Source organism: Pelobates fuscus, chromosome 11 (assembly GCF_036172605.1).
Source record: "Pelobates fuscus isolate aPelFus1 chromosome 11, aPelFus1.pri, whole genome shotgun sequence".
Taxonomy (NCBI): Eukaryota; Metazoa; Chordata; class Amphibia; order Anura; family Pelobatidae; genus Pelobates; species Pelobates fuscus.
Window position 1 is genome coordinate 127,371,625 of NC_086327.1, and position 72,089 is coordinate 127,443,713.

General features: G+C 38.5%; 3 protein-coding genes across 3 annotated transcripts in view; all 3 read right to left on the reverse strand.

The window, feature by feature from the left end:
* Nucleotides 1-23,191: 23,191 nt before the first annotated feature.
* LOC134577002 (uncharacterized) lies at nucleotides 23,192-41,031 on the reverse strand. The gene is made up of 6 exons (XM_063435650.1): nucleotides 40,881-41,031; nucleotides 40,041-40,248; nucleotides 39,054-39,429; nucleotides 32,672-32,831; nucleotides 23,790-23,997; nucleotides 23,192-23,638 (listed from the first exon to the last, which is right to left on the reverse strand). Exons 1-6 carry the CDS (start codon nucleotides 41,029-41,031, stop codon nucleotides 23,209-23,211), a joined length of 1,533 nt encoding a protein of 510 aa, XP_063291720.1. The 3' UTR covers nucleotides 23,192-23,208.
* A 13,912-nt stretch (nucleotides 41,032-54,943) lies between these two features.
* Nucleotides 54,944-66,316, reverse strand: LOC134577003 (indolethylamine N-methyltransferase-like). Its single transcript, XM_063435651.1, has 5 exons — nucleotides 66,274-66,316; nucleotides 61,024-61,272; nucleotides 56,966-57,043; nucleotides 56,213-56,426; nucleotides 54,944-55,367 (listed from the first exon to the last, which is right to left on the reverse strand). The coding sequence occupies exons 1-5, from the start codon at nucleotides 66,314-66,316 to the stop codon at nucleotides 54,944-54,946; spliced, it is 1,008 nt and encodes a 335-aa protein (XP_063291721.1).
* A 453-nt stretch (nucleotides 66,317-66,769) lies between these two features.
* The window catches only part of LOC134577004 (indolethylamine N-methyltransferase-like), a 5,907-nt gene continuing 587 nt past the window's right edge, over nucleotides 66,770-72,089 (reverse strand). The window contains exons 2-3 of the mRNA XM_063435652.1: nucleotides 71,935-72,089; nucleotides 66,770-67,199 (exon numbers count right to left, since the gene is read on the reverse strand). The exon at nucleotides 71,935-72,089 is cut by the window's right edge and continues 53 nt beyond it. Of these exons, the coding sequence (XP_063291722.1) occupies nucleotides 66,770-67,199; nucleotides 71,935-72,089 (585 nt within the window). The remainder of the gene's footprint in view (nucleotides 67,200-71,934) is intronic.

Consider the following 72,089-nt stretch of genomic DNA (forward strand, 5'->3'; position numbering starts at 1 on the left):
CGCCTAAGCCAAATAGCCGCCAGCGAGGCCTAGGTTGTGCCGTCGTGTAAATTTAGCCTTGACGCCGGCTTCCGGGCCGATCAGGTCTTTACTGCGGGTATAGTAGGCCGACGTGGAGTTCACCCCGATTGGCTGGGAGCAATGGTGGTTGCTTTCGTGTGTCTATGAGGCCAATGTTCGTAAGTCACCTAGTCGCTTGGGCAAGGTGTTATCTCGTTCCGAGGAGTAGAGGCTGCCAGGTTCTCTGGGGAAGTGGGAACCTCAGAGAGTGTAGATGCTGAAGGTAGGTGCGGTTTGGTTATGATATGGCATGGGTCGGAGAGGAGGCTTAGCCTAAGTTGTGACTGAGGCGTAGGTGATCGGTGTGGCGTTCCGCGGTATGAATGGAGCGCTCCTCTCCGGGTCCCAGGTGTGAGCCGGTGTGGTGGGGGCTCGGGGGTCCGCTTGTGTGATTGAGTCCTGAGGCAGGCCCAAGGTCTGTAAAAGAGCTGCTGCCTCCTGCGGGCCGTGAATTTGATGAGTTGTCGTGCCCTGCAGCACAAGGAGTGTATGGGAGGACCTCCATCGGTATTGTATATGGTGTCGCCGGAGCGTGGCGGTGAGAGGTCGGAGCGTTCTGCGCCAAGCAAGAGTTCCAGCGGACAGGTCATTATAGAAGGTTGACAGAAAAGGATGGAACCTAAGGTTCCTAAATGGAAGAGTTATGAATGTAAAGGGAATCCCTACCTTTAATAATCCTAAGGGTATAGGTGAATAAAAAGACAGGAGGGAAGATGAGGGTAAGGGGATTAGCTGTGTAAAAACACATATAATTCCAAACAACCGCTAGACAGAGAGATTCCAAACCTAATATGGTAAGGTTAAACACCTCTAAACTGAAGGGTTGTAAAAAATGGGTAGGAGGAAAATTGAGGAGGAGAAGGCTACTACAACTCCTTGGAGGGGAGAAACAAAAAATCCCCCAAAGCCCAAAAGAAAAATGAGAACGTAACCTCCTTCTGGTGGAGAAAAAGAAAATCCCCAAAATCAATTAACAACAAAGTAACCCCCAATCTCTAAGAAAAAGAGGGTACTAGTGCTATTACCTCGGCACTGCGAAAAACCACAAGTGCCTACCTTATTACCCTACTGCCTTCCTGTCTAAGATAGCTTAAAAACGAATTAAATTAAACTGAAAATTGAATCCATAAGTGCTACCTAAGTGAACACACAAAAAAACAAAATAGTTAAATAAATGAGAACTCGACGCGCGTTTCAGCGTGCTAACACGCCGTCATCAGGAGTGATAAGCCTCTACCTGTCTCCATGCTCGTTTATATAGGGATTGTTGCAATCAACTTGAAACACTTTACCGCTGTGTGTAGTTCCTGCGTGCGCATCCGATCCTCTGATTGGTCAGAGGATACCCTTGTTGATTGGGCTATGTATCACGTGATCGGGATATTTGACGGGTGCACACGTGGGGATGGGGGAGTGGTCTGGTCATGTCACATGGTGACACGCTTATCCGTCATGATAAGACCCCCCACATACCCTCCCATTGGTGCACACGTAAGGGCAGGCGGTCGCATACAGGGGGAGTGATTTAAGTCGCGTCATATAATGACGCCGCTGTCAATCATTTGGAGTCTTCCCTTTTGCGGCTAGATCTATCATGATCGCCGGACGGTGACTCCACCCCCTCTCCTGTGCTTGGTCCCGATCTTACTGTATCCCAGATAATCTGGGCTTTATGTAGAAGATCCCGAAATGTGTCATTTTAAGCATGACCCAAGGCAGTGTTCAGTCACTATAGTGTCAATCTTACAGATCGGGTGTTATACAGAGGGTCCTGAAGTGTCCCCTTTGGTATGACCCGAAGCAGTGTCTAACTACTATAGTATTTAACTCACAATTAGAATATTATAAAAAGGGGGGCTTGAAATGTGCAGTTTTGGTATGACACCAAACAGTGTGGATTGCACACTAGCATAAAGAGGGAGAGGGAAAGAAACTTAGTGATGGAGACATTTAAGAGTAAGGGCACAGCTTATCAGTCTCTTTGCCTTTCAGGCTGATGGGTGACACCCATAAATTCCTGAGGCTGTCAGATTTGCTGAACCCCATACACAATCCCACATCACACAGTAATATACATCTAAATAACAGTGACTATATACAAGTGTTCAACCTAATATGTACAAAGGACTTGTAAGAGATGTCCCTAATTATATATTACATCCAAAATGAGAGTAATCACAAAAAAGCAGTAAATGAAAACCCCTCATTCAATCCTGCGGGAGAAAGGGTCTTTAATCTATAGATCCAGTACGACTCACGTTGACGCAACTTAGTGTCCCAATCACCTTTTCTTTGGGTCTGAGGAATATGCTCAATTCCCATAAACCTCAGTTTTTTAGAGGAATTTGAGTGATGTATTCTCAGGTGCCGGGATATGGGAGTTTCTAAGGGTCGCCTAACTGAGTTTACGTGTTCCCTGATCCGTAGTTTAAAGGGTCTAAATGTTTTGCCCACGTACTTGATGCCGCATGAACAGATGAGTAAATAAATCACCCCCTCTGTTCTACAGTTGAAAAATGACCGAACAGGGAACACCTCTGTATTATTGCTGTCACTGAATTCTTTGGAATTCCTTTCCATGAATTCACACGCACTACAGTGCCCGCATTTATACGACCCTTTCGGTAGATAGTTATGACGTTCCATTTTTCTGGGTGCCAGATGACTCTGTACCAAAGTGTCTCTGAAATTTCTCCCCCTCCTCGCTGTAACTGATGGAAAGGGGGTAATTACATGCTTCAGGTGTGGGTCAGATTTAAGGATCGGCCAATAGCGCTTGAGTGTATCCATCATGTAATCCCACCCAGCGTCAAATGTGGCGATACATCTAATCAGTTTCTTGTCTTCTACTGATTGTATCTTCTCATCAGTAAGAAGTGTATCCCTGTCAGTCTTAACGGCTCTAGCATAAGCTCTACGTAAGACCCTATTTGGGTACCCCTTGTCCTTAAAAGCCCGCCTTAAACTATCACGATCAAGGAAGGGGGACGGGTACAAACAACTTTGTTTAAAAAACAAACTGCTACAAACAGTCTCCTTAATTGGACTAGTTACCACCCAAAACCACTCAAGGCTGGCATCCCAATCGGCCAGTACCTTCGATTGAGACGTAACTGCTCATCTATGGAAGACTTCAAGACTAAAGCTTGGGAATTAAGGCGGGCTTTTAAGGACAAGGGGTACCCAAATAGGGTCTTACGTAGAGCTTATGCTAGAGCCGTTAAGACTGACAGGGATACACTTCTTACTGATGAGAAGATACAATCAGTAGAAGACAAGAAACTGATTAGATGTATCGCCACATTTGACGCTGGGTGGGATTACATGATGGATACACTCAAGCGCTATTGGCCGATCCTTAAATCTGACCCACACCTGAAGCATGTAATTACCCCCTTTCCATCAGTTACAGCGAGGAGGGGGAGAAATTTCAGAGACACTTTGGTACAGAGTCATCTGGCACCCAGAAAAATGGAACGTCATAACTATCTACCGAAAGGTTCGTATAAATGCGGGCACTGTAGTGCGTGTGAATTCATGGAAAGGAATTCCAAAGAATTCAGTGACAGCAATAATACAGAGGTGTTCCCTGTTCGGTCATTTTTCAACTGTAGAACAGAGGGGGTGATTTATTTACTCATCTGTTCATGCGGCATCAAGTACGTGGGCAAAACATTTAGACCCTTTAAACTACGGATCAGGGAACACGTAAACTCAGTTAGGCGACCCTTAGAAACTCCCATATCCCGGCACCTGAGAATACATCACTCAAATTCCTCTAAAAAACTGAGGTTTATGGGAATTGAGCATATTCCTCAGACCCAAAGAAAAGGTGATTGGGACACTAAGTTGCGTCAACGTGAGTCGTACTGGATCTATAGATTAAAGACCCTTTCTCCCGCAGGATTGAATGAGGGGTTTTCATTTACTGCTTTTTTGTGATTACTCTCATTTTGGATGTAATATATAATTAGGGACATCTCTTACAAGTCCTTTGTACATATTAGGTTGAACACTTGTATATAGTCACTGTTATTTAGATGTATATTACTGTGTGATGTGGGATTGTGTATGGGGTTCAGCAAATCTGACAGCCTCAGGAATTTATGGGTGTCACCCATCAGCCTGAAAGGCAAAGAGACTGATAAGCTGTGCCCTTACTCTTAAATGTCTCCATCACTAAGTTTCTTTCCCTCTCCCTCTTTATGCTAGTGTGCAATCCACACTGTTTGGTGTCATACCAAAACTGCACATTTCAAGCCCCCCTTTTTATAATATTCTAATTGTGAGTTAAATACTATAGTAGTTAGACACTGCTTCGGGTCATACCAAAGGGGACACTTCAGGACCCTCTGTATAACACCCGATCTGTAAGATTGACACTATAGTGACTGAACACTGCCTTGGGTCATGCTTAAAATGACACATTTCGGGATATTCTACATAAAGCCCAGATTATCTGGGATACAGTAAGATCGGGACCAAGCACAGGAGAGGGGGTGGAGTCACCGTCCGGCGATCATGATAGATCTAGCCGCAAAAGGGAAGACTCCAAATGATTGACAGCGGCGTCATTATATGACGCGACTTAAATCACTCCCCCTGTATGCGACCGCCTGCCCTTACGTGTGCACCAATGGGAGGGTATGTGGGGGGTCTTATCATGACGGATAAGCGTGTCACCATGTGACATGACCAGACCACTCCCCCATCCCCACGTGTGCACCCGTCAAATATCCCGATCACGTGATACATAGCCCAATCAACAAGGGTATCCTCTGACCAATCAGAGGATCGGATGCGCACGCAGGAACTACACACAGCGGTAAAGTGTTTCAAGTTGATTGCAACAATCCCTATATAAACGAGCATGGAGACAGGTAGAGGCTTATCACTCCTGATGACGGCGTGTTAGCACGCTGAAACGCGCGTCGAGTTCTCATTTATTTAACTATTTTGTTTTTTTGTGTGTTCACTTAGGTAGCACTTATGGATTCAATTTTCAGTTTAATTTAATTCGTTTTTAAGCTATCTTAGACAGGAAGGCAGTAGGGTAATAAGGTAGGCACTTGTGGTTTTTCGCAGTGCCGAGGTAATAGCACTAGTACCCTCTTTTTCTTAGAGATTGGGGGTTACTTTGTTGTTAATTGATTTTGGGGATTTTCTTTTTCTCCACCAGAAGGAGGTTACGTTCTCATTTTTCTTTTGGGCTTTGGGGGATTTTTTGTTTCTCCCCTCCAAGGAGTTGTAGTAGCCTTCTCCTCCTCAATTTTCCTCCTACCCATTTTTTACAACCCTTCAGTTTAGAGGTGTTTAACCTTACCATATTAGGTTTGGAATCTCTCTGTCTAGCGGTTGTTTGGAATTATATGTGTTTTTACACAGCTAATCCCCTTACCCTCATCTTCCCTCCTGTCTTTTTATTCACCTATACCCTTAGGATTATTAAAGGTAGGGATTCCCTTTACATTCATAACTCTTCCATTTAGGAACCTTAGGTTCCATCCTTTTCTGTCTTTTTCTAATTATCGTGGGTTATTCCCCAGTAGGGAAGAGTTATTAGGGCTTCACCAATTCTTCATTATTTTTCATTATAGAAGGTTAACTGTGCGTTTTCGAGTCGCATGGGGTTTTTTCCCTGGAGTGCAGTGAGGACTGCCGCTTTGTCTGACCCATTTTTAAAGGTGAGAATGGTGTCCCTTGTGGCTTTGTCCGGGGCCCCAGCGGATTTCGGGATCCGGAAGAGATCCACGGGTGCAATAGGTTTGGTTTGGCCTGGGGGTAGTATGGTAGCCAGCAGGCGCTTGATCGTGTGTGGTAATTCTGTCTCCGGGAGCCCCTCCGGTATCCCTCTGACTTTTATGTTACACCTTCTCCTCGTGTCTTCCTGTACATCTAGGCGCCGTTCGAGCAGTCTGTTTTTGTGGCTTAAGTCTCTTATGTCATTTTGCATCGTGGCGATAGTTCGCTGGTATTCCTGAGTGGTGCCCTCTAGTAACGCCATACGGCTCTTCAGGCCCTGCAGCTCACCCCTTAGTGCGGTGACATCCGCCAGGATGTTGGTCTGCAAATCCGCTAGCAGGGTTTTAAGCACCCCTGTGGTTACCAGATCAGCATCAGGATTTTTCTTGGGTTTGACAGGTTTTGTTGTCGGCTTTGGGTCCGGGGCGCAGCGGTATATCTCCAACACGCATAGCATGTATCGACAGTCAGAGGGATACCGGAGGGGCTCCCGGAGACAGAATTACCACACACGATCAAGCGCCTGCTGGCTACCATACTACCCCCAGGCCAAACCAAACATGCTATGCGTGTTGGAGATATTTTTGATATTCACACAAATATCTCCAACACGCATAGCATGTATCGACTTTTAAATTTTTTATATAAATTCCTTAAAACGTCTTTATTGCTCCCTCAGATGTATTTTCAATTTACACAAAGCCACGGACCTACGTTATAGGCACCCAAAATGTCATTTATGGTCCTTATGGTCAAAACACCCCTGATGTCTCTCTGTTTATTTGTTAATCCCAATGTTATATTTGTATACTGAAAATATATGTTCCAACTGGTATACCATGATTAACAGTTTAGTATACCATCCCTTAAATCAACCGCAACCATTATCGAGAGCATAAACAAACGGTTCCCAATCGGTCCAATTAGGTTCAATTGTACTGCATATCAGGGTTACCTAATACAATCTTGGGTAGCTGTAACCACTTCCATTATAACACTCCTAAATGTGTATCCTTCTAATGTGTATATTCCTCTGTTATCTCCACAGGATGTTTTCAACATTATTATTCATCTATGCTTTTTTTCGATCTTCACAGTAATAATTTACACAACCATAACGATATTTATTTTCAATATATTTAATGTGAATTGATCTTTTTCTTTTTCAATATCTCATAAGTATTTTGAATGTATTCTAAAAAGTCCCTAAACAAGTATAGTACCTCCTAGGTATAATATATTTTCTGAAGGTTCCTCATGGTCCCAATATTTTAAAGTCTCCAATTATTTAGATAATTCCAATGATGAATTCGTATACCTTAACAATATGTCTATATTTATATATTTGTATATCTGTATTTTTATATTTATATTCTTATTTTTCATTTTATATTTACCATTCCGTGTTCATGTATATACATTCCAACTGCATATTCATGTATATACATTCCAATTGCATATTTATGTACATATTATAATTAACAGTTTAGTATACCACCCTCTGAAATAATCCCCAAAGTATCATGAATTGAATTGATTTAAATTGTTTTTAATCCGTTCCAATCAATTAGAAGTGTATTTAAACCACGATATACCAATGAATCCTTATTCTGTCTCTGATGAAGTGGGGCTGACACCCACGAAACGCGTTAGACCACAACATAATCAGCGGGGTACGGACGCAGATTGTAGAACCAGCAGCTGTTTTTTTCCACCGAGCACAGAGCACTCTGAGATCTGAGGACCAACCGGCAAACAACGTGCAGCACCCAGAGTGAGGTCTGGGACGCACGCCAACCTCACGAGCAGCCGGCAGATAGTAACTTTCTCTGCAACATACTATCCACATCCATCCAGATCGGTCCCTGTGGTTAAATCGGAATCATCCATACAGATGTGCTGGTAACATTCTTGCAAACCATCCCTGGCTGTTATTTTTATACTTTTATATTTTTTCATTGATTTTAGCACTTTGAATGCTTTGGCACAGTCACTTTTGCCTGAATAAAAAGTTGTACTATTTGCAATTCTTATCTATCATCATTTTTCAACATAACGGATTCTATTTTTATATTGGATTTTATTGATTGCACCATATTATAGAATACAGGTATCTGCACTATATCTCTACCATATAAGAGATATCTTTGGACTACAAAGTTAACTATTTGGTATACACTCCACTCACTCTGTCTATACAGATTTAAAGGTGTATACACCACATATTACTGTGTTATTATACAGTAACTTTTACACTTAATTTCAGTACAATTTAGGAAACAGTTCCTCGTACTGTTTTCTTACACATGAAATGGTTAATATCTTTTCTATATGAAGTAAAACATTTGGCGTGTATCAGATTGATTTTGTCTATAGCAGATTTAAAGGTATACACTCCATACACATAAGTATTGGCATCCACCCTAGACCTTCTAAAACTCAACCGAAGCCTTTCTAATGGACCAGCTCCTGGATTCATCACACTGATCCCACGGTGTTAATTGTATTATTATTTTATATTTTTAGACAGAGTTTTTGGTGAAATCTCTGCCTTTATCCAGTTTCGAGCGTCTCCATTTACAAGTCAGAGTCCCTCATCCCTGTGTGTTGCATTAGGCATACCAGACTAACCCAATTCTTTTTCTCTTGTCTTGGTACTCGGTATATGTATATTACTGCTTACATTCATCGATAACTATCATTTCATTGCTGTAAATGCTATTTTTCATTATTTTCATCCACAGAAATACATTGGATCCATGAAAAGATCACTCACCTGTTTCCTTCAAGTTTGGCAACAATCTTTGCGGCATGAGACCAATCCAAAGCATCTTCTTCTTTATTCAGCCATTTCTGCAGCACCTTTAGACAGTGTTCATTAAGCTCTAGAATAGTGATGTCTTTGAAATATTTACAAAGTGGTAACAAGTGGAAAATAAAAGGGCCAATATAAAGGTCAATCAAGGTACTTCCTCTAAGACAACCTGGAGAAGAACAAAACTATAGATAGTCAAGTTGGAAACAAAAAATATTTGGAGTTTTTTTTTTCATTTCAGCAAAGTTTGCCTACATTTTAAAATGTTGCTATCAGTTCTACTACTCCCCTTTCAACAAAAAAACAATCCCACACTGTGCATAGTGTGAATGGGTTACTATATATATTTAATGATTCCCTTAAAAAAAGAAGATGGGACTATCTACCCACATACTGATATGCTCATTTACCCACATACATACCTCTCCAAATATATAAAAATTCACTTTTGTAAGCCGCACAATGTTAAATGCCCTGATACATCAGCTTAGCTAACCCAACTGATTTGTATGATAAAAATTAAATAAAAAGGTATCTTGAATAAACTCTAGTGATGTTCTGGTCTCATAATGAAGACATTTATCTAGAAAAGTACCCAGATATGCAGACCATTCTGCATCCTCCAACATATGTTAATGTTTGTTCGCACACTAAGGGACCCATTGAGTGTTGCCCATTCACATTCACTTAGGGCTATCCATTGGGCATTTTAGCATGGACCCTTCCTGGCACTGTGGTCCTTTTACAGCGTGGCCAGGCCCCCTTCTTATTGGCAGTCTGGGAGGAAATTACAGATGATCACTGAGACTGGAGCCGCCCTCGAGGGAGGAGGAAGCAGTGAAGAGGGGAGCAGGGCTGGGAGAGCCAGACCATAACTCCCAACAGCTTTAGCCAGCACACTGGACCTCAGGTAAGTCACCTTTCTGCACCCAAAATATAGGAACCTGGAGGGTGGCTTTAAAAGTGTAATGTTTGCATGTGTGACTGTCACTATGTCTGCCACTGTGTCTGAGTTTGTCAGTATGTCTGTTAATGTGTGTCTATGTGTGTCAGTATGTATGTCAGTTTGTGTCTGTGTGTGTCAGTATGTCTGGCCGTGTGCATGTTGTCAGTATGTCTGGCCGTTCATCTGTATGTTGTCATTGTGTGTATCTGTGTGTTGTCAGTGTGTGTAGTGGCATGTTGTAGGTGTGTATTTGTGTGTCTGCATGTAATTAGTGTGTATATTTGTGTATCTGCATGTGTGTCAGTGTTTGCGTCTGTGTGTCTATCTGTGTCAGTCAGTGTATCTGTGTGTCTGTATCTGTATGTGTATCAGTGTGTATATGAGTCTGAATATCTGCATGTGTGTCATTGTGTGTCAGTGGTATATCTTTGTATCTGCATGTGGTACAGTGTGTGTGTAAAAAATAATAAATAAACACACCCCTGAATTAAAAAAAAAAACACTACACATAAATGCATGCTTGTAAACCCCAGCTGTCAAAGCATTGTTGGAGTTAGACAACAGATGGGGATCTACCTTTTGGCCACCCTTGCAATAGGTGGGCCCAAAAGAGTTCTTGCAGCAGGACCCTCTCTACTATAGTTCATCCACAGAGTTGAGCTGGAGGGCGTGATTGCATGCCAGAGAGTGAGGGTAGGCAGTGTCTAGGGGGCCCAACCAAATGCTTACCCAGGGTCCAATTTGTATTAAAGACTGCCCTGCGTTCTTACTTATTGGACTCCAGTTTATCTCTCCTTATCTCTCAATCCTTCCTTTCAATTATTCACTAATTCAACTCAGAATTTGACTGTTGACTATTATAATTAAGGACACTCAAGGATTATCCCTTTTCAAACAAACTGATTAATTGGTCACAACCATATGACCCTTCCTCACTGTTTAACTCATTCTCTGTTGAGAGCAAAGAAAGAGGTACCTTCAATATAATTTCATATGTTTTGTCTGTAAGCAAATTGGTTCTTTATTTCAGTTGCAATTTTGATATTGAAATAGCATCTCTAAAATTTGTTTTACTTTATTTGCTGGAAGAAAAGATCTGAGTAATTATTTTATGTTAAATAAATGAGTGACAATTCACAAAAAGTAAATTATTCCATTTACGTTCATTTATTTTTTACACATTGCAAGACACAATGACTGACTGGGAGGGAGCATTGGCAGAGAGCTGCTCCCTGCTGGAAGGGTAGACTTGCTCTGAAATCAGCGCAGTTCTTGGTAGGGAGATCCATAGATCTTCTCACCAGCCAGTGCAGCTGCAGGAGTACTTAGCAGAACTGACGCTAAGTCCGGGCTCTGCTGTCTGGGACAATTATCCCCCAAAAGAGGACAATTTGCTAATGAAACTATTTCTCTTGCAATATTAAAACTCAAGTATAAATGATTCCAGGGTATGGGTGCTTGCCCGTGAAATCATATATACACGGGTTACAGTGTGCATGAGTTAATTATAACCAGATATAGCTTAAACTTATAAACTTCATAATTACCTCTAGAATTTGGTATTTTTTGTTATTCATCAAATGTTATTTTTAAACACTATATTTTACCATGAAGGATACACTGAATTTTTTTTATTTTTTTAAGTATGTCCAGGACAGCAAATACAAATACATTGTAACACGTATAATAAAATATATATATAGAGTTCAATTATAGGTACTTTTTTACATATACAATAAAGGTATAATTTGCATGGGTGCAGTTGCTCTTTCATTGAAAGTAGATGCACAGAGATGTTTTCTGAGATTTCAGACTGCTGACAGATTTGATATTCTATGACAAGTAATTCCATGTAGCTCATAAAATGTTCAATCTCTGATTGTGTTCAATCTGATTTTAACACACTGGAAATAACCTTCAGCGGGAATATTAAAACCTCATCAATGTGCTTTTTATCTGCTGTGGCACCAACGTAAGTGTCATATAAGTAGTTTGGATCAACCTGATCCTCGTGATAGTATTTATGAGAGCTGGGGTCCATCCTGGAGTTCTACAGCGCAATATGATCCATTTCTCTACTTAATGGATTTATATGTACATCAGTTCAGATAATTAGGGATGCGCTTACATAGACATGAGATTAAAACTTACATTTAGAGTTCGTTTTAGGAGTTAAATAATTCAATTTGGTTGACATTTACAAAGTACCAACTTCACATGCTGTTTGGAATTCTCACGCTGATACAAACATTGCAATGTTTACACTAAGATACTTTTTCGTTTTCCGTGATATCACTGATGTGATGTGCAGTCATAGGCGTGCGCACGGGGTGTGCCTGGGCACACCCTAATCCCCGCGCACGCCTCTGGAGTGAGACCGCATGGGGAGATCTCAGGATCTCCCCTGTCGGCTCGACTGTTCCCGGCAGCTTGGGCTCCACAGTGCTGCAGAAACACACTCACGCTGGGGGCCTGGAACAGCCTTCACTGTGTTTCCACTCACAGCAGCCAGGAGGATCGATTCTGGGGAGAAACAACCCTGATAATCCTGCTCCGTCTGACAGCCTTTACACACAGGAAGCATGTGACCTGTTATTCAGGCACAGCCGGGCAGCCCAAGCGGGACTTATAGGTCTGTTTCCTGTCTGTGTGAAAGGTTGTCAGGCAGTGAGAGGGGGTGTGCAGGGAGTCCAGAGCTGCTGGCAGTGAGGGGAGGGTGGGCAGAGCTGCTGGTAGTGAGGGGAGGGTGGGCAAAGCTGCTGGCAGTGAGGGGAGGGGGGTGAGCAGGGAGTCCAGAGCTGCTGACAGTGAGGGGAGGGTGGGCAAAGCTGCTGGCAGTGAGGGGAGGGGGGTGAGCAGGGAGTCCAGAGCTGCTGACAGTGAGGGGAGGGAGGCAGAGCTGCTGGCAGTGAGGGGAGGGGGCGTGAGCAGGATGTCCAGAGCTGCTGGCGGGGAGGGGGAGGGGGCGTGAGCAGGAAGTCCAGAGCTGCTGGCAGTGAGGGAAGAGGGGGCAGAGCTGCTGGCAGGGAGGGGTGAGCAGGGAGTCCAGAGCTGCTGGCAGAGCTGCTGGCAGTGAGGGAAGAGGGGGCAGAGCTGCTGGCAGGGAGGGGTGAGCAGGGAGTCCAGAGCTGCTGGCAGTTGGGGGGTGACCTTTGACCCACAGTGTACCATATTTCACTGTGCTCTTGATTTCTCCCCTTCTGTTGGAAGCAGGAAATTCAACTATTTAAGCAGAAGTTTCAGTCAGGAGCTGAGCACAGAACTTTCAAGGAGCAAAGTGGGCAGTGCCACCCAGGTATTCATGTTTATTTTACTGATTCTTAAGGTGTAATTGTATGTATGTATGTTTTGAGGATGTAATTGTGTGTGTGTATGTATGAGGGTGTAATTGTATGTTTGAGGATGTACTTGTGTGTGTGTGTTTGAGGATGTAATGGTGTGTGTGTTTGTGTGTGTGTATGTGTGTATGTATGTTTGAGGATGTAATTGTGTGTGTGTGTGTGTGTGTGTGTATGTTTGAGGATGTAATGGTGTGTATGTATGTTTGTGGATGTAATTGTGTGTGTGTGTGTGTGTGTGTGTGTATGTTTGAGGATGTAATTGTGTGTGTGTGTGTGTATGTTTGAGGATGTAATGGTGTGTATGTATGTTTGAGGATGTAATTGTGTGTGTGTGTGTGTGTGTGTGTGTATGTTTGAGGATGTAATGGTGTGTATGTATGTTTGAGGATGTAATTGTGAATGTGTTTGGTGTGTATTTTTTTTTTTAATTGAAAGTTTATTGTTGTTTTCGTTATTCAGAATGAACAGGATACAGAAAGGAAGAAGGGAGGGGGTAGTAATCCATTCACAATGTTTTTCGGTCAGTGTTACATATACAGACATAGAAGCATTTTCTCACAGAACATATTACATTCGTTATATTTATTCCTTGTACCACATTTTTGATTCAATGGAGCTGTTAGGCATGGTTTGTGTGGATTAACCTGGTTAATGGGTATATAGAGATCTCTCATCTCAGAACAGTCTCTGCAGTAACATAATTCGGTAACACATGGACAAAGGTCATAGGTCGTGTATGAGTCCTATGTCTCAACCCCATGCGTATGCGTATCATGTGCGGATTTGCTCTACAGAAGAGTGTTACTGGTGTGCGAGGGTTAACCACCTTTGCCAGTTGTTATATGTGATTGCTCTATGTTTGGAAGTGGAGGTGGATAGTTTTTCGTATTTCAAAAATTGTTGGACTTTGTTGTGTAATTGCGTTTTGGTCGGACATTCTTTATTTTTCCAATGTCCTGCTATAAGATTTTGTGTCGCTAGTATGAGAAGTATAAGCAGCTGCTTGTCAATAGGGGAGGTCTGTTTGGGGATCAGGAGAAATAGGCCCATTTCTAGTGGTATGCTGCCTTTGAGTATCCCCAAATAGTTGCATAAATTTTGTGTTTCTATCCACAACTGCTCAATATTGGGGCAATGCCACCATATGTGGCTCATCGTACCTCTTTGTATTCCGCATCTCCAACACATTGGAGTAAAGCTTTGTTGTCTCCAGCAGTTTGGTCTGGGAAGTGCAACACCTTATCCATATATATGCTTTTTAATTGAATATATGGGAATATAAAAGATGGAGGTAGATTGTACTTAGTCTGTAGCGTAGGGAATGGTAGAAATTTACCTTGGGAGCATAGATCTGTAAGGCGGGTGATGCCTCTCTCCATCCAACCATTTAGTGATAACCAGGGTGAGATGGAGTGAAGTGCAGTTAATGGTGCCCAGTTCAGAAACTTGGTATTATTAGCGTACGGGCGGTGTAGCTGGTCCCATGTTTGTATCGTCAATTTAGTAAGCGGTAATAGCACACTGGATTTGTCACGTAAATTTATAGGCCTCCACATGTAAGTGATAGCGGAACAAGATGGGTGGTATTCGTTTTCCATATCTACCCACTGTAATGTTCCTTTGTGAGCATGAAGTTTAATGGCATTTTCTAGGATTGCTGCCTTGTGGTAGCGCTGTATATGTGGAAAGCCTAGTCCTCCCGAGTGTGTTGGTGTTTGTAGTAGAGAAAGAGGGAGACGAGGTTTTTGGTTACCCCAAACATAGGTGGATAGTATTTTTTGTATTTGTTTGCTCAACGCTAGTGCTAGCGGTAGTGGTAACATCCTAAAGATGTATAATAATTTCGGTAATATTATCATTTTAACGGCATTAATTTTGCCTAGCCATGTAAGAAAGGCATTTTTCCATTTAGAGAGTTGGTGTTTGCACATTTGGGGTAACGAGGATAAGTTATGTGTTATAATGGTGGCTGCAATTTTAACTCCCAGATATGTGAGGTGTGTCTGTCTCCAATCAAAAGCAAATTGACTTTTTAGTAATTGGACATTATCGTGTGTGAGTCTGATGGGGAGAGCTTGGGTTTTCGTCTGATTCAATTTATAGTATGAAATCTGACCATATTCTTGCAGGGTATGCATTAAATGTGGTAGCGATAGAGCGGGCCGTGTCAGCGATATGAATATATCATCCGCAAAAATAGCTAATTTATATACCGCGGATTTGACCGGGACCCCCAAAATATTAGTCATGTTTCGGATTTTATATGCTAGGGGTTCAAGAGATAATACGAACAGCAGGGGTGACAGAGGGCACCCCTGCCTAGTGCCATTTGTTATAGCGAAGGGATTTGATAGAAACCCTCCATTCATGACTTTGGCAGAGGGGCTTGAGTATAGGGCCAGGACCCCTTCTATGAATGATCTCGGAAATCCAAATTTAGCACGGACCAGTTCCATGTATCTCCAATTTAGCCTATCGAAGGCCTTCTCCGCGTCCAGCGCTAAGAGAAGGCCCTCCATTGAGTGTGTTTCCATATGGGCTAGAACATTTAGGATCTTCCTCGTGTTATCTGACCCTTGCCTATTTTTTAATAAAGCCCGATTGATCATTATGGACTATTCGCGTTAATATGTCTTTCAGTCGTTCTGCTAGGACTTTGGCATATATTTTGGTGTCACAGTTTAACAGGGATATAGGGTGAAAATGTTGGCAAACATCTGCTGGTTTACCCGGTTTCGGCAGTGTGGAGATGTGCGCCAAGAGCATGTCAGGTGGCATGGACCCTGTAGTAAAGCAATGGTTCATGAGGTTTGTAAGGTGAGGTATCAGTATACCTGAGAACGTCTGGTAGTACAGGTTAGAGAAGCCGTCAGGGCCTGGGGATTTATGTGCAGGCAGTTTGGCTACAATTTGTTGTATTTCTTGACAAGTGATAGGACTCGTGAGTGCCTCAATTTCTGTTTCTGTGAGTTGAGGTAAGTTAATTGTCGCTAGGAAAGTCTGGATCTGTGCTTCTGTAGGTGTGTGAGTGGTGTCTTGTTCGTTTAGGTTGTAGAGTGTGCTATAGTAGTTCGCAAATTGTTCTACAATATCTTGTGGGTGCAATAATTTCCCTTTCTTTTGGGACATAACGTACGCCACACGTGAATGAGCGGTGCGAGCTTTCAGTTTGGATGCTAGTATTGCCCCAGATTTATTGCCTTGTGAAAACAATTTGTGTTTGTACCTCTGTAAGATGTAATTTGTTTTATCTAGTTCTATTTCATTGAGCTGAGCTTGCAGTGTCCGTAATTGCTCATATTGTGTTTTAGTCGGGTTCTGTGTGTTGGCGTGGGTGATGGTCTGTATTTGTTGTATAAGGCTATTGTAAGTCATCATTCTTAGTTTTTTGGCGTGGCTGGCATGTTTGATCAGCGATCCTCTGATCACTGCTTTATGTGCCTGCCATAACGTGTCTACATTTACAGTATCAGAGCAGTTGATGTCAAAGTATAGTGTCACACCTTTATTTTCTCAATTATTTGAGGGTCTCGTAGGAGTGAATCATTAAGCCTCCATGAACCTCTCCCTTTGTGTGGGAATTGTTCAGTCAATGTCAGAGTGATGGGTGCATGGTCAGACCACGTTATATGTCCTATGTGTGTGCCTTGTACATTCGGGAGGAGGGATGTGGGGAGAAGAAACCTATCTATTCTAGAATACGAGTTATATACATGTGAGTGAAAGGTAAAGTCCTTTTCTGCAGGTTGAAATATGTGCCAAGCATCTACTAGGTATGCATCGTGTATGCTTTGTCTAAGTCGAGATGCAGCGGAGGATCTCTTTTGTGTAGTTTTGCGAGATACCGTTGCGTCTGAGGACGTGTCTAGAGTAGTCACCACCTATTATCAATTTACCATATACATGTTGTTGTGTGAGTAAGATTATCTTATTAATGAACTCTAGTTGATTTTCTTGTGGGCCATAAATGTTCACAAGGGTATAGTGTTCATTGTTGACCTGGCATTGGAGAAGGAGGAATCTACCTTCTTTGTCACCAATTTTTTTACATAAAGAAAACAAAACATCTTTACTAACCAAAATTGACACACCCTTTTTACGTTTTCTATATCCCATGTGATAGTTAACAGGGTATTGTTTAGAAAAGAATTTAGGCATTTTAGAGTGTAAGAAATGAGTTTCTTGGAAGAAGGCTATGTGGGCGTTCAGTTGTTTAGCCTCATGCAATGCCAGTCTCCTTTTATGGGGGGGGGGGAATTCAGCTCCTTGGAGTTTAGTGACAAAATGTTCAAAGCCATCTTATCAATTTATTAGTGTGCATCGTACTCCTTGAGCCTGTGATTAGGGCAATATGTACCCTGTCAGGTTGTAGATCGGTCTGCTTAGAGCTTCTATTTAGTCTGTGAGACCGTAAGATACGTGGAATGGATGGGGGATGTAAGGTGGGGGTGGAGAGGAAAGGGCATTCGGGAGTAACTATGTACAGTGGGGAGAACGGGTAATTACCCTTTTTGTCCCCAGAAGGATTTATTGGCTCCATGAAGCCTACTTGGCGGGGAGGGTGCATTGCTTATCCGTAATTTACCACCCCTAATGTGGATATAACCGTTTACGTAGCAGTTCAGTATTCACTGCCTAAAAATTATACAGTTGCGCCGGGCACAAATTTATGCTTATGGCTTCACAATTTTGTACTGGAACAGTATGAGAGAAATTAAGAAAACAAAAAGAACGTAAACCAAACCACCAATGTGGTATCAACATTCTAGATCTTAAGCTCACGTGTCTTCACATCAGGAGATCTAGGCCCTGTATTGTAATCCGAATCATAAGAGTCCAGTGTTGACAGTCACTTATGCTTGGACATGTAAGACCATTCTCTTTGGATCTTCATAGGTGACTTGCGGCTTTTGTCGTATGGATCCGCAGTCTCTTGTGGGGTAACATTCAGGTTCCAATCTTTTAGCAGGTGAGCGCCTTCAGCGGGTGTACGGATTTGGTGTTCCACGCCTTTACGCCTGATGATTATTCTTGTCGGATAACCCCATTTATAAGGTATGTCCGCTTCTCTCAGCGTTTTTGTTATAGGTGCTAGTTCTCTGCGTTTAGCCAGCGTCATTGCAGAGACATCAGTAAATAGCTGGATGTTCGCATATTCTCTCGGAATGGTGTCCGTATTCCTCACTGCCCTCATGATGGTTTCTTTGGTGGTGTAGTAGTGTAGTCTAGTTAGAGTATCTCTTGGTGCTGTGGCTGCTAAAAATCTTGGTCTGGGTAACCTGTGTATGCGGTCTAATCGTAGTTCCGCATCGGCAAGGCCAGGGTATATTGCTTTAAACAGCGCTGTGGCATATTCGTGGAGTTGTGGAGGTGTAACATCCTCTGGTATGCCGCGCAGTCTGATATTATTCCGCCTATCGCGGTCTTCGTGGTCGGCTACTTTGTCTGTTAAGGCTGCCAATTTTTCTTCAAAAGAGTCAGAAGCCTCTACTAAATTGTTGTGGGCTGTGATTATTTCATCTGTTTTCTCCTCTAAGAGTGATGTGTGTTCTGCTATCTCTTTAATGTCTGCTCTGATGTCACGAGCTAGTTTAGTAAATTCTGTTTGCAGGTTTACCTGTAAACAATGTAGCATCCTCTGCAAGGCTGTTTCAGAGGCTGGGGCAGTGTTCCCTTGAGATATGGAGATAAGTGCTGTTACTTCTATCTGATCGTGCTGCTGGGGATGAGGGGCTGCCGCCGCCATCTTGGTTCCGGCTCCTGGTTGGTGTAAGCGCTTTAATTTGTAGCGCCGCCGGGCGCAGCTTGCATTTTTTCGCCGGTTTTTGTGACATCTGCGTACCGGGAGGGTTTGTAGTGCCGTCGGTGGTTTTTTGAGGTGGAAATTGCTGCTCTAATCGCTGTATTTTACTGCACTCTCGCTGGAGCTAAGCACTCATGCGACCATGTCCGCGAGGTGCCAGGCCACGCCCCCTGGTGTGTATTTTTAAAGGTATTATGTGTGTGTTTGAGAGCGTAATTATGAGTATGGTTTTTATGGCTAAATGAGTGATAGGTGCCAAATACCTTATGGATACACTATACACGCCTTTGCACCCATGCTTTGAGAGAGACACACACACACAGCTTTAGGGTGCACACCCTAATGCAATAGGCTGCGCACGCCTATGTGTGCAGTCCTAATTAATAGACAGGCTTCACTTTACTTCTGAAGGCATTGTATTTTTTTATGTTAATTATACTTAGTAAGTACTGCATTTACTGGCTTTCTGTATAGTCCTATCATGTTGGTTTACTTTTCTCTAGTGATCCATAACTTGTAACTAATTTGCACTTTAACACATATGTATTTCCTTGGACACCTTTGCTTGCATTTGTATAGTATTTCAGACTTCTGTCTCACTATTTAGTTCTTACAATGCAGAATAGTCTGTTTCTTATACGTCCACTAATTATGCATTATCCCAGGCTTGTGTTATGTCTTTTGATGTTTTTTTAATGTTTGTTTTTATTATTTATGTTTCACATTTGATTTATTTGTTAATTCTTCTTTTTTCTTCTTTGTTCAGTTTAATTGGTTTTCAATAAAGGATGTTTGTTGTCCTATTTGCTCGGTTTCCTATGGTAACACTTTTCTTCAATTAACTGGCCGTTAGGACATACGTTTAAATACCCCAGTAGGAAGCTGAAATGTTACGCCTTCCCCCTGTGATATGTTTTTTGGTTTTTTTTGCCTTTTGCTGCTTTGTCCCCATATTTTATTTCATTAGTTTTTACATTTTTCTAATAAAAAGTTCCTGTTATTTAACTATGGACTGCATTTTCTCCAGAAACGGCTCTGAGTGTTAGCTGGCATCTTCAGAAATTCAGACACTGAGCCCTTACAAAAGAAGTGTAATTATGGCATCACATTTTGACATTAATATATTAGTATCCACAGTAGCAACAGTTTTAATGTGAAATAAACATATTCAAATGTGATAAAGTGCAAACTAAATTGCACATTTTAAAACCCTGTAATCTGATTGTTAATAAAAAAAAATTAAAATAATTATTTGATATAGAAAATGCTTTTTTATTTATTTTGTTTGTCTCAAATCTGTCATTTGATAACGTATACTACGATAATAATATTCCCTTTTTTCTTCCCCTATTATTAGTTATTTGTCGATTTAATATATAATTCATTATTGTGTTGGATATATTAAAAGGTAGTAGACTCTCTTGTCTAGGACAGTACGTGCTTGAGGTATTTAGTCTTTATGTGATGGTGAAACAACACTGGTCATTATGTAGGACAAACATTTTAAATTTATACCCTTGTGGGCAGACATGTGGGGTTTAAATATGGAGCAATTGGACTGTAGCAGTGATCCGATAAAGCCATGGTTATGGCGAAATGTGTCATCATGCCTTACATCCTGTAATCGACACGGGTTCATTATGGTCTTATTTATTCAATATCACTTAATACCTATTAGTGCCATACTAGAATTATACAACTAGGGGGAGTAGTGAGCATCTTTTCTGGAGACTTTTCTTTGTTTGTGCCCTGTGGTCATGGAGTTCCATGGTGAATGCATGACTTCTCCCCATAACATGGCACACAGGGATTGGGTAATGAGAGTCACATGCTCAGTCTCTTTATAAGGTGAAGCCACATGCTGGAGAGCAGAACCATTTTTCTTCTGACTACCAGAGAACATCTTGCAGCAGCACAGCAGCACGGCAGAACGGCAACATGGCAGCATGGCAGAACGGCAGCACAGCAGCACAACCAGATACAAGCTTTGTCTAGTGGTTCTGTAATTGCACTAATAAGTATACGTATTGTATTGCTATTTCACACACACACACAGAAAAGGTGCCGTACCGGACCTTAGAGTGGCCGGGCTAAGCACACACAGAATAGTCAGGAGACAAGCCGAGTAAGGGGAATCAGAAGACAGGATAACGAGAAACAAGCCGAGATCAAAGGGTAGGAGAAAGTCACAAAGTCAGATAACAAGCCAGAGAGTACGTAACCAGAAACACAAGTTCAGTATCAATACTAGTAAGCAAAGACCACAACAGGGCAGGGAGGAACAGGAAAGGTAACTATTTAAACCATCAGGTTAATTCTGATTGGATCATTTCTAATCAGAATTAACAATCACACGTGGGAGATATCTAAACCTCCCACTGTGATTGAGGCACTGTGCCTTTAACCGTGGGTCAGGTGACTGACCCCGGCGTGTCATATCTTGGGTGGTCTCCCAGCGTGCAGCGTCATGCATGGTGCCGCTGGGTGACGTGGAGGAAGACACGGGCGGCATCCGAGGCTGGAGGGATGCTGCTCGCCGAACCCACATGGAGGAGGGGACCGCGGACGGCTGGAGGGTGAGTACTGCGAGCGGAGTGCAGCCTCCCCTCGCAGCCTTCCACGGGATCCCAACAGGGGGTTAATTGTTGAATCATACCTCTTTGAATATATCTTTTTGATATTTAGAAATTTGTTGTTGAGTGTTATTTGATTCCCATTGTGATACATGCCACATGTAAGTAACTCAATTTTTGAATAGTCCACATGGTGAGTGGACTCCATTTTGGAATCCCTCTATTGCAGGGAGCAACCTGTAAAGTGTTAGCAGATACAAACTGATACCATATATGGCATTAATTTAATTATCTGGGAATTTGGGGATTTTGGAATTATTAATGATCATTTATTACATATAATAATTAATAACTACAATCCTCATAAAATTAGTGATCTTTTTCCAATTCACATGCACTTCAGGATATATTGCCCCACCTCCAGGAAGAGCAACTCTGAGCGATCAATATGCCGATTACTGTGGCAGGATGTCTCTAGCTGATTTGGATTGCAGACTTGTCATTGTAAGGATAACATAGTAGTAGTAGTTACATAGCTGAAAAGAGACTTGCATCCATCAAGTTCAGCCTTCCTCACATTAGTTTTTTTGATGTTGATCCAAAAGAAGGCAAAAAAAACCAGTTTGAAGCACAATTTTGCAACACGCTAGGAAAAAAATTCCTTCTTGACCCCAGAATGGCAGTCAGATTTATCCTTGGATCAAGCAGTTATTACCCTACATTGAAAGATTATATCGTTGAATATTCTGTTTTTGCAAGTATGCATCTACAGGGACTTTGGTTCCTGCATGTGGATTTTAAAGCTTTGTAGGATGAATTGTATGTGCTTCCCATTGCTTCATTTTGTTTTTCTGGGTGAACAACAGAAGAATGGCACACATTGATGGATAATCTGTCTTGGCGTCTTTATAGTCTGACAACCTTTACCTGCTCTCTACTTGTGAGTGTATTGGCTGTTTAATTTTCAGTATATTTAAGTCATACAGTTTCACACTATATATATTCTCTCTTTTTTTTTTTATGTACATTTTTTATGGTGGAAATTAATTAGCAGGAGGACGTCCAGTGTCAGTTAGGAGACCAAAAGTCGTTTAACCAACAGGAAGTGCCTCTACTGGTTTTCTGATTGACAGCCACTAGAGGCAGTCAAAATCCTGCAAGGTAATCATTGCAGTTTTGGAGAAACTGCAATGATTTACATTGAAGGACTAAGTGGGACAGGGACACTGCACATAGACCACTTCAATGAGACAAAGTTGTGTGAATGCCTATAGTGTCCCTTTAACATAGTTTGAACTGAAAACAAAAGCAAAGTTGTATATAACATATGATAAAATTACTTCATTTTTATTTGACCTTATTTTTTTTTTACGGCCTATTTGATCATTTGTTATATTCTAACTAAATGGCATGAGCTTAACTCTTGTTGGTTGCTGCATTTATTTTTCCACACAGTATATTTACTTTACATTTGATTATTGTTTAAACTTTAAAAACAAAATTCTTCATGCCGTTTTGCACCTTAAAGGGATATTTAACCTAATTTCAACTTCACGTTTTTCAACATTGGTTTCATATTTTAAGCACCTCATTTATTCACTTGTGGTTAAAATATCTGTACAAATGTTTATGTTTTTATGTATTGAGAACAGGTACAGTAGTCTAATAATAAATATGCTGTGTATCTATTCTTCTCTTGAGATACATGAATTGATGAATATATCACAATAGAATTCAATATGCCATTAATAATCACATTAACTTTATTTTTATTGTTTGTTACATAAGAGCAATGCAACAATGCGATATTATTTTACTACGATGCAAATAAATATAATTTGATTTATCCAATTTGAACTATGAAGGTAAATTCTTCAAACATCCTCATAGAACATTTTTGATATGCAACTATTTAGAGATGAATGGTTTTAAAGCTCTTTGATTTTGACAGCACAAACATAAAACATCTGATGATAATATACAACATCACTACGTATTTTGCTTTCCATCACTTCCATTCGTTCAATATTAAAACCGCAATCTTTCAGAATTGTTCTTAGTTCCTCTTCGTTAAAATTTAAGACATGATATTTTTGCCCACTAACCTTAAAATGTGATGCTTTAAATGCCCCAATCAATAAAAGACGCCCTCCTAATTTAAGCATAGATGACATTATCTTTAGATTTTGACGGTAACTGTCTGAGTCTTTTGAAATTTTACCCAGCACATACAAATTAATCACACAATCTGCTTTTGGCAGCACAACAGGGTCAGTTGGGTTTTCTTTGGTAAAATCACACGGCAATATGGCTTTAATACATCTTCTCAGATCATCTTCCTTTTCAACCCAATTCTCACTGTAAAATATAATAACACAATTTTATGGCATGTATAGAAATATATTCTAAGGAAAGAAAATATTTGGCAATTAGAGTCGATACATATTTCGGTAATGGAATACTAATACTATTCTCCCACAGATATACCCTGGATGAAAAGATGGCGCACCTGTTTCCTTCAAGTTCAGCAGCAATCTTTGCAGCATGAGACCAATCCAAAGCATCTTTGTCTTTATTCAGCCATTTCTGCAGCACCTTTAGACAGGGTTCATTAAACTCTAGAACAGTGATGTCTTTAAAATATTTACAAAGTGGTAACATGTGGAAAATAAAGGGGCCAAAAGAAATATCAAACAAGGTGCTTCCTTTGATGCGACCTGGAGAAGAATAAGACTATAAATAGCAAAGTTGGAAATAAAAACAATAGATATTTACAGAGCAAACACCCAAATAAATATTAGTGTAATGTAGTAATGTAATGTAGAGGGAGTAAGATAATAAAAACTGAATAAAGCTGAAAAATGGAAAAAAAAGGGGGTCACAAATCCTTAAGCAAACAGCATACTCAAATTTTCTATCACGAAAAACAGAATTTTTAAAAAAAACTAAGAAAACAGAGGCTAATATTCATAGGGGAGAGAGAGAAACAAATAAAACTATTAAAAAATATATTTTTGTCCCATATAGTGCAAGATCTCTAAACTAGCTACACTTAACAAATACACATACCAAAGAGTAAAGTAGTATGAATATCTAACATGCAAGTACAATATAAATATACAATATAAAAATATAAATAATATAAGAAATACACAATAAAAAAAGTGTATGTGTAAATGGAGCAAAAATAATATATTAAACATTTGATAGTATTAATGAAATAGCTGGCAGCAATAATTTCCTTCCCGAGTGGTCCAGTGAATTCTCAGGTAGTTTGGTGAGCTGCTAGTGCAGGTCTACACTTCTGGCTGGGAGCAAGCAGAAGTGTAGACCTCTCTAAAAACTCCTTTCCTTGGACACACACTATATCCATGTTGTGTTTTTTTATATCACGAAGAGTAGTCTTCATTTCCAGGTGGAATTCAACCCCTAATCATTAAATGTAACTAGTTTTATATTGATATGATATGGGGATTTAAACAGTCCAGTTTAGACCACATATGAGGAGAAATTGTGGAACTCAAGTGACTCCTAAGTGTATGAGAGACAACCCTGGATGGCTCCTCTTGCTTCTATGGACCTACTTTGTGGGTCATGCAGTCTGTGCACTGTGCAACCTTCCTTAGTAAGTAACCAATGGTCCAGGATTAAGGTTAAGCCTGTCATGTCCTGTTCCATTCTACACAGATGTCTGGCCTTGGCTTCTGGTATCCAGTACTCTTTTTACAATTCTTGGTTGGACTTTCTTGGTTTTTCTGGTTTTCTATCCTATGTCTGGTTTTCTTTATGCTGGGTATTCTGGGTTCATTCCTTTATTTTGTTACTGGAATTCCCAGTCTCCTGGATTCCTTTAAATGTTTGTTTTTTGTTGCCACACCCATTCCTTTGCCATTAATCCTTTTTTGTTTCAGTCTGTTCCTGCAAGCAGTGGTCTCATATCCTCTGCTCCTTACTTTGCAGGTAAGTACTGTGTGTGTTTTATTGTTTTTTATTTAGTCATGCATATCTAGGCAGTTCGGACACATCATAATTGGAGTACTTTGGCGCAGTGGTGGGCTGCATACATCTTGGCCATTTATGTATGTCTAAATCTCCAATGTTTACTACATATATAGTACTTAGTTATGTCTCCTCTTGTTTTGCCTTGTATCTCTTGTCTTGTTTTATTTTGTCTTGTATTCCCAGTTTATGTACAGTCCTGTCCTGCCCTGCCCATGTCCTGTTCATGTTTCCCTCATGTATTTTGTACATGTTCTGGGTTCTGCTTTCTGTCCTGCTCCGGTTCTGGGTTCTTCTATTTTTGTCTTGTTATCTTGTTTGGTGCCAGTTCTAGTCTTGCCTTTTTTCTAGTACTGGATACATTTCTGCTGCAGAGACTCCCTATTCAGATCCTGGGAGGTCTGCATATTATTATCTAGCTCCTGGGATCCGTAGAAGCTGCATCAGGGCCCTGGTATGTGGCTGCACAAACGCTGGTGCTCAACCCCAGGGGGTGTGTGGTTACCCTGCACCAGGCCCTGATAGTCCACAGGGACCCGGTCTTCGGACCGCCACCTGTGACAAAGCCAAGGGCTTGTAAGGGGCAAACAGCAAGGGAGGGGGGGGGAACCAAACAAAGATAACAGAATCATGCTCCTCTATAGGAAGCCTACTTGCGCAGAGGAGAACTCGGTTGTACGTGGTGGGAATCATGGTGATAATCATGTTACATATCAATTTATTTTTTATCTTTCTTTGTTATTTATTATATATATTTTTTTGCATTATTTTTTTTAATTATTTTTTATATTTTGTATTATTGGTCTATTTGATTTTTTTCTATATATTTTGTTTGTATGATTTATTTGTGGCCCCATATATCATATATATACATTTATAAATCTTTTACTCGATATGTATTTTTGATATGTTATATGTCTATGTTTGGTTTTGATATCAATATGAAATGTACTTTACATTTACATCTACATGCATTTTTTCTATTTCTTGATTCTCTGTTCTAATTAAAGAGTTTGATATATGCTGGGTTGTGCTCATTGTAGAATGTTAATGTTATAACTAAATTAAGACTGAATATGTGCTGTATACAATTAGGTGAGATCTCAATTTTAAGTGTCTATACACTGTTTTTATTTGCAGTGGTGAAGGGGTTACACACACACACAAGAATTCTTGTAAGCTTTAACCCCTTAAGGACAGAGCTTCAGAAGCTTGTCTTTCACTTAATGACAACGGCATTTTTTGAATTTTTTGCTATTTGCGTTCAACTGCAATTTGCATTTTACTAATTTATTGCACCGACACATATTATATACCGTTTTTTAAAGGACAGAAAGGGCTTTAATTTGATGTAACACATATATATATAAATGCTTATTTATTATAAAAAAAATACAGAAATATGCAAAAAAAATAATTTTTGTGTGCTTTTTTTACAGTTTTTGCAATAATAATGTGTACATAATTAGTGCAGGTTAAGGAAAGTAATTAAAAATAAATTCATTTAGTTGTTCTGAATTACAGAATATATAATGTGTCTGGGATTTTAAGTTTTTTTGGTAGTTACAGGTCACAAAGCACAAGGAGTAAAATAAACTTTTTATGTGGAGCGATTTTAGAATTTGGTATGTTTGTCTTGTAAGCCTAATAGCCATAAAAGAAAACAAAATTGCCACACAAAAGTATATATTTATATAAAGTAGACACCACAGGCTATTTACCTAAGGTTGTTTTGACACTTTCTACGTAGCCATTTTACCGCCAACCTCTGCTAAATATTGGAGTAAAATTGTGTTTTTTGGTGGTTTTCGCACACAAACTTATAACAAAGAACTTCTCATGTGTATTTTGTAAAGTTGGTGTGTGCTATTCCTGTACAAAGTTTTATTATGTGTTCAGTTACTTCTGCTGAGTACAACGGTACCCCCATTGTATGTCTTTGGCCCTATTTTGTGAAGCTACAGTGCCATATAGGAGACCTGTCCTTTTCAGTATTCACAGTAGAATTTTGAGAGACGGATTTAATGAGCCTATGCTTCCATTTGGGGTATTATAGTAGTTTGACTGTTCAAAAAAAACTCCACAAAGGCCTACCATTTGTAAAAGTAGACACTCCAGGGTATCTCATAAGGTGCATATTGTGCCTTAACATGCCCCCATTTTTTTACCATTACATGCCAAAGTATGTGGTAAAAAATAAATTTGTGCATTTTTTACATACGGATTGCATTTTTGCTGGGCATTTTGTATATTTCATGTGTGCCACTAAGTTCAAACCCCCCAAATTATGCTCAGCTACGTCTTCTGAGTAAAAGGACACCCCCATTGTATGTCTATGGCACTATTTTGTGAAGCTACAGTGCCATATAGGAGACCAAGCCATATCAGTTTTGACCGAACTTTGAATTTTGACGCCGGGCCTATGTGCAATTTCCAAGCATCTTTGCAGGTTTTAAATTCAAACTACCCCACAAAGGCCTACCATTTCTTAAAGTAGACACCCCAGGGTATTTCAAAAGGCATATTTTGAACCTTAGCGTGGGATCATTTTTCCGCTAGCGTGTACCAGGTGTAGCGGTTATAAGCGTTTTTTTCTGCCTTTTTGACACACAAAGTGAGTTTGCACAGTATATTTTGCAAACCATATGTGTACTACCACTGTATAATACTTCATATTTTGCTCAGCTATGTCTGCTGAGTACAAAAATACCCCCGTATGTACCTTTGCCAGGTATATGTGGACATCGGAGGGGCACATTTGGGACACAGCCATTCCATTTTTTTTCAAATTTTGAATTTTTACGCTGTGCCCATGTCCCATTTTAGAGTATTTTACCAGGCTATATAATCCAAATACCCCATAAAGCCATACCATTTCTTAAAGAAGACATCCCAGGGTATTTCAAAAGGCATATTTTGAACCTTAGCGTGGGATCATTTTTCCGCTAGCTTGTACCAGGTGTAGTGGTAATGAGCGTTATTAAATGTATTTTTTTACTTTTTAAAACTTTTTTTACTTTTTAAAACTATTTTTTAAACTTTTGTTTTGATTATTCATTTTTTTAAAGTTTCCTAAACTTTCGTAAAACTTTTTTTTACAGATTTAACATTTTTCTAAGCTTTTTTTTTTACGTTAACCCCTAACTAGCAGTAAGCAGCACTAACAGTAAATTCCCCATTTTCCCATAACTCCCACCCACCCCAGCTAGCAAAATATTTAATTATACAATATTTAAATTAGTTAATTAAATACATTTAACCCCTGAGGGTTAAAAAATAAATAAAAGTTAATCGTCAGGGGTTAAAAAAAAAAATTAGAACAGTATAATACTGTGATCTGTATTTTGATCACTGTAGGCAGTGATCGACTGGCAGGGAAGGGGTTAATTTTTATTTGGACTGGGTAAAGGGTTTATTTTTTTAAATTTTTTACTTAAATGTTATTAAAACTTTTTTTTAACTTAATTTTTTAACTTTTTAAAGCTTATTTTTAAACTTTTTTTAACGTTAACCCCTAGTTAGCGTAATACTAAATCCCCCAATTCCCCACTAACTTCCACCCTCCCCAGCTAGCTAAATTTATAATTTTAAAATATTTAAATTAATTAATAAAATAAATTGAACCCCTGAGGGTTAAAAAAAAAAAAAGAATTAACCCTCAGGGGTTAAAAAAAAAAATCAGATCTTAGTAAAATGTAATCCCTGCCAATTGATCACTGTAGTCAGTGATCAATTGGCAGGGAAGGGGTTAATTTTTTATTAAAATGGGTAAAGGGGGGGTAAAGGGGGGTGGGATTTTAATTTTACTATTTTTTTTTCCACCAGGGGGCAGGATCACTGAAGATCCGTCCCCCTGCACTTCACACAGAACCAGGAAGTGCAGGGAGGCGGAGGTGAGTATAGAGAGCACATGTGCCCGCTCAGACATGCTGTCAGAGCGGGCACATATACTCTGACAGCCCGATCCGGTGCTCCGGTCTGCCTCTAATGCAGAGGCAGACCGGAGCACCATTAACCCCACGATCGCCGCGATGCGTCATTAACGCATTCCCCTGAGTGACGGACCTCGTCCGTCACTCGTCGTTAAGGGGTTAATAGCACATCAAAGTATTATACATGATGTGCTTGGGTCTCCCTGGATAAATAATGTAGACTAAATTTAGTGGTGTCTGTATTCTACCACATAGCACTAAGATTCTCTATCTGCAGTTCGGTGTATTATTCTAGTTACCATAGTAACACATTATATATATATATATATATATATATATATATATATATATATATATATATATATATATATATATATCCATCCAACGAGGTAGCAGCACTCACGGGTTGTAAAAGTTCTAATCTTTATTAATTCAAATTAAAAACACGATCAATGTTTCAGTCCACTAAACGGGACTTTCTTCAGGATCAATACAATAGCATATTTAAACTAATAAACATATATAGCAAGGTACATTAAAGTAAGCCAATTTGTTAAATGTACCTTGCTATATATGTTTGTTAGTTTGAATATGCTATTGTATTGATCCTGAAGAAAGTCCCGTTTAGTGGACTGAAACGTTGATCGTGTTTTTAATATAAATTAATAAAGATTAGAACTTTTACAACCCGTGAGTGCTGCTACCTCGTTGGATACTTGGATAACCAAGCCCTGGCTTAGCACCCGGCACACAAGGCGGATTATAGCGTGAGTGCAAGAATTTTTCCTCTTTTTCTATATATATATATATATATATATATATATATATATATGATGTCAGACGACGTACATACGTGATGACATCTTTGAAAACCTGGACGTCTTCCTACATGTGAAATAGACCTATCCGTCTCACTCCCGGCAACCCTAACACTCCATCAAATTATTAGGCAATGATTTCCCTATATTTCTTGTTTCATTAATGGGATATGAATAGGAACAGGAACCTTAAAGTTTTAAATCCCCCTCGAGGAAGGCTATTGCCGAAAAGTCGGGGTTGCCATATCTGCTGCTCTGGGTTAGTATGCCTATGTTATTATGGGTATGTGGGTTATGTCACTGAGCACTTATCTTTCAATTTGAATATGTTCAATATGTATGTCATTCTTCATTTGCATGCCCTATATAGTGTTTGCACTTTACTTGTACTATTTTTATAACATTTCTATATGTGAGTGGAGAAGGCTTCAGTATGTGAGCGGAGAAGGCTGGTTGTGTTGCCATGTGTGTGGGATAGAATCTGTAGTAGGCATCTGGTGGTTACTGGGGCTGTAGTGTGTGCATGTTTGGATAATAGAGGCTCTACTGTGTATAAGTAGGATTTCTAAGTAGGATAGTGGCTGTAGTGAGTGCGTGGGAGGATAGATGCTGAAGTAGGTGCAGGGAGGCACGGGGCTGTGGTGGGCACTTGGAGGCATGGGGACTGAGGTGGGTATTGAGGGCTGAGTAGGTAAGGGGGGGCTGAGGTGGGTGCAGAGGGGGCTGAGGTGGGTAATGGGAGGCTGAGGTGGGAGTACACCTGGGTGGCTATGGTGGGTGTACAGAGCGGGGCTGAGGTGGGTACAGAGGGGGGCTGAGGTGGGAGCAGAGGGAGCTGAGGTGGAAGCAGAGGGAGCTGAGGTGGAAGCAGAGGGGACTGAGGTGGAAGCAGAGGGGACTGAGGTGGAAGCAGAGGGGACTGAGGTGGAAGCAGAGGGGACTGAGGTGGGTACAGTGGGGGCTGAGGTGGGTACAGGAGGGGGCTGAGGTTGAAGCAAAGGGGGGCTGAGGTGGGAGCAGAGGGGGCTGAGGTGGTAACAGGGGGGCTAAGGTAGGTACAGGGGGGCTGAGGTGAGATTGTGTCTATACAGTGAGGCTCCTTGTGGGTTTTTGCGTGTGTGAATGGGCTATTTTCAGTGCAGTATGTGAGTGGAGAAGGCTGGTTGTGTTGCCATGTGTGTGGGATAGAATCTGTAGTAGGCATCTGGTGGAAACTGGGGCTGTAGTGTGTGCGTGTTTGATAATAGAGACTCTACTGTGTATAAGTAGGATAGTGGCTGTAGTGAGTGCATGGGGTGATTGATGCTGAATTAGGTGCAGGGAGGCACGAGGGCTGTCATAGTGTCAGGGATCTTATCTGGAGTGGGAGTTCGGCAGGCAGAGTTAAAGCACCCTTTGCAATTCGGCACAGACCGAGGGGACTCATGACAGAAATCCCCAAGGGTGTGACACAGTGCACTGGGGCTGAAATAACCAGTGCTTCCTGGAACGCAGTACAGACAAGGGAAATCCAGAAGAGTAGTCGGTAACAGAAACAGAAGTCAGGGCTGGCGGCAATCAGGCGAAAACAGTAGACGAGCAGGAGATCAAAACCAGGAGTCAGATAAACAGCAGTGAAACCAAACGGAACAGGAAACACGATCTGACAATGAGGACCAGACTTGCGGGGTTTAAATAGGAAGACTCAGCCAATAATCATGGAACCAGGAACAGGTGTGCAAATCCCAGGCAAACAGGCTCAGACTACAGGATACCAAGAACATGTAGAAACAGTCAAAGATGCGTGGAGCCCAAAGTAAGGATCCTGACTGGGATGCAGGCAACTCAGGTTCGATCCCAGCCAGACCCAAATACACAATATTGTGTAAAACCCAATGATGATCCTGACATTACCCCCCCTTCAAAGATGCCGTAGGTGAGAAGAGGAAGGCAAGTACGACCCAGGAGGTTACCTTTTAGTTTTCTTGGTTTTAGTAGTACCTGTAGGAGTGGAGGTCATAGCTGCAGAGTGATATTTTTTCTTAGTTTTTTGCCTTGCAACATGTCATGGGAATATGGGAGAAATCATGTTTTTCTGGCTAAGGAGATCTCTGATGCTGTATGAGGCAAATTGATTAAAAGCACGGATCGGGGGATATTTCAACGCTACTTGAAATTGCTATCTGTGTGGAAGTTAAAAAATTTTGGGAGAAGTTACAATGCTGGAATATTTATTCCTTTCTTTTTTTTTTAGATTCTTCTACCTAATCATCTCCATCTGACCTTAGGCAATCTATTTAAAGGATCACTATAGGGTCAGGAACACAAACATGTATTCCTGACCCTATAGTGTTATAACCACCATCTAGCCCCCCTGAGCCCCTCATGCCTCCATAAATATAGCAAATTCTTACTGTATTCATGCCTGAAGCTGTAGATATGCATGCTGTTTGCCTCAAAAAAAAAAACATGTTGCTGCTGCAATGTTACTAAATGAATAGATTTTATAGCCATACACACCTTGAAAAATGGTGCACCTAAGAGTCTATAATGGTAACCTGCAAAGCCAATGTTTGTGTGTATTACAATTGTGAGATCACAAAATAAAGATTGTCAAAAAAATAAATAAATATTTAAATAGTAAACCAGAAATAAAAACATACCTGATTTTACCTCACTGAAAACTACCTTCAGTGGGAATAATAAAAGCTCATCCGTGTGCTTTTTATCTGCTGTGGCACCGACATAAGTGTCATATAAGTCATTTGGATCAAACTTCTCCTCAAGATAATATTTAGGAGAGCTGGGATCCATCATGGAGTTCTACAGCACAATGTGATATGGGTCTCTACTTAATAAATTTATATGTACAACAGTTCAAATAATTATGGGAAATTCAAATAATCATATAGACATGAGATTAAATCTAACATTTATAGGAATTAAATTAATTCAATGTTGATGATATTTACAAAGTACCAAGTTCACATGCTGTTTGACTTTCTCACGATGATTTAAACAATGCAATAATGACACTGAGAAATAGTGGTATCACAATTTAAGGTTGACGTTTTAGCTTCAATAGTGGCAACAGTTTTAAAGTGAATTAAACATATTCATTGTGAGAACATAAGTTGCACACTTTAAAACCCTGTAATATGATTGTTAAGCCCTTAAGGATGGCGGATGTACTATGCCGTCCTTAGGGACTCGGACCTAAAAGCCAGCTGGCGGCATAGTATGTCCACGCCGTCCTTAGTACTTACCCGATCGCCGCCGTCAACCATGAGGGGGGACTTGCCTGGCATCCCAGGCAGTCCCCCTGTGACTGATCTGGCCTTCCCAGACCTTGTGATTGCAATGATGTCGCGATCACATGGGTGGAATAACGGAACAGTAGTGCAGTGCAAATGTCAGGCAGGCCACCTGATGCCTGAAATAAAGCGTTAAAACACTTAGTAATAAAATATAAAAAGAAATTTTACTTTATAAAGCCTCTCTCCCTGTAAAACTAGCTAAACAGACATAGTAGGGCACCCTACTATGTCTGTTTAGCTAGTTTTACAGGGAGAGAGGCTTTATAAAGTAACTATCAGTGCATTTGTCACTGACTTTTGATTTTGTTCTATATTTCTCTCTCTGTATACTGCTTTATTTCCTCTTGCATTATTAGTACCCCTGGTATACTATTATTTGATTTGAGTCTCTTTTTTGGACTCCTGTTAACCGCAAGGGGGGCTGGGGACCTATATGATACCACCGAATTTTAGGTTCAGGTTCCAGCTTTTCATATGCAATAGAGGACCGTTTGGCTGTGGGGCTATAATTAGGGGTATGGATACTTTTATTTAGCATTTTTTCATTAAAGGTTTTTTATTTTTCTCTCCCTGTATCCCATATATACCTCTGCACTTGGAATTTAGTGCATGTGTGCCCTATTGCAGTTCTGCCACATAGTAGGGATTAGATCCTTTGTAAATATTTTGTTTTTTGCAGTACTTACCTCTCTATTTTTGGGCCATTGAGCCAACCAGCTTCTATATAGATTTCTTTATTTTCCAGCTGGCTATACCAATATCCAGGGGATGCATGGGGTCTCATAACTTGTTTTAGTTTGAGACCCTTTAGCACCCTTTTTCTCTTGTTTTGTATTTTTGCATGTGACAACACTGAATAAATTACACTCTGTTACAATGTAAAGTAGTAAGTGTACAGCCTTTATAACAGTGTAAATATGCTGTCCCATCAAAATAACTCAACACAGCCAATGTTATTATTATTTTTTATTCTTATTTTATTTACATAGTGCTATCAGATTCCGTAGCGCTGTACAATGGGTGGACTACCAGGCATGCAATTGTACCAATTATACCATTTTGATAAAGCCCCAGCGGTGAAACGCGTTATGGTTATTTATATTGTGTTATTTATAAATAAATGATTTTTTGGTTAGATATTTGTACCATTATCATTTTTTGCACACTATTATAATTTTTATTATTTCAACTATTTTCCTGGCATTTATATTCTACATATCCTGAAGTGGGGATTATACCACTAACGCTACCTTTAAAAGTGCAGTGTGACCTGCACTTTTCTTGTGAGTATATTTTATTTTATTTTATTCACCACCTCAATAATATCATCAGAGAGCACTATCTGCTGTTTTTATCTCCTTCTTCTCAGAGTTGGACAAAACCCCTGGAGGACAAGCACCAACACATCCTGTAAGCGGGGATTATTCCGCTATATGCCTACAAACCCAGAGCTGGCTATAGCTCATCTAAATGTGAGTGTAATACTTATGTTTTAATACTGCTATATTAACTGTAAACACTCAGCACGATTGGTCCTTTCCCCTTGTGTTTTCCATATCACGAGACGGTGTGAACTACTACAACAAGAGAATTCACCCCCACAGTGGAATTAGAGACTAGAATCATCTGATCTCCTCATTGGAACTCATCTATTATTATTTTTATTATTTTTTATTATTATTATCGTTTATCTTTTATTGATTTATTTATTTTTAATTTTGGCGCAACCTTTCTCTGTTTTTACTATGCAATTGTAACCAGACAACTGGATGCACAGGAACAGAGAGGTGGTGGACCCTGCTCAATGAGCTTACATTCTAGAGGGAGTGGGGTATAGTGACACAAAGGGTAAAAGTAGGGGTACAAAGTAGGTTGTTAGAAAAGTATTCACTGAGGGCTTAGTAGGTAATTTTGACAGTTGCAAGAGAGTAGTCATGGGGGGTGGAGGATAAAAACCTGCTAACAGTTTAATTGATATGCTTTCTTGAAAAGGTGATTTTTCAATGATTTTTTTGAATGAGTGGAGACTGGGTGAAAGTCTTAAGAAGAAGGGAAGGGAGTTCCACAGATGAGGTGCAGCCCTGGAGAAATCTTGTAGGCGAGCATTAGAGGTGGGAGTATGGACAGAGGATATACCTAGGTCTTTGGCAGAGCATAGGGGCCTCAACGGGACATACTTGTGTATTAAGGAGGATAAGTAGGTTGGAGCAGCATTATGTAGGGACTTGTAAGCAAGCACCAGCATTTTAAATTGAGCCCTATATCTAAACTGGAAGCCAATGCAGGGACTGACAGAGCGGGGAGGCGTGGGAGGTGCGAGCGGACAGGAAAATGAGCCTCGCCACCGCATTCATTATAGATTGCAGCAGTGCTATCTGGGAACACATAAGACCACTGAGAAGGGTATTGCAGTAGTCAAGGCGAGAGAGAACAACAGCATGGACAAACACCTTGGCTGCATCTGGCGTTAAATATGGGCTGATGTGCTCTATTTTATTTAGATGGAAGCGACAGAATTTGGTGATTGATTGGACATGAGGGTTGAAGGAGAGGTTGGAGTCAAAATGAACACCCAGGTAGCGAGCCTGCAAGGTACAGGTGATGGTAGCGCTGTTGACTTGGAGGAAGACAGACACAGGAGTGTTAACACTTGTGGAAGGAAAGACCAGAAGTTCTGTTTTGGACAGGTTGAGTTTAAGGAAGTGAGCAGCCATCCAGTTTGAAATCACAGAGACGCAGTCAGAGACACGAGTCAGGATGGGCAGACAGAGATCTTGAGTGGACAGGTAGATTTGCGTGTCATCTGCAGAGAAATGATAACGGAAGCCAAAAGAGCTGATGAGTTTACCAAGGGAGGAGATATAGATTGAGAACAGTAGGGGACCAAGGACATAACCTTGGGGGACGCCAACAGAGAGTGGTTGGGAGGAAGAGTCAGAGAAAGAAACACTCAAAGAGCGCTGGGAGAGGTAGGAGGAGCACCAGGAGAGAGCAGTATCCCGTAGACCAAAATTATGGAGAATGCAGATAAGCTGTTGATGATCAACAAAGTCAAAGGCAGCATAAAGATCAAAGAGAATTAGAATAGAGTAATGGCTGCGAGATTTGGCAGCAATTAAATTGTTGGATACTTTGGTCACAGCCGTTTCAACAGAATGACCAGTGCAGAATCCAGACTGAAGGGGGTCAAGCAGAGATTCGAATTTGAGTAAGTCAGTCACTCTGGTGTACACAACTCTCTCGTGGATCTTGGAGGCAAATGACAGTAGCAAAATAGGGCGGTAGTTGGATGGGGAGTTGGGGTCAAGGCTGGGCTTTTTCAGAATTAGGGTTACAGTTGCATGTTTGGAGGGTGAGGGAAATGTGCCACAGGAAAGGGAGAGATTGAAAATTTCAGTGAGAGGAAGAGCAGGAGAGGGAGAAAAAGTGCGGATGAGATATGAGGGAATAGGATTGAGGGAACAGGTGGTTGGGTGGGAGGACTGGAGCAGAGTAAAAAAACGAATTTGCTGTAGCAGGTGCGCATGAGTGTAGAATGGTGGAGGGAGTGGGGTTGGGTGATGTATTGGTAGGGGAAGGAGAGAATTAGAGATGCAAAGTTTGTGGCGGACAAGGTGGTAGAAGGAGGGGGAGTGTCACGTATTCATCCGCTTATAAAAATGTGGTTAATGGCATTTACTGTCCACACAGGAAAAGTTGTGCCGAGCAGCGACCAAATCTACAGAAGGGTTAATGCTGAGCAGCAATCATGCAAATGGAAACCTGGTAACTGCCTTTGGGGTCAAAGGCCGGTTACAACCTATCAGATCTAGAGGAAGGGTATTTAGGCCCAGTTCTCATCCTGTTCAGTGCCTTGTCATGGTTTCCCTTGTGGTTGTCCGAGAGCGCGTTCCTGATTCCAGTTTCTTCTGGTTTTTGACTTTGGCCTTGATTTTGACTTCCCTGTATTCTTGTATGCCTGACTTCTGGCTTTCCCTTATCGTTGTGTCTCTCTGTGTTTCCCCTGACCTCGGCAAGTATCCTGACTATTCTTTGGTACGTTAAGTCCGACCATTCTAAGGCCCGGTAATACGTTGCCTATTAGTTATCTGTGTGACACAATTCTATGTGTAATTCTACTAGTAATTTTGACAGGGAGTACAAGGACGAAGAAGAGCATCAAAAGTGTGTAATAGGTGTTTGGGTTACTTATAAGGGTGTTAAAGTTATTTACTTTTGCAGCGGAAAGAGCCAGGCTGTAGGAGCGCAGCATAAATTTATTGTGGAGGAAGTCAGATGCAAAGTGAGACTTTCTCCAGCAGCGTTCAGCGGTTCTAGAACATTTTTGGAGGTAACGGGTCAGCTTGGTGTGCCAGGGTTGTAATTGGGGGTGCTTGCTGTGTTTAATTGTAGGAGGTGCCATGATGTCGAGTTGAGAGGAGAGAGTTGAGTTGTAGAGTGATGTTGCGGAGTTAGGGCAAGTTAGATTTGAGGTGGGTAAAAGGAGAGTTTGGAGTTTGGTGGAGAAATGCTGGAGATCAAGGAAGTTGAGGTTTCTCCGAGAGTGGAGAGTTGAGGGTGGTGAGATTTGGGTACGGGGTATGCTGATGATGTCAAATGTTAGCAGATGGTGGTCAGACAAGGAAATGGAACAGTGTAGAGATTAGGTGGTGCAGAGATTGGTGAAGATGAGGTCAAGAGTGTTTCCTGCTGTATGGGTTGCTGAAGTAGACAACTGCATGAGGCCAAAGGAGGAGGTTACAGAGAGCAGACGGGAGGCATCAGGGCAGTTGAGGTTGTTGATTGGGATGTTAAAGTCCCCAAGTATGAGGGAAGGAGTGCTAGAGGAGAGAAAGTGGGGTAGCCAGGAAGAAAAGTGTTCAATGAATAGCCTGGGATGACCGGTGGGGTGGTAGATGATGGCAATTCTTAAAGGGGTGTGCTTAAAAAGGCGGACAGTGTGAACTTCAAAGGAAGTAAGGAAAGGGCAGGGGCAGAGAGGATAGGTTGAAAGGTACATTGAGGGGAGAGAAGGATGCCTACACCACATCCTTTACAGTTGAGTCTGGTAGTGTGGGAGAATTGTAATCCACCGAAACATAAAGAAGCAGGAGTAGCGGTATTAAAGGGGGACAGCCAGGTCTCAGTGAGTGCCAGTATTGTGAGTGAGTTAGGGTATAGTGCTTTTTACATGTGTGGCATACATCAGTACATTTTGTGATTCTAAAGGTATTATTTGAAAATTGCTAGTTTGGTCACAATACACAAAATGTTGATGTGAAAGGTACAGGGCATTTTAGATTATTAATTATGAATTTACCATATGCAACCTATACTAAACTAGTCTACATCTGCCATCATCATAGTTTGAACTGAAAACACAAATGTTGTATATGAATACATATATTGGACGTTGTATGTATCGAGAATAGGAACAGACATTATTCTAATGAAAAAATATGCTATGTGCTTGAGATTCCTGAACTGATGAATATATCACAATAGAACAAAAAATGCCATTAATAATCACATCAACTTAATTTTTATTGTTTACTACATACAAGCAATGCAATATTATTTTACTATAATATGAAGAAATACAATTTGATTTATCCCATTTGAACTATGAGGGTAAAATCCTTCAAACAGCCTCATAGAACATAACTAATATGCAAATGTTTAGAGATAAATGGCTTTAAAGCTCTTTGTTTTTGACAGCACAAGCAAAAAACACAGAATGATAACATACAACATCACTGCGTATTTTGCTTTCCATCACTTCCATTTGTTCAATAGAAAACCCACAATCTTTTAGAGCACTTCTTAGTCCAACTTCGTTGTAATTTAAGAGATGATATGTGTGCCCACTAACTTTATAATGTGATGCATTAAATGTCCCAAACAGTAAAATACACCCTCCTAATTTAAGCATAGATGACATTATCTTTAGATTACGACGGTAACTGTCCAGGTCTTTTGAAATTTTACCCAGCACAAACAATTCAATCACACAATCTGCTTTTGGCAACACAACAGGGTCAGTTGGGTTTTCTTTGGTAAAATCACACGGCAATATGCCTTTAATACATCTTCTCAGATCATCTTCTTTTGTAACCCACTTCTCACTGTAAAATATAATAACACAATGTTATGGCATGTGATGTAGATTTCTGTAAGTATATTCAAATGTATAAAATTATGAATAAGAGGATATTAAATTGATTTAATTTAGCTTGTAAAACACTAAAACATTTAATAGTGCATTTTAAAATGGGATTTTATTTCGAAAAGTTGATAATAAAAAAATACACATTTTGTTTGTTGCATTTATAAATGTATTGTTCAATTACACTTTATTATTCCATAAAATTTCTGTATATTTGAAATGATTACACATATTTTAGCCAAATTTAATCCTAGGCTAAGAGAATACTGTGTTTATTACTACGTCATTGGTACAGGGTCCCTTTTTGTACTTTGCCTGGTCATGGAAAACTCCTACAGCATGCCGCGTTATGGTGAATTAAGCAAAATAAATATTTGAAAAAGTAAATGTTTTCAAGCATGACATGCAACATTACATGGACCTTACAAGTTATTCCTCTTCTCTTGTCTTCATTCTCATATATATTATTAGCTACATTGTTCGTACACTATCATTTCATTGCTATAAAGGCTGCTTTCAATTAGTTTATCTCTCCCAGAAAAACATTGGATCCTTGAAAAGATGGTTCACCTGTTTCCTTCAAGTTTGGCAACAATCTTTGCAGCATGAGACCAATCCAAAGCATCTTCTTCTTTATTCAGCCATTTCTGTAGGCCCTTTAGAGAGTGCTCATTAACCTCTAGAACAGTGATGTCTTTGAAATATTTACAAAGTGGTAACAAGTGGAAAATAGAGGTGCCAAATGAAATGTCATTCAAGGTGCTTCCTCTTATACGACCTGGAGAAGAACAAGAATATAAATAGTCAAGTTGGAAATAAAAAAATATTTGTTTAGTTTTTTTCCATTTTAGCAATGTTTGACTATATTTTAAAATGTTCTTGTCAGGCCTACTAGTGCCCCTCCACTAAAAACGAATTCCACACTGTGAATAATTGCACCTAATGCAAAAAACAAAACAAAATAACACCACAGTTTAGTACATATACCCCAGTGCCTTTTTTCACTGGGGTATATCGGAAAACAGCTTGCAAAAGCTGCTGATCAATTGTCTGCAGACTTCGCAAGCCCTCCCTTTATTCCTTAGACAGACTGTTTGTGGCTGTCCAATCACAGACTTCGCAATGCAGCTTAATAAGGCAGGTGCTCTGGGCTATTGCTGCCTTTTGAGTTTAGTTCCACTGAGCTTACTGATCAGGAAATAACAGGACCGGTAGTGTGATTGACAGCTTGGTATCAAGGTTAATTTATAACAATGCAAATCTCTTTTAAAATCTGCACTGTTTGTAAAATAAAAAAAATAAGATACACTCTTCACACAAAATATTTTATTCTGGAGTTTTCCTATAAATATAGCTCATTACATGCACAGTTAAATATATTTAAATGGAAATCCAGAAATAAAAGCATACCTGATTTTATTTCACTGGAAATTGCCTTTAGAGGGAATAATAAAATCTCCTCAATATGCTTTTTATCTGCTGTGGCACCAACATAAGTGTCATATAAGCCATTTGAATCAATATCATCCTCGTGATAGTATTTAGGAGAGCTTGGATCCATCCTGGCGTTATGCAGAAAAATGTGATCTGGTCTCTGCTTCATGGCTTTATAAGTACCGCAGTTCAAATGATTATGGCATGCATTCACATAGACATGAGATTAAAAACCAACATTGAAAGTTAGTTTTATGATTAGGCAAATATTGTAGATATTTAACAATTACAAACATTGCATACTATTAGTCCCACGCTGATAACAATGCAATAATGACAATGAGCGCTAAGGATTTTGACTTTTTAGCATCAACGGTTAACTTGTGCATTGTAAAGAAATTTCAATTGTCTGAAAAAAGTTAGTCAATTTGATTTGGCCAATCGGTGTACTGGGAAGTACATATGTGCACTGTACACTGATAGATGCATTTTCCTACCATTTGGTTCACAGATCAAGTGAGAGGGGAAAAAAATAGGATCAGTAAAAAAAATATATATATATATATATATATATATATATATATAAATAAAATATCCCCCTTAAGGAGGCAGGGTGGCAAAGAACGTCCCTGCCGGTGGTCGCGGTCCTGGTGACTTTTTCACAGTTAAAATGCCATGCAGAGCTAAAGAAAAAAAACATTCTTTACTGTTCCACCCTTATTCCATCTGTTGGTCACTTCTCACTTGATCTGTAAATAAAATCAACATTTGGTGGCTGTCCCCTAACCATAATCTTTTTTTCCATCAATCTATTGTTTTTTTTGGCACCACTGACAGAACTCTGAATCAAAAAAACAAATGAAATAGTTTATTTCTAATAAAGACAGAGTATATTGTATTTCACTGGACCTTCTTGTTGCTGCGTATAGTCTTCTGGACACCGTTTCTTTTTTTTTTTTTCTTAAGATTTTTTTTAATTTACAGTGTGGCAAACATAATATTAAACAAAATATAGTGATAAACTGGGTGGTTAATATACCAACACCAGTCAATAGGTGGAGCGCTCAAAGTGAGGTAACTTACCCCCCTCTTTGGCTCTTTAAATAACCTGGAGGTGGGGATAAAAATAAAAAGCAATATCGTGTCATACGTTTAAATGAATAGTGGGATGAAAATAAAAAATATAGACCCACTCACATGGTTCTGAGCCTTAGCAGGATAGGCTCAGATCACTTGGACAGGCGTGTTTGGGATGACACGGAACCTTACATTGGAGGAGGATCCCGTTGTGCCTTTAAGAGATAAAATGCCAGTATGCAGTATGGTGCAGTATGCAGATGTATATCAATATGGAAGGAAAGATATATGAAACTGCTCACCTGGTTCAGAGCCTAGACCCTGGCTCTGAGTTTATTGGTGTGTGTGTCTATAAGGGGACACAGAACCCTATGGATATATAGCAGGAACACAGGATATTTCATCAACAGGAGGAGGTTGAATAAAAGAAAATTTATTCCAAAATATAAAAATAAAACACTATGTAAATAAAATCAATTAAGTAAAGAATCAATAAATAAAAACAGTGTTACAAAATGAATCCTCCGTCCTGTGGGGTATCCGAGACGCGTTTCGCCGGTCGGCTTTGTCAATCGGTATAATCCTGCGTGCTGCTGTTCCTCTTATATACCTTCAATAAGGGTTTGATTGAAGTTCTCATCAGTTTCAAATTAGATGCCTGCATCGACGTCACTTCCGCTTACGTCATCATTCATTGCGGTCGCATTTTTCTTACCCATATATGGGTGAGTTCGTGGTCGCCATATTGTTTGTGGGCATATGTGTCTCTATATGCATACAGAGCGTCCCTCATGCATAAATGGCAATGGGACAATAAAGATGGTGAGTGCATTAAATATGATTAATATATCAATAAAGACCAACTACATCAAAGATATGTTGATAGATGTTTTTCAATTAAAGAAGGGAAAAAAATATTGACTTTTCATAAGCATTAGTGCATATATATACAAATTATTCAATAAATCAGTATCCATGTTATATTATATAAGGTTTCAATCTTTAAATGATAGATATATATTTACATACTGGTACTTAATATCAACCTTAAACTATAATATATATTAAATAGGGTATGGGGGGAATCATCTTAATATGTGTATCGATTAAAGGGATATCGGACTACATTAGTAGGGGTATATAGATCTCATATTGGCTTAAAATAGTAACTTGGTTAGATAGTTGAGACATTATAATTTACATTGTACAAAGAGTGAATGCTAGCCCAATTTAGCCAATATTCTTATTCACTTGAAGGTTTATTATAATGGTCTATTATATTGTGAATTATATCTTTATAATGTGATGCATTAAATTACCCAGTCAATAAAAGACATCCTCCTAATTTAAGCAGAAATTATATTATGTTTAGGTTATGACGGTAACTGTACAGGTATTTTGAAATTTTACCCAGCACAAACAAGTCAATCACACAGTCTGCTTTTGGCAACATGACCAGGTCAGTTGGGTTTTCTTTGGTAAAATCACATGGGAAAAAAGCAATATTACATCATCTTAGATCATCTTCCTTCTCTACCCACTTCTCACTGTATAATATTAGAACACAATTTGATGGCATGTGATGTAGATTTCTGTAAGTATATTCAAATGTAGAAAATTATTGGCGATACATATTTCATAGGAAAATAAAATGGAATGCTAAAGTGTTTATGAATAAGAGGATATTAAAGTGATTTAATTTACCTTGTAAAACACTAAAACAATTAATAATTGCATAGTAAAATTGAATTTTATTTAGAAAAGTTGAAAATAAAAAATACCCATTTTGTTTGTTGCATTTAATGATGGATTGTTAAATTACATGTTATCATTCCATTAATTTCTGTATATTTGAAATTACTACACATTTTTTTTGTCAAATTTAATCCTAGAGTATACTGTGTTTATTAGTAAATCATTGGTACAGGGTCCCTTCTTGTACTCTGCCTGGTCATGGAAAACTCCTACAGAATGTGCAGGCTTTTTTTTTTCTTCTTTTTCATGTCTCATTTTATTGACAATATTTTTCATAGTATAACAAAGTACAATACAATAACATGCATATATCGACAACACATGAACTTCGTAACATATATATATGTGTGTGTATACCTCTATCCGCACTGCCACGAATATCATCATATAGCATATACATATTCAATGGCATGACATAGTACAATAGTCTCACATGACATAACAGAGTTAGCTAAACTAGACACAGGTATTCCTATCACTTTATGCAACCTGGAACATCAGGACTTTTTTGTGGATGGAAACAGTGGATGTACCTGGGTGTCTTACTCCCCGCACAACATCTTCGTGCATCACCTGCCACTATGGCACGGAGTACCACTGCCCCCAGTAGAATGCTGGGATTGCTTCAGTAGTATTGGTACTATTGTAGAGATCCCCCCAGTTCGAGTCGCTCCATTGCCAGCTATCCTGGTGACAACCCTGTGTCCCTATTCGCCCACATCTATCATTCCTTAAGCTGTACACAACTGCAGCCTCTAAGGTGCATTTTGTTGACATTGCAATACCTGGTAGAGTATTGTAAGAGGACGGTGGTAACTTGGAGATTAGAAGGGAGTAGGAGGGGAAGGGTGAGGAGTGCAAGGTGCTCTATACTTATGTGCCTGTGTTGTGGGTACTTGGCAAATGATAATACCTTCTACTAGTAGCCCTATTGTTCTGCCTTTTTAGTTTATCTGGTAGCGGTGTCATATGAATCGTTTTAAGGAGTCTCATATGCCTCCCAACTTTTCCACTGTTTATAGTATATTTTTTCTTTCCCTATCAACCGGTATGCCATTTACTCATAATGGTAACTGGAGTCTACTCTGTTCCATACTTCTTGTGTGGTAGGGACATTTACTCCCTTCAAGTAGTTTGCTATGCTGGTTTTCACTGCTAGGAGAATGTGAGTTACCACCGTCTTTTGTGGGGAGATCCAAATTTCTGGGGCAATGTGTAGAAGAAAACACTCTGGCCTCAAGGGGAGTTTGAGCTGTGCGATTGTGCTTATAACTTCCTGTATTTTAGACAAGAAGTTTTTCATTTTAGAGCAGTCCCAGAAAATGTGTTTCAATGTTCCAGACAGGTGACTGCATCTTCAGCGAGCTGGGGATATACCTGTATATATTTTGGCCAGCCTGGATGGAACCCAGTACCATCTCATCAGGATCTTACAGTACGCCTCCCAGTGTGATAAGTTATGGGGTGAGGGTTTGGTGGTCTGGATGGCTTGTAGCCAGATAGGAAAGGGAAATATATTGTCTAGATCTGCTTCCTTTTGGGTCATATAAGGGAGTTTTTCATGGCTTCTACATTAGTGAAAGCATTATACCACATTAATAACAGTTTAATGGGCGTTTTTTTGCTTGTGCAGCAGAGGCCGAATGGTGTCAGCTGGGAATTGTTTCCTACTTTTATCTGGAGTTGCTTATATATGCTATATATAATATATGCTTTACCCGTAGGTACGTGAATATTTCCCTAGAAGGAAGGGAGAATTCTGTCTGCATTGACTGGAAGTGTTTGAGTCCTGTCTCATAGTGAAGCGACCCTAAGGTAGTTACTCCACACTGGATCCAATGTGGTAAGCAAAATATCGGAGCTCTGGACACCAAGCTGATTTGGCCCATCAAGCCACTTGTCTATAAAAATGTAGTAGTTAGTAGTGCGGACCCGATTGGACCACTTGGTGTGGAGGCTATCCACAGCATATGTTGAAGTTTAAGAGGTTGGATGCATGCCTCTTCCATAGGCAGCTATACTGGCACATTGGGCTAAGTTAGTACCGATACACCACAGGACAGAATTGAGGCTTTGTTGTACATGTTTACGTCTGGTCTGCCAAGGCCTCCCTTGTTGGCAGGGAGCCAGGATAGATGATTCACCACTCTAGGTGTTGTTTTTTTTCCAGATATAGGCATTAAATGTGCTTTGTAACTTATGTAATATTTTGTTAGGCACTAATATAGGAAGTGTGCAAAAAAGATACAGGATGTGGGGAAGGGACATCATTTTAGTTGTTTTAATACTTTAGGGGTGTCGCTTGTAAATCTCTGTGGTCTTGGCAAGCGATGCACTCGATCGAAGAGCTATGCCGTGTCCTCTAGATGCGGTACCAGGGATTTACACAAGGCCTTGAGGTAAGTGGGCATTTTTTCATTAGTTTCAGAGTCCCAGAGCGAAAGCGGATATTGTTGCACTGCGAGTGGTCTTCTATATCGACAAGTTTATGCCTTAAGATAGTTTGTTCTTCCTCCAGTTGTTGTATCTTGTTCGCCGCTGAGTTATGTGCCACACACAATTCCTCGGTTTTGTGTTCAAGTTGGTTAGTTCTGCGTCCTAAGTCCGCTATCTCTATGCAGAGTTCTCTTGCCAGCTTGTGAAAATCAGCCTGCAGCATTTTTTTCAGATCTTGCAGCATAATTGATATGTTTTTATTTGTGAACAGGACATCCTCTGGGGAAAACTGAGCATTGTCTGTCTCTGAGGGCCTGTCTGAGGCAGGTGAGTGCACACCATCTTCGCCATCTTGGTTTAGTTTAAGATGGTCTTTCTTGTTCTGACACATAGGATACGCAATCTTAAGTTGTTTTGATGGTGTTACTTTAGCTTGCTGAGGTGTCAACTTCTCGTTTGATATAAAATTTCAGGCACTTCGAATGGTTTAATAGCTCTTTAGGGCTTAGTGTTTATGGAGCTCTCAGTCCATGCGTCTAATCCCGCAAGCGGTTAGCCATGCCCTCAGAATGTCCCGGTTTTATTGTGAATTAAGCAAAAAAACACATTTGAAAAAGTAAATATGTTTTCAAGCATAACATGCAACATTCGGAATAAGTGTCAGCGCCAGCAGGCCACAGAGGATATGGAGAGAGTATTGGCAGCACACCTATAGGTAGAGGGGTCCCCTCTTATCCCCTCAAAAACAGATGTGATAGAAGAATAACAAGAACGAAAGGATGCGCCCTCAAGAGATAGTATTATCGTAATAATGTTATAACAATATATATAACATATACAATAAAATAATATATAGTGATAAATAAATAAATAATAGTCCAGGTGACTAAGCACTGATCCATACAGGGTTATCCACCAACAATGGAAAAAAGTTCCTATTGGGCCACCATATGGAGTAGATGGTCGCAAGAGGAGGCTTGTAGTCCGATGAAATATATGGATAGAAAACAGAAGAAAGAGAACTCCAATGGTACAGTATGTAAGAAAAACAATATACCGAGCATGCTCACTGCTCGGTGGATTGGGCATATGGGTGGTATAATCCCCACCTAGGGATTCTTTGCTTTCTTAAGAACAATAAAAAGAAATAAAAACGGTGGTGTCAGGTCAGGTATATAAAATAAGTTTCCATATTCATACTTTATTCTGACCCCGTGGCTCTCGCGTGACTTGCAGTGGGGAGCTGACCGGACCGGAGGAGAGAGAAGGGAGCTGACAGGAGCTGCAGGAAAGGTAAGTAACAGCTCTCTGCCAGCCCCCAACAGGAGCGCCGGACTTGTAATGAGCCCGGGGGTCCTGGTCTGTATTATGGCAATGTAAGTTGCCATAATACAGACACTCACTCGAGTATAAGATGAGTGGGGGATTTTCAGCACAAAAAAATGTGCTGAAAAACTTGTCTTATACTCGAGTATATATGGTATACTATTATACAATTATTACGATAATACTATCTCTTGAAGGCGCACCCTTTCTTTCTTGTTATTCTTCTATAACATGCAACATTACATGGACCGTACAAGTTATTCCTCTTCTCTTGTCTTGGTTCTCATATATATTATTAGCTACATTGATCGAACACTATCATTTCATTGCTATAAAGGCTGCTTTCAATTAGTTTATCTCTCCCAGAAAATCATTGGATCCTTGAAAAGATTGTTCACCTGTTTCCTTCAAGTTTGGAAACAATCTTTGAGACCAATCCAAAGCATCTTCTTCTTTCTTCAGCCATTTCTGCAGGTCCTTCAGACAGTGTTCAAAAATAGTGATGTCTTTGAAATAATTATAAAGTGGTAACAAGTGGAAAATAAAGGGGCCAGTAGAAATGTCAATCAGGGTGTTTCCTCTTATACCACCTGGAGAAGAACAAGAATATAAATAGTCAAGTTGGAAATAAAAACAATTTGTTTTGTTTTTTTCCATTTTAGCAATGTTGGCTACAATTTAAAATGTTCGTGTCAGCCCCCGCACTAAAAACCAATCCCACACTGTGCATAATGTGAATGGGTTACTCAATATTTAAACATTCCCTAAAGAAAGAAGATTGAACCCTCTACCTATATACTGTCATGCACATTTACCTACATCACCTACACACCTATCCATATATCCATTTATAAATCCACTCTCGTCCCACAATGTTAATTGCCCTTCTAACTTATCCAACTGACTTGTATAATGTAAACAAAAAAAAGTCTTTGAATAAACTGTAGCGATGTTCTGGTCTAACAATGAAGACATTTATCTAGATAGCTAATCAGGCCAGGCACAATGAAACAACATAAAGACAATGACATACTCATCCTCCAACATGTGTTTGTTTTTTCTTTAATTAAAACTCGACTTACTTTAATAATAGTTTAACAGTTTATAAACTTTAGAATTACCTCTAGAATTTTATAGAATTTGTTTAGTTAATCCTTAAATGTCATATGTGAAACAATGTAAATCAAGGAGTTATGCACAGTACAATTGTAACTACAGGGTGCAACAGAACCAGTTTTGAGATATGTAGAGAAAAAATGTTTTTATTTTCTAATTCAGCAGTAAATACCATTTTATATTCATTAAGGTTTGGAAATAATGTCCTCGAAGGCGGCCATTAGCAGCAACACACTGTTGGAGTTGATCTCTGAAGTTTTGTACAGCTCGTTCACACATATCGCGGGGTATGGCATTAACTTCTTCAGTAATCTGCTCCCTTAGCTCTGGTAGGGTGTGAGGGCAATGATTGAACACTTTTTCCTTCAGGTATCACCAAAGAAAAAAATTGCAAATGCTGAAATCTGGTGACCGCGCCGACCACCCCACATCACCCCTCAGAGAGACCAGCTGTAGCCCATCGTGTTGGTACCAGAACTCCCTCAATTCCTCTTCTTCAACAATCTCTTCCATTCTGGGATGCAGAACATTTTCAACCATTGAGAAACGTTCACAATTCATGGTCACAGCCACGCCTTCCTCCTCAAAAAAGTACAGGCCTATTACTCCAAATTGTGATACGACACACCACACCATTAGTTTAGGGGAATGTAGCAGTCTTTCATGACTCATTCGGGGATGTTATTTTGAGCCCATTAGCGGAAAATCTGCTTATTCACAGCTCCACTGAGATGAAAATGTGCCTTGTCAATACTCAAGAAAGATACTGCGGGAGGGATCTGTGCATGCATTTGCTCACACAGATTTCTGCAGTTGGTGTAATCTTCTGGACTCCATTACTGATCCTCCTCAGACTGTGATCTGACATTTCCAAAGAAATAGCATGCTTTCAAGCAGAATGTCCTGGCGACTGCTCAATTGCTGCTTTCACCAGCTGCACAATTTCCGGTGTTCTTATGGACATGCGTCGGTCATGTGTACCTCTTCTAAGCGTGCTACCAGTTTCCTCCAACCACCTAACCCATGACCGAATTGTGTTCGCATTAGTAACGGCGTTGTTGCACGGAATGTTGAACCATCACCGAAAAGCTCTTTGTGTCACGATCACAGACTGGTTGCTTTCGAAATTTGCCCACATGGCCAAGCCTCGATGTACTCCAGGCTAAACAATATTGGCTACTGAAATGGGGTGACGGACAGAACACAATGAGACCAGGTGCACCTGCCTCCCCCTACCAGAGCCCGAGCATTGGTTCTGCTTAATCGGTTCTGCTGCACCCTGTACCTTGTTAAATACATGTTTCTATATACCTATAAATTATCTATCTATCTATATATCTATCGATCTATCTCTCATTGACGTATAGACGTATACATTACATGAGTGCAATGCTTTTTGTTTTTTGGGACTTCAAATTGTTGGCAGATTTGGGATTTAATATTCTCTAAAAGGTTATACAATATATGAGGAGCACTATAATTTGCTCTATATCTATAAATTGATCTATAGTTGTCACCTTAACTGCAAATTATTACTGTTTTATCATGTTAAGAGACACTCAAGGGACAACCAATGCAAAGAAAACAAAAAAGAAGCCACAGGCACTAAGCACTGGGGCATATATGTATGGTGGCAATGATGAAGTTAATCTGTTTTGTCTAGGATTTGAATGTGAGAAATTTTCATTTTGTGGTAGTTGGTCAGTTAGACAGGTATCTGTGCAGAATTGATGACACAGCCTTTTCTGGGGGCTGAAGCTGGCCTGGGCAATTAAACGTTGTCTGTGGTTATTGTGTGGTCTCGTTTTATTTATATGAATAATGCCTACAATACATATAACACCACAGTTTATTACATATGCCCTCCAGCTCCTTTTCTCACGGGGGGGGGGGATCCATCCTGGCGTTGGATCCATCCTGGCGTTATGCAGAAAAATGTGATCTGGTCTCTGCTTAATGGCTTTACAAATACAGCAGTTCAAATGATTATGGCATGCATTCACATAGACATGAGATTAAAAACCAACATTGAAAGTTAGTTTTATGATTAATAAAATGTTGTAGATATTTAACAATTACAAACATTGCATACTATTAGTCCCACGCTGATAACAATAATGCAATAATGACACTGAGTGCTAAGGATTTTGACTTTTTAGCATCAACTGTAGACTTGTGCACTGTAAAGAAGTTTCAATCGTCTGAAAAAAAAATAGTTCCAGCCAATCAGTGTACTGTAAAGTTTATACATGTAAATAGTGTGTGTGTATATATATATATATTTCTGTACATTGATAGATGCATTTTCCTACCATTTGATTCCCAGATCAATTGAGAGGGAAAAAAATAGGAGCAGTAAAATCATATATATCATATATATATTTAACCCCTTAAGATCGCAGGGTGGCATAGAACGTCCCCATTGTCCTTAATACTTAACGGATCCCCGCAAGTGGTCGCGGTCCTGGGGACTTTTTCACACACAAGCAAATATGAACACTAACTTTGGCCAGTAATTGTGATTAAGTGGCTACTTAAAAAGACTGGACATACCCCATTTGTAATACCTTGGGTAGTCTACTTTTGCAAATGGTATGCTATCATGGGGGTAATTCTCATTCCTGGGAATACCATACAGACTCAAAGACAACGTAACCAGTCTGACAAACTTCAATGTGCATAAACTGAAAAATGACCCAGTAACTTTTCAAAACACCATAAAACATAAAACCTACTGCTTTACTCATGAGACATTGCTGAATAAAAATATGTGTACTTGATTGCAGTAACAGCTGCCAGTATTATGACATTCACAGTTAAAATGCCACTCAGAACTAAAAAAACACAGCATAATTTCTTTACTGTTCCTCCCTTATTCCATCTATTGATCACTGCTCACTTAAACTGTAAATAAAATCAACATTTAGTGGCTGTCCCCTAGCCATAATCAGCCTTTTTCCATCAATCTATTGGTTTTCTGGCACCACTGACGGAACTCTGAATCACAAAACAAATGGAATTGTTTATTTCTAATAAAGACAGGTTCTTGTCCTTCTTTCTGTTTTGAGTTATTCCATATTCTGCAACCAATGCAAAGAAAACAAAAAAGAAGCCACAGGCACTAAGCACTGGGGCATATATGTATGGTGGCAATGATGAAGTTAATCTGTTTTGTCTAGGATTTGAATGTGAGAAATTTTCATTTTGTGGTAGTTGGTCAGTTAGAAAGGTATCTGTGCAGAATGGATGACACAGCCTTTTCTGGGGGCTGAAGCTGGCCTGGGCAATTATTGCAGATTATTGAGTTTGGACAAAGAGAAATACCCTACATTCTCAAGCGGGGATAGTATCACTCAGGTGCATACAGTAGAGCTAACTTACAGCTCTATAAAGTGTTAAGGCATCGCTTCCTCTACCGTTTGGTGTGAATAGCATACAACACTATCCATTTCTACTATTGTCCATTCTTATTGTTACATATCACAAACATCTAAAGACATCCCAAGCTGCTATTCTCACCACTTCTTTTGAACAGTTTACATTTATTCCCATGGACACTAATATTAACTGTCACTCAGACAGACACTAGAGGTGCTTAAAGGAAAGCTATTGGGTCAGGAACATAAACATGTATTCCTACAGTGCTAAAAACACTATCAACCCCCCCCCCCCCCATGTCCCCTCAGCCATGAGTATTTATAAAGCACCAGCAAATTCGGTAGTGCTGTACAATGGGTGGACTAACAGACACGTTATTGTAACCAGACAACCAGACAAGTTGGACGTACAGGAACAGAGGGGTTGAGGGCCCTGCTCGATGAGCTTACATGCTAGAAGGAGTGGGGTACAGTGACACAAAGGGTGTAATATTATTATTATTATTATTACCATCAAATAACCAAAAACATATGGGGGTAAAATAGCATTTTAAGATCATTCTTAGAATGCTATCTCCCTCTTACAGATCCTATTTCAAAGCAATGGTTTTGTACATTGGTTTTGTCCACTCTCCAACCTGGACAGATTTTAAGCAGCATCCAAAGTATCAGATGTGAAGTGAGGTACAGAGGTATTTCAGATCTATTTTTTATTTTTTTTACAGGAATGATAAGCTACACATTATTGTAGTCTTTAGAGGACAAATAATTATCTGTATGCCCATTATTATTGTTGTTATGCCTCCAGTATATTTGCAACATTTTAGCTTTTTATTGGAGCTAATAAAATACACACTTTTAAGATTTGTTGTCTAAAGTTCCAGCTTTGCTGAGAGAATGGAAGGAGTTACCCCTATGTAACACATTGCTGATACACCGATAGCCAGTAACTAAGGCTCTTTGACGTGTGAGTGCATGTTTTGCTGTTAACATACATTGTGTTAACACAGTCAACACTATCTGGTATTCCCTATATATTTTATTTTAGCAATTAATACCAGGAGTACCGTATATACCAGCGTTTCCCAATTCGTCGAAAACAAAATTGGGGTTCCGCTGCGATTTGCCAATCAGGTGGCCCATGCACTTAGGGCCACCCAATGAGTACAGGGGGCCGGTCAGAGGCCCCTGTAGTATCAGATGCTGGAGGAGGTGACAGCCCAGACAAAGAGCATGCTGAGTGGAACGGAGAGAGGCAGTGGGGAGTGAGACAGTGGGTAGTGAGCAGCTGCCGACCTCGCACACCAGCCTCAGGGAGCAACACTAAAGGAAGTCACTCTCCTGCAGTAAAAAAATGGTAAGCGAACAGGGGGGTGACTGAAAATCTAAACATTATGACCTGTGTGCGTGTGTGTGTATGCAATTGTTTATATATGTATATGTGTGTCAAGTTGTGTACGTATCTGTGTGTATCTATGTGTCAACATGTGTACTGATGTCAGTGTGTGTATCTGAGTGTGTGTGTATGTGTCAGTGTGTGTATCTGTCATTGTGTGTATCTGCCAGTGTTTGTATATGTGTGTGTGTATGTGCCAATGTGTGTACCTGTCAGTGTGTGTATGTGTCACTGTTTGTGAGTATCTGTATGTCAGTGTGTGTATGTGCCAGTGTGTATGTGCGAGTGTGTCTGTGCCAGTGTGTGTATCTGTGTGTCAAGGTGTGTGTATGTGTTACTGTGTGCATATCTCTATGTCAGTGTGTATCGGTGTCAGTGTGTATCTGTGTGTCAGTGTATGTGTCTGAGTGTGTGTATGTGACAGTTTGCATATATGTGTGCCAATATGTGTATGTGTGTATGGGCTAGTGTGTGTATGTGTCAGTATATCTGTCAGTCTGTGTGTGTGTATGGGCCATTGTGTGTGTGTGCATCTATCATTGTGTTCATCTGTGTGTCAGTGTATCTGTCAGTGTGTTTATCTGAGGGGTGTATTTGTCAGTGTTTGTATCTGTGTGTATCTAACAGTGTGTATCTGTGTTTGTATTTGTGTGCTACTGTGTGTATCTGTATGTCAGTGTGTGTATCTGTATGTTAGTGCATCTGTAAGTGTGTGTGTGCCAGTGCGTTGTATCGGTCAGTGTGTGCATCTGAGTGTGTGTATCTGTGTGCCAGTTTGTTTATCTGTGCAAGTGTGTGTATCTGTGTATATCTGTCAGTGTGTTTGTGTATGTGCCAGTGTGTGTGTATCTATGTGTATGTGCCAGTGTGTATATCTGTGTGTGTATGTACCAGTGTATGTATCTGTGTGTCAGTGTACCTGTCAGTGTGTATATTTGTGCCAGTGTGTGCATCTGTGTCAGTGTGTGTGTGTGTGTGTGTGTGTGTGTGTGTGTGTTAGTGTGTATATGACTGTGTGTAGCTGTTGGTGGGTTTCTGTTTCTGTTGGGAACCCCTGGTATATATGATCACAAGGTGTGGTGGGATGTTTGAAGACATTAACCACTCTTTCTTTTGTACCAGGGTCTGTTTTTTTGGTTATTCATATTGTGGATAAGCATTTATTAATTAAGCATCAAATTATTGTCAACATAATTATAGTCTGTACTTTGTAATGCCTTTTCTTTGTTTTTCTTCTATAATACACATTTGAAATTTGTAAAAGGAGAATATGTATGTTTATTGCATTATATAAAAAACACCTTTTTATTTCTTTCTATAGCTTTTTTCTCACAATTTTGGTTTACAACTTTTATTTTATATTGCATTACATTGACACAAAATTTAATTTTTAGTCATTTCAAAATCAATATATTTTAACAAGGCAACATATCTCTGCAATAATATAAGAATATTCACTGTTAAGCTTCTAAACAAAATTATTAAGGTAAATCATTTAAGAATTGGTTTTGAATACCCAAAATATTAAACTTATTTGTAGACAAATCTTTTAACATCTACTTGTTTTTGATAGCACTAACAAAGAAAAGATGAGTACAATACATAATATCATTGCGTACTTTACTTTCCTTCACTTCAGTATACTCAACAGAAAACCCACAATCTCTCAGAATCTTTCCATGTTCCTCTTTACTAAATTTCAAAACATGGTACTTATGTCCTCCTACAGTGTAAAAAGAGCCGTTAAAGCCACCAACCAATAACAGACGCCCTCCTAATTTAAGCATTGATGATAGTATTTTCAAATTATGGCAGTAAGCATCTAAATCTTTAGAAATGTGACCCAATACAAACAAATTAATCACACAATCTGCCTTTGGTAACACAACAGGGTCAGTTGGGTTTTCTTTACTAAAATCACATTTCAAAATATGCTTGATGCGTCTTCTTAGATCATCTTCTCTTTCTTCCCATTTATCACTGTAAAACATAACATTTTGTCAAGCTTGTTTATTTCCTCTATTTAAGGAAACTATTCTATGGTTGGTTTCTATACTTTCTATATGCAGTCAAATGTATTCTCTTTTTCCTCTAATCCATATGAAGGCTACTGTTTTTTGATTTTTAAAATATAAATTGTCGTCACTGGCGTCACATATCTCTGGACCATTCTCTTTTAAAATTAAATTAGCATAGCATATGAACGCAAACACGGGATAAAATAGCAGTTGCTGAACTTAAACAGAATTAGAAGCAAAAATTGGAAATAGACTTGAACAAAGAATTTCTCGTACAGGTACAACATAAATCGATTTGTGATTTGCAATTTGTGACCACCTGTGCCAAGTCAATCTGATACACCATATTTTATTCTCATGGGACAGCTGAAAGTCCGAAAATCTAAAAAGTCAGCTATGTTTTAGGTTTGCCTATTTTGAATATAAATGTCAAATCCACTTTGAAGTATCAATAATTCACAATGGTGTAAGTTTTTCTTCACTTGAAATTTCAAAGTGTATCAACCTACCAGGGCTGGCATAACTAATTACTTATTTCTATACCTGTTAGAAATGCCATTACATTCTGAGAGATAATTGTTTCTATGTGATCTGATATAGATTATATTTGTTTTCTATCAGAATTATTTACTAAAGTGAGAATTCAAAGTACATTTCAAATTTAAGGTCAGAGTAGCCAAACTGAAAGCATAGCTGAATACAGAGTTCTTCTAGTTTGGCTATTTTGACTTTAAATTTGAAATTCACCTTGAATTCACCTTGAATTCTCACTTTAGTGGGTAATCCTGCAAGTCTGTAATCACTTACCTGCAGCCCTCTAGTTCTGCAACAATCTTTGATGCATGAGACCAATCGAATGCACCTGGTTCTTTATTCTGCCATTTCTGCAGGTCCTTGAGACAGGCATCATTAAACTCCAATATAGTGATGTCTTTGAAATACGTACAGATTGGTAAAATATGGAAAATACTGGCACCAGCAGAAATATCAATCAGTGTGTCTCCTTTAATATGACCTGAATAAAATTAATATTTTTAGATAAGCTTTTCAAATTATTTAAACATGGCTTGCAAAATTTCCTAAATCAATTAATATTTTGAAAAATATTTTATTTGATTTATAATATATACATACTATAAATATGTTTACATTTACATGCTAAATTCATAGTTGCAGAACTGTATCTGTATTTATATAAATACATTGCAATAATAATATAATAATAATATATTGTACTGAGTATTGCATTTGCCTTAAATAATAAAGGATCAAACTGAATATTTCATTTGATTATTCCACATTTAGTACTATGCCCATGACAATCACCGTTCCCATGATAAAGTCTATAGACTGTAAACTCGTTTGAGCAGGGTCCTCTTCAACCTATAATTCCTGTAAGTTTTCTTTTAATTGTCCTATTTATAAATCCCCCCTCTCATAATATTGTAAAGCGCTACGGAATCTGTTGGCACTATACAAATGGCAATAATAATAATAATATAAAAGGACACCCCATGGGATCCAACAGTCAAATGGTATTTAAGTAAAATCTCAACTTACCCAATTTGCTGGCATTGACAATTGCTTTCATAGGAAATATAAAAAGCTCATCTAGAAGATTTTTTATCCGCACTGGCACTAAAATAGGTGTCATATATATCTTGTGAATCAATCTCATGTTTATGGTAGTGTTTCCGAGTGCTGCGATCCATCCTTATTTTGCAATTGCATGATATCTGGGCACTTATTCAGTGGTTAAATATATATCTCCTAATATTTAACCATTTTGTAATAGCAACATGTGCTTCTATGGACATGGGACCAACGAATAGTTTAGAAAATTAATTTTAGGGACAATTTAATTAAATATTGTTTGCAATAATTACTATCTTCATAACTTTCATTGTTGATTGATTTCCCGTAAACATATGTATTATTCTAAACTGAATACCTGAAGAACAGGTTATTGCTCTCTGTATTAAAAAGGTAACAGAAAAAAAGAACTTGCTTTTTAAGTTACAACAGTGTAATCAGATCTACTTAGTAAAGTGAGAGTTCAAAGTAAATTCAACAACATTCAAAATTACAAATAGTCAAACTGGAAAAAAAATATCTAAATTAGCTATGCTTCCAGATTGACAGAATTCCCTTTGATTTCTCACTTTAGTGAATAACCATGTCTATATATAACGCTTAATTTTCCCCTGCAAAGACATGAAAGCCGGGTCATGCCCTGTTTGAGCGGTGATACCCCAGATAGCTATGCCATGGAGCCCATTCGTATAATGAAAGACTATTTGAAAGACTTTGGCTCCATGGCAATTGAACTGTATGTGTGTGGTCTGAGTGCCATTCAGTAATAATGTGTGCTCAGACCTAAGCTATCTAGGGTTATGTTGCATGTCTGTATTTTATGTAAAAAATGTAACCTTGTGTATTTTATTGTATTTTACTGTCTTTTTACTGCCATGTGCTTAATGGAGTTTTGCCTCTGTCCTTGGAGATAATTGGATTATTCCCAATTATCTCCAGTATAGAAGACTCTGTGGAACTGGTTTTGGGCAGAAAAGCCATGCTTCATTTGGTCACAAAGGACTACGATCTATCTTTTGAACCACTGGACCAATTTGTATGATTTTGACGTATGTTTGTATTTGAGTATGCTGATTCTGAAAATTTAAGTTTTATGTGAATGTGATGCATACTTTTAAAGTTATGAATAATGTGGAAAAACTGTATTTCTCTGTCTGTGATAATTATATTACCCATTGTGTAAGGTAATTGTATCACAGGCAGACGGGAGGATTTTGTGTAGGAGTGTCTGAGTGTATTGTACGTGTTTATTGGTTGCTTTCCAAAACCCTGTGGGTGGTACTAATGTGTATATAAGAACAATAAACCCACAGCTCTGGCTGTTCCTGCTTGACTCTCAAAACGGAGCCTTGTCTCGTTCTTGGGGGGATTTATTGTATGCTGTTCCAGTTCGACTGCTAGGAGTGTAAACCTATTCATATGGTTTTTCCTATTCGGCTGTTTACAGCATTCGTATGTTTGAGAGCATTCATATGCTTCTCCGATTCGGTGTATTGGTGTTTACAGTAGCTGTGCCTGTGTCTCTGGAAGGGAAGATCTACTAAACGGCTGTTAACCCCTTTTATGCCTGGGGGTGCCGTTACAATTATGTTGAAGAGGAAACAGAGGTGGTCTTATAAACATTATCCAATGATAACATCATTCATCAATCTTATCTCAACATATCTTGTCCTATAACTAGCTTGCAGGTGCAATTTGGGAGTACTCATTAAGTTTCACTATAACTACGCACTTCAAATTAATATGCATGCGCACTAAAAATTAAAGATATTTACTACTCAGTTCTAAATTACACATTACTCTGACAGTTATGATCAAACGGAGAAAAACAGAAAATAAGGCCAACAGCAGAAACATACAGGATATAACACCTGTAACTTGTTACACAAGGTTCTATAGCTGTTGTCTAGGGGTATATTCACTAAGCATTGGATATAGATAAAGTATATTATTTCAAATAGCTGACATGTTCCAAGTAAGCCAATTTTAAACAGACTGAGCATCCGGTCATCTGTAGCTTGAGCCCTGGATCACTATAGGCAAAGTGTATTATTCCCAACAGTTTCACTCCTTCGTTCACAACATGAAAGCATATAGTCAAAGTGGGAATAATACCTATCCCCCGTCTGTGGACCAGGGTCTAGGATTACCAGTCCACCCTGTGATCCGGGGTCAGTTAGCAGTTCACAGGACGATTGGTTAACAGCACTATTTGGGAAAACAGTCATGCATTGAACAATTCGATTCTTGTATCAGATAAGAGATTTTTAGGCTGAGTTCCTTTTTTATAGAGTTTATAATCTAAGCACAGTTACACTGATAATTCTGATTTTCGCAATTCGGGACTTCGGCACTTCGGCATTTCGACACTTCGGAAATTCAGCAACTTCGGAACTTCGGCATTTCAGAATTTCAGGACTTCGGCACTTCGGGACTTCTATTGCAGCCGCTTAGTAGATAACTCCCTAATTCCCACGGTATTAGGGAGTTATCTACCAAAAGACTGAAAGACCTAAATTGACCCCCACCCTGAGCGGCGGGTGGGGGCCCTAAATTGGAATGGGGGGGGGACCTAATGTCCTCCTCCCCGGCCCCCACCCCTGAGCGGCGGGTGGGGGCCCTAAATACTAAAAAGGGGGGACCTAAGGTCCTCCCCCCCTGGCCCCCACCCCTGAGCGGCGGGTGGGGGCCCTAAATACTAAAAAGGGGGACCTAATGTCCTCCCCCCCGGCCCCCACCCCTGAGCGGCGGGTGGGGGCCCTAAAAAAAATGTCCCCCCCAGGTGACTAGGGGTTCCAAAACCCCTAGTCACTCCCTCTCCCCCCCAAAAAAAATTAACCCCCTACCTACCCCCCTCACCCTAAAAATAATGAGGGGGGGACCTTTAACTAAGTACCTGTAAAAAAAAAAAACATTCGATGTTTTCTTTCTTCTAAATCTTCTTTTTTCAACCTCAAAAATGGGCAAATAAAAAACCATAATAACCAACGCAATTAAAAAAATAAATTAATAAAAAAACGAGCGCAAAAAATAATCCATGTTCACCCGGCGAGGGCTCCGCGCAGACTGAGCTCTACAGGGCGGGGCAAGGCTTATAAAGCCTTGCCCCGCCCAGCAATTAGGCTCAGAGCTCTCTGATTGGTGGGTTTAAGCCATCCAATCAGAGTGCTCTGACAGGTAAATAAAGAGATTGACAGGTAAGTCTCTACATTTACCTGTCACAGCACTCTGATTGGTTGGTTTGAAATCCACCAATCAGAGTGCTCTGTGTCATTTTACACAGCGTGGGAAAGTTCTTTGGAATTTTCCCACGCTGTGTAATTTGACTCATAACACTCTGATTGGTCCCCCCCTTCTTGGTATTTATGGCCCCCACCCACCACTCAGGGGTGGGGGCCTGGGGGGACAGAAGTTCCCCCCTATTGTTTTTTTTAGGGCCCCCACCCACCGCTCAGGGGTGGGGGCCGGGGGGAGGACAGTAGTTCCCCCCCATATCATTGAGTAAACTTTGACAACCCCCCCCCCGCCCACACCCCCGAGCGGCGGGTGGGGGGGTTGTCAAAGTTTACTCAATGATATGGAATAGGGGGCGGATCAAACATCGCATATGTTCGCCCGCCGTGGCGAACGCGAACAAGCGATGTTCGCCAGGAACTATTCACCAGCGAACTGTTCGGGACATCTCTAGTGTTCACTGATTCTAATTTTTAATTGTCGAGAAGTCTTACCCACATATTGAAACCCACAAGTGCATTCTAAAAGATAAATAACATTGGTGGAGTGACATGAAATAAAAGATTTAATAGCATATTTTTTCTTTGCATTAATAGAATAAAAATTATCTATTTTTTTGTTGGATCTTGTTGTATTACAACATGCATTACACGCTCCACAATAATAAAAGCCCTTCTGTTCTCGTGTCCAATCTGTTAAAAAATTCCTAGGGGGTTCGCTCTTTAAAAAGCTAGTTGTTAAAATGTGTTTAAGATTCTTAGCTCCCCTGAAGATAAAATTGGGGTTGGTACCTATAAACTGGTGTATATCTTCTTCTTCTTGTAAAATGTGCCAGTTTTTGTTGATGATTTTCTTTACCGCTCCAATATTACTAGAAAAATTAAAAATTAAAGGGATCTGTTCTTTCTGACGGTCACAGTTGTCTTTATTCTTATATTGTAAAAGAAGAGACCTGTTTGTTTTGGCCACCTGATTTATGTTATCTTTTAAGGCCACTTCATCATATCCCTTTTGAGCTAGTTGATTCTTAAGAACAGTAGCTTGAATGAAAAAATCCTCTTAATTAGTGCAATTTCTGCGCATCCTTAAAAATTGACCCTTAGGTATATTATTTAACCAGGGTCGATGGTGACAGCTCTCCAATTCGATAAAACTATTTACATCGACTTGTTTAAAAAAACGTTTTTGTCATTAAAACATTTTCTTTAATAAAAAATATTAAGATCTAAAAAATCCACACTATCTCTACTCACACTTTTAGTCAAAGAGATACCCCAATTATTAGAATTAAGAAATAAAAAAAAAGTTAAAAATGTTTCTTGAGACCCCTTGCAAATAATAAAAATGTCATCAATGTATCTTTTGTAGAGGACCAAGTTTGCGCCATAGTCATGTCCCTTAAAAACAAAAGATTCCTCCCAAAAGGACATAAAAAGATTTGCATAACTTGGCGCAAGCTTGGTCCCTCTAATTTGTAGAAGAAATTCATCCTCGAACCAGAAATAGTTATTCTCTAGGATCATTTGTATTCCTTTTAATATAAAAGATTTTTTGCTTCTCACAGTACCTATTCTTCAGATAAAAATCGACAGCCTCACATCCTTTTTCATGTTGTATAATAGTGTACAAACTAGATACATTGCACGTGGCTAGCAAATAATCATCCTGTCACTTAAAAGAACTTAAGATATTCAATAGACTCATATAGTCTTGTAAAAAAGAAGGGGTGTTTTTTACTAAAGGTTGAAGGTGGAAATCTATATATTGTGATAAAAAGGAAAGTGCAGAGCCAATTCCAGATACTATTGGATGGCCGGGTGGGTTTTCTGGGTCCTTATGGATTTTCGGCAAAATATATATCACTGGAATCTTAGGATGTTCCGGATATGGAAAAGAAAACTCTTTTTTGTTTAGAATGTTATCTTCTATACCTTACTAAAACAAATATTTTATCTAAAAGTTTTAAATTTGTGCCAAGTTGTCCAGTAAATAAATTTGAAAAGTTTTTAGACGTCAATCGATATACTAGGAAACTTTGTTTGAAAAAGTTTTTTCAGAAAGATAATCAAGATAATAATGAAAATAGTTTAAACACTACAGAGACAACTGACATTGTACATTCCGATTGAAAGCCCAAATCCAAATTCTGCCTTATTTTTCTAAAAAAGCGATACTATTAAGGTTTTTGAAAAATCTTGTCTTAGAGATATCCATAATATTAAACCTTTGTCCAAATTTGGACAAAATTCAACTTTTCAAGAAAGGAAAACTATGGATCTTCGGAGAAAAGATTCATCAATTGTCATTAAACCGTCAGATAAAGGGGGGGGGGAGTGGTCATTTTAAATAGGGAAAATTATATTCGAGAGATTGAGAGACAGTTGGCAGATACTACCACTTATCTTAAACTTAACAAGGATCCCACTATAGAAATCAAGGAGAAATTGGGAAAATTCCTTGACAACGGTATAGAAGATAACGTTCTAAACAAAAAAGAGTTTTCTTTTCTATATCCGGAACATCCTAAGATTCCAGTGATATATATTTTTCCGAAAATCCATAAGGACCCAGAAAACCCACCCGGCCGTCCAATAGTATCTGGAATTGGCTCTGCACTTTCCTTTTTATCGCAATATATAGATTTCCACCTTTAACCTTTAGTAAAAAACACCCCTTCTTTTTTACAAGACTCTATGAGTCTATTGAATATCTTAAGTTCTTTTAAGTGGCAGGATGATTATTTGCTAGCCACGTGCAATGTATCTAGTTTGTACACTATTATACAACACGAAAAAGGATGTGAGGCTGTCGATTATTTTCTGAAGAACTCTAATAGGTACTGTGAGAAGCAAAAATATTTTATTTTAAAAGGAATACAAATGATCCTACAGAATAACTATTTCTGGTTTGAGGATGATTTTTTTCTACAAATTAGAGGGACAGCTATGGGGACCAAGCTTGCGCCAAGTTATGCAAATCTTTTTATGTCCTTTTGGGAGGAATCCTTTGTTTTTAAGGGACATGACTATGGCGCAAACTTGGTCCTCTACAAAAGATACATTGACAACATTTTTATTATTTGGAAGGGGTCTCAAGAAACATTTTTTACTTTTTGGGAATTTCTTAATTCTAATAATTGGGGTATCTCTTTGACTAAAAGTGTGAGTAGAGATAGTGTGGATTTTTTAGATCTTAATATTTTTATTAAAGAAAATGTTTTAATGACAAAAACTTTTTTAAACAAGTCGATGTAAATAGTTTTATCGAATTGGAGAGCTGTCACCATCGACCCTGGTTAAATAATATACCTAAGGGTCAATTTTTAAGGATGCGCAGAAATTGCATTAATCAAGAGGATTTTTTCATTCAAGCTACTGTTCTTAAGAATCAACTAGCTCAAAAGGGATATGATGAAGTGGCCTTACAAGATAGTATAAATCAGGTGGCCAAAACAAACAGGTCTCTTCTTTTACAATATAAGAATAAAGACAACTGTGACCGTCAGAAAGAACAGATCCTTTAATTTTTTATTTTTCTAGTAATATTGGAGCGGTAAAGAAAATCATCAACAAAAACTGGCACATTTTACAAGAAGAAGAAGATATACACCAGTTTATAGGTACCAAACCCAATTTTATGTTCAGGGGAGCTAAGAATCTTAAACACATTTTAACAACTAGCTTTTTAAAGAGCGAACCCCCTAGGAATTTTTTAACAGATTGGACACGAGAACAGAAGGGCTTTTATTATTGTGGAGCGTGTAATGCATGTTGTAATACAACAAGATCCAACAAAAAATAGATAATTTTTATTCTATTAATACAAAGAAAAAATATGCTATTAAATCTTTAATTTCATGTCACTCCTCCAATGTTATTTATCTTTTAGAATACACTTGTGGGTTTCAATATGTGGGTAAGACTTCTCGACAATTAAAAATTAGAATCAGTGAACACATGAGAAATATGAAAAAAAAGCTTTCCCAACCACAGTGTGTCCAAAGACTTCCATGATTATCATAACTCAGACCCTAAATATTTGAGTTTTTGTGGAATTGAGAAAATAAGTAGAAACTGGAGAGGGGGAGATATAGCAAAGACTCTTAGTTTTAAAGAATCCAAATGGATCTTTGAATTATGCACCTTAACTCCCAAAGGTGTTAATATTGATTTTGAGATTAATAATATTTTATAATATATATATTTACATGTTTTAACTATATTATAGTTAGTCTTTTAGATTATTATTTTTATGTTTAAATTATGTCTTTTATTGAGATTATTCTCTTATAAGATATTAACAGGTCTCTTTACCTTTTTTGGATATTTTTTAGTGGTGTTCTTTTCCTATTTTTTATCATGGGTTCTTTTTTTACTATACACCTTTTTTTGCACAAACATATGTATATATTCTATTTATATATGTGACCTAAATTCGGTATATTTGGTTTTTTTATGAGATGGTAATTAATTTTATTTCCTGTTTCCTTTTCATTTCTATATAAAATATGGGACTTGATGCCTCCTCTGGAGTATAAAAGACTGTGATATATGGAATACAAATAAGGGAGGAAGAATGGGACATTTTTTCCCACGATCCGGCGAAACCGGAAGTGACGCGACAGACCAAATAACACGTCACCGGAAGTGACGCGATGGACTTCATGCGGTGGTTCCACGTATCCTCCGAATAGCCCAGACACCAACAGGTTATCTATCCTGTTGTTGCTGTCTGTGCTAAGGAGGCATGCAATATATTTAAAGTAGTGTTATGTATCACGTTTTCTTTTGTATGGACAGTTTTATATTCCTTGTTGGGACATCAAGATGGCACCCTAATTATGTCAGAAAACCGGAAGTGCGGCCATATTGGAGGTGGCGGTGCACATCCGGTTATGACCAAATAAGGAAATGGGTGTGAACTTTTGATACATGTGTATTTAATTATGTTTTTAATATTGTATCCTTTATAAACTGTTTAAGTGCTCACTTTTATGTTGACTAGCACCTGGGGAAGACCACATTTTAGTGGATGAAACGCGTTGTGCCTGCTTTTATTTTATTTATGTAAAGAAATAAATAAGTTTTCAAGTATCTTCTCCACTTTTGGTTCCTGACTCTATATCTCATTATATAAGATTGAGTAATTATCAGAGGATTTATCCAAGGGAAGAATTTCTTTTCTACTCCAAACCCCTGGTTCCTGAAAGTCTGAAGAGTCTATCCAAAAGGAAAATTTCACCTATGTCCATGAATGAGACATGCATGCTGTATAAGTTCTGAGCCAACTTTTAACAGGCTCAAAAAATTGTGAGTGGTTCCATTCACTTTTATTATATTTTATACAGATTACACTATGGTTTGCTGTTTCATTTTTTATAGGTAATATATATCAGTATATACGCCTTGTTCAAACATATACCAGGAATATCTACTTTTGGTTACCAAATTGTATATAGTACAGGTAATACCTTTCTGTTTTTTTGTGTGTGTGCTTTTACCTTTTATCTTTTCATTGTACTTTGGTTTTTAAGTATATGTGGTGACAATATACTTTGGTATTGTAGCAGCACCTGTTTCCTTTAGCGCCACCTATAATATCTATACGATTTATTCCCTAAATATTATCTTTTAGAAATTATTAGCAGGACTACCATATAAACGATCAGAAGAGATGTAGTGGGATCTTTATAGACTTCTATCTTTTATAGACTATTATCTTTTGAGACCATTTTTTTGACTCTGCATCCTGTGAGTGAGCATTCACTAGACATGATTGTTAATATAATTACAATCTTTATTATGTTATGTTATTTTTGTATTTCTTTTTTGCTTCTTTGGGTACACTAAAGAATATGTTACACATTTGAAATGTATAGAAGGAGAAGATAATATTGTATGTTTATTGAATTTATATACACACCACTGATTTGTTTATTTGTATAGTTTTGTTTTCAAAATTGTTTATATGTATTGGAGATATATGTACATGTGCTGTTTAAAGCATTTATTATATATTGCATTACATTGACACAAAATCACCTTTTTCAGTAATTTCAAAATTAATGACTGCCTGAAAATGCATTTCGATCTCTAAATGATTCTGTTTTTAGTTCTATACTCTATGAGCTTTGTGAATATCCATTTTTATTGTAATTTGAAATATGTGCATTATTCTGCCTAACCCAGAAATCAAATTGAATCCATATTTCAAGTTATTTATGAATGTATAACATTATTGTTATTATTGCTCATTCTGTATTCATTCTGCACAACAATATTAATCTGAGTAGTATAAGTGATATTAACAAAACCTCTATATTGAATGTACTATAGGTTTGGCTAAAAAAAAAATGACACAGTAAGATGCATTCTCAAAGAAGATATATAATGAGAAACAATTGTACAAGATGAGATGATATTAACAAGGCAATATACCACTGCGTTAATATAAGTTTCTAAATGAAATCATTTAGATACATTATTTAAGATTTGATATTGAATGAAAATATAAACTTATTTATAGCCAAATATTGTTTCACATCTCCTTGATTTTAACAGCACTGACAAAGAAAAAATGACTGCAATGCATAATATCCTTGCGTACTTTACTTTCCTTTACTTCTGTATAGTCAAGACAAAACCCACAATCTCTCAGAATCTTTCCATGTTCCTCTTCACTAAATTTCAAAACATGGTACTTATGTCCTCCCACAGAGTAAAAAGTGCCATTATACTTGCCAACCAATAACAGACGCCCTCCTAATTTAAGCATTGATGATAGTATTTTCAAATTATGGCGGTACGCATTTAAATCTTCAGAAATGTGAGCCAATACAAACAAACTAAACACACAATCTGCTTTTGGTAATGCAACAGGGTCAGTTGGGTTTTCTTTATTAAAATCACATTTCAAAATATTCTTGATGCGTCTTCTTAGATCATCTTCTCTTTCTTCCCATTTATCACTGTAAAACATAACATTTTATCAAGCTTGTTTTTTTCTTCAATTTAAATAAACTATTCTATGGTTGGTTTCTAACAATTCTATATGCAGTGAATTGTGCTAGTATTTATTTCTAAACCATCTAAATTCTACTTTCATCAAAAAAATATTTTTAGATTAAAGCATGTGTTTATATATTTGGTTTTATGTCTGGATCAATCTCTGCTAAAATTAAATTGGCATAGCATATATTTGAAATTTTCAGAGCACGAACATAGGATAAAATGGCACTTGCTGAACATAAACAGAATTATAAGCAGAAATTAAGAAATAGAATTAAACACAGAATTTCCCATAGAGGTACCACAGAAAGCAATTTGTGCTTTGCAAGCAGTGATCACCTGTGCCAATTATCTGGAGCTACACCATAAGATAATATATTTGCGCTAGCTAATATATTAGTGATCAGCAGAAATCTACACTAATTCTGATTACTTTTGTTTAGAGTTATTATAATAAAAACAAAGTATTTAACCAGGAAAGGTACATTCAGATTACTCTGGTTTCTAAGTACGTCCTGTGGATGTTACTTTTGCTCAACATCAATACTTTACATATGGTGGACAAACCCACATATTTAAACATATGGACAATAAGTTCACCATCTCATCCACACAGTAGGTGAGTTGACCTCCTTTTTATATTTCTACAATTGCACTAAAATATATTCTAATTTACAGGTATTAATCCATATTTTGATTGCTGTACAAATCTGTATAGTGAGAAAGTGGAAAGCAGAGACTAGCCTTCCAGCTGAAGTGGTAGAGGTTAACACAGTAAAGGAGTTTACACATGCATTGGATAGGCATAAGGCTATCCTAACTATAAGGGACTAATTAGAGTATTTAGAAAATTGGGCAGACTAAATGGGCCGAATGGTTCTTATCTGCCATCACATTCTATGTTTCTATGTTTCTAGATAAACAACACTATAGGATGCATACTCTGGATGAAGATTATGACAACATATATTTTTTTGTCTTATATATATATATATATATATTTTTTTTTTTTTACCAGCACTATGTCTAAAGGCAGATTGCAGCGGTTGGAAAAATATGTCAATTCAAGATTGACTTACTACATAAAACTCATTGTGCTAAATTACACACTGCCTTTTCTAGCATGTTGCTTTATACTTACACAAATGTGTCATTAAACTCAATCCTGCTATTATTGCTCTTAGAACCCTTGTACTAGAGATTTATTTTGTTCTAAACTATTCATTCAAATTCCAAGACTCCGAGCCAAAATGTAAGCAAATTAAACACAAACAAAATACATAATTGATTTACGATTCTAAATTCCACCCATGGCAGCAAAAAAGAAGTTCACTGATGACTAGGGAACAGTTACTACATTTTTATTTTATTTACACATCAAGTGAGAAGTGACCAATAGAGGGAAACACAAGAAGAGCCGTTAGAACATGTAAATTATAAATATATATTAATATAGTCTATGCATAATTAATATATAAAAAAAAAAAATTTACAGTCCCTTCTGTTTTCCCCTCTATTAGTCACTTTTTCTCACTTGATCTGTGATCTAAATAGCTGGAAAATGATTATATTAACCCTTTCAGGACCGCTGCCGGTTCAGGACCGTCAGCGGTAAAACGTGCGTTTGGACCGCTGACGGTCCTGAACCGTCATAACAGTCTGGGGCTACTTACCTGATTGCCGTCGGTCCCACGGTGGCGATCAGTGCTCCACCCGGTCCAGGGGGGTTGCCTGTCTGCCCGGGCAGTCCCCCCTCAGCAGATCAGGACCCCACGGCCATGTGATCACTCGATCACATGACCGCAATAGGTGTCTGTGTATCTGCCTGCAGGGGGACTGTCTGTGCTGACAGGCAGTCTCCCTGCAAGTGAAAAATCCAAAAAATAAAGTAAAAAAAAAAACAGTGTAAAATCAGTGTAAAAAATAAATAAATAATATGTGTATATATATATATGATATATATATACATGTATTATATCTATATATAATGTATGTATATGTATCATATATATAATGTCATATTAAGTGTATTTTTATATTTATATATACGTATATTAATATAAAAATACACTTATATTTAAATTACACACGAATATATACAATATATATATAATTGCTATATATATGGTATATATATTATTATAAAATACAAATAATATGTTAATAAAAATAAATAACAAAAAATAAAAATAATTTTTAATAATTATAAAAAAATATTTATATATGCAATTTTATTCTAACAGTATTTTGATATATATATATATATATATATATATATCAAAATATACTTAGAATGTAATGAAATATATATCTATGTATAAATAAATAAATAAGAACAATACGAAATATACATATGTCCATATACATAATTACATAAATAATTTCATAAATATACACGTAGACGTCAAATATATACATATGTATATATATTAAAATTCTACATGTGTATTTATGTAATATTTTTACCTAATTAAGTAATTTTAATGATTGTAATTTGAGGGACCTGCCTGCCAACCCAGGCCGAAAGTCCAGATAATTTAATTTGCTAGCACTGTGTTTAACCCTGTAACTTTCTATGACACCCTAAAACCTGTACATGGGGGTACTGTTTTACTCGGGAGACTTCGCTGAACACAAATATTAGTGTTTCAAAACAGTAAAACATATCACAGCGATGATATTGTCAGTGAAAGTGAAGTTTTTTGCATTTTTCACACACAAACAGCACTTTCACTGAGGTTATTATTGCTGTGATACATTTTACTGTTCTGATACACTAATATTTGTGTTCAGCGAAGTCTCCTGAGTATAACAGTACCCCACATGTAGAGGTTTTATAGTGTTTGTGAAAGTTACAGGGTCAAATATAAGGCTTGATTTTACTTTTTTTTTATTGAAATTTGTTGGATTGGTTAGGTTGCCTTTGAGAGCGTATGGTAGCCAAGGAATGAGAATTAGCCCCATGATGGCATACCATTTTCAAAAGAAGACAACCCAAGGTATTGCAAATGGGGTATGTTCAGCCTTTTTTAGTAGCCACTTAGTCACAAACACCGGCCAAAGTTAGTGTTTCTTGCATTTTTAACACACAAACAAATATAAATGCTAACTTTGGCCAGTGTTTGTGACTAAGTGGCTACTAAAAAAAACTGGACATACCCAATTTTGAATACCCTGGGTTGTCTACTTTAAAAAAATATGTACATGTTAGGTGTGTTTCGGGGATTTATGACAGATAACGGTGTTACAAGGTCACTATTGATACATTTAAAATATATATATATTGAAACAGCAATTTCCTACTTGTATTTATAGGCCTATAACTTGCAAAAAAAAGCAATAAAGCATGTAAACACTGGGTGTTTTTAAACTCGGGACAAAATTTTGAATCTATTTAGCAGTTTTTTTCATTAGCTTTTGTAGATAAGTAAAAGATTTTTCAAGTAAAAGTCCAAAAACATTTTTTTTTTTAATTTTTCACCATATTTTATTATTTTTTTTAAATACAATATTGGACATAATACAAATAATGGTATGTAAAGAAAGCCCCTTTTGTCCTGAAAAAAACAATATATAACTTGTATGGGAACCGTAAATGAGAGAGCGGAAAATTACAGCTAAACACAAACACCACAAAAGTGTTAAAACTGCTCTGGTCCTTAACGTACAAACATCGCAAAAACAGGCCGGTCCTGAAGGGGTTAATGTACTGCAAAATACAAACATAATATATATAGTATGCATTTATTTTGCAGTCTACTGATTGGTCAATTGTCCAGCCCTTTTGGGTCATATGATTCATTTCCAGAATCGTTTTTCAGTACCACAGTTCTGCCAAGCTGAGTCAACAAGTGGTCAAAATTTAGCTGTCCTAAAAAAAACAGTTTTGAATAAATGCAGTTTAGCTGATATATCAGATGTTATTCTTCTGGGACAATTCAAAGACAAAAAGTCAGCTTTGTTTTAGGTTTGAATGAATGATAGTAGGTGGAAAAGCCTACACGTACTAGGAGATCTCTTACCGGATGCTACAAACTGTTGAGAAAAATCATATAAAAGATAATCTAAACAGAACTTTAAAAACCTCTAAAATATACAATCGGAACCACTTATAAATGCATGAATTGATAGAATAGTGAAATACAAAAAATCTTAGAATACAAAAACACTGGTTGCAATATAAATAAATAAATTCACTCGGTGGCAGTCTTGTTGTAATCCCTTCTCTATCCATTTTTTCCACTCCTCAGGGTCCTATAGGTGCCCACCACCTATATTTTGTTTTAGGTTTGCCTATTTTGACCTAAAATGAGAAATCCAATAATCACAATGAGAAATCTCAATAATTCACAATAGTGTAAGTTTTTCCTCACTTGGAATTTCAAGGCTTATCAACCTTCCAGGTCTGGAGTAACTAATTACTTATTTCTATACCTGTATCTCTTAGAAATGCTATTACATTCTAGGAGATAATTATTTCCCTATGTGATTTAATGTAGATTATATTTGTTTTCTATCTTGGTTATTTACTGAAGTGAGAATTCAAAATTAATTTCAAATTTAAGGCCAGAGTAGCCAAACTGACTTACAGAGTTCTTCTAGTTTGGCTATTTTGACTTTAAATTTGAAATTCACTTTCAATTCACCTTGAATTCTCACTTTAGTAAATAATTCTGCAAGTCTGTAATCACTTACCTGCAGCCCTCCAGTTCTGCAACAATCTTTGATGCATGAGACCAATCGAATGCACCTGGTTCTTTATTCTGCCATTTCTGCAGGTCCTTGAGACAGGCATCATTAAACTCTAATATAGTGATGTCTTTGAAATACGTACAGATTGGTAAAATATG

Coding starts and splice junctions, on each gene's coding strand:
- LOC134577002 (XM_063435650.1), bottom strand. CDS start 41,031: ATGGATCCAAGCTCTCCTAAATACTATCACGAGGATGATATTGATTCA. Junction 32,832..39,053: donor GCAAAATACGCAGTGATGTT/GTATGTTATCAT, acceptor ATTGTGCTGTAG/AACTCCATGATGGATCCCAG. Junction 23,998..32,671: donor TTTCAGTGAGGTAAAATCAG/GTATGTTTTTAT, acceptor ATTCTTCTCCAG/GTCGCATCAAAGGAAGCACC.
- LOC134577003 (XM_063435651.1), bottom strand. CDS start 66,316: ATGCATTTTCAGGCAGTCATTAATTTTGAAATTACTGAAAAAG. Junction 61,273..66,273: donor TTTTGAAATTACTGAAAAAG/GTGATTTTGTGT, acceptor TTTTCATTCAAG/CTACTGTTCTTAAGAATCAA. Junction 55,368..56,212: donor GCAGAACTAGAGGGCTGCAG/GTAAGTGATTAC, acceptor TATGTTTTACAG/TGATAAATGGGAAGAAAGAG.